At 36.9% G+C, this 72,089-nt stretch overlaps 2 protein-coding genes and 2 long non-coding RNA genes across 27 annotated transcripts; 3 read left to right on the top strand and 1 right to left on the bottom strand.

The window, feature by feature from the left end:
* The first annotated feature begins 21,551 nt into the window (after positions 1–21,551).
* On the top strand, positions 21,552–25,910 carry LOC110937124. 7 transcript variants are annotated; one of them, XR_004871083.1, is made up of 4 exons: positions 21,552–21,944; positions 22,039–22,151; positions 22,265–23,432; positions 25,577–25,910. It is a non-coding gene; the product is annotated as an uncharacterized LOC110937124 (long non-coding RNA). The 7 variants fall into 7 exon arrangements; XR_002590542.2 differs by lacking the exon at positions 25,577–25,910 and adding an exon at positions 25,211–25,565; XR_004871082.1 differs by lacking the exon at positions 25,577–25,910 and adding an exon at positions 25,205–25,565.
* A 3,440-nt stretch (positions 25,911–29,350) lies between these two features.
* On the bottom strand, positions 29,351–31,210 carry LOC110933825 (uncharacterized mitochondrial protein AtMg00810-like). The gene has a single exon (XM_022177030.2). The coding sequence runs from the start codon at positions 31,208–31,210 to the stop codon at positions 29,927–29,929; it is 1,284 nt and encodes a 427-aa protein (XP_022032722.1). The 3' UTR covers positions 29,351–29,926.
* A 3,971-nt stretch (positions 31,211–35,181) lies between these two features.
* Positions 35,182–38,503, top strand: LOC110933826 (protein FAR1-RELATED SEQUENCE 5-like). The gene is made up of 5 exons (XM_035980125.1): positions 35,182–35,314; positions 35,603–36,398; positions 36,494–36,752; positions 37,039–37,596; positions 37,755–38,503. The coding sequence occupies exons 1-5, from the start codon at positions 35,293–35,295 to the stop codon at positions 38,382–38,384; spliced, it is 2,265 nt and encodes a 754-aa protein (XP_035836018.1). The 5' UTR covers positions 35,182–35,292; the 3' UTR covers positions 38,385–38,503.
* Positions 38,504–46,015: 7,512 nt separating this feature from the next.
* LOC110937125 lies at positions 46,016–50,016 on the top strand. Of its 18 annotated transcripts, XR_004871078.1 has the most exons (9): positions 46,032–46,171; positions 46,255–46,371; positions 46,595–46,643; positions 46,718–46,753; positions 46,852–47,554; positions 48,162–48,290; positions 49,132–49,312; positions 49,382–49,582; positions 49,830–50,016. It is a non-coding gene; the product is annotated as an uncharacterized LOC110937125 (long non-coding RNA). The 18 variants fall into 18 exon arrangements; XR_004871075.1 differs by lacking the exon at positions 46,718–46,753; XR_004871071.1 differs by having other exon boundaries at positions 46,718–47,554.
* Positions 50,017–72,089: the final 22,073 nt, after the last annotated feature.

The following is a 72,089-nucleotide window of genomic DNA, read 5'->3' as shown; positions in this document are numbered from 1 at the left end:
TATTTTAATAACACGTCGTTAAATTAGTAATATATTTTATAAGAATTATGATTTAGGGAATCCTAGACTTTCGATAAAGACCAATGGTGAAGAGGAACCAGGCCCGGCTTTGTGGGCTGGGCAGCCCGGGCAAACGCCAAGGCCCAAAAAGTTTATAGGGCCCAACAAAAAATTAGGGTGAAGATTTTTAAATGAGCACTGTTATCTTAAATGTTAATAAATAACTTTAGTAACAAAAATGAAGCTAGCTCAATGGTTAAGATACTCAAATTTGAAAACCAAGGTCATGAGTTCTAAGTGCTTCCTTTACATTTTTATTTCCTAAACAATTTTTAGTTAATCTCATGCATTTTTTATTTCCTAAACTGTTTTGAACTATCAATTCACTTAATTAATTGACTCTTCGATCTTGTTAACAAGATGATTATATGATTAATTAGTTAATGTTTTGGGTTATAATCTTGAGGTCATGAGTCCAAACCCCATGATTAGCATGTCATATTATGGTTTTTGATATATATTTGATGATTTTATATTATACCAATTTTTTTGTTTCCCCCGGGACCCAAATTTCTTTTATCATTCTTGGAGACGGCCCTGAGAGGAACACAACATTCCTCATTACGTATGAAAATAATGGTTCCAAATTTATTAAATAAAATAAGTAGGCAAGGAAAATTCACCATAACCATATTTCTTCGTATTAAGCATCAACAGATACTATCTTATAAAATAAGTATCAAGTATTGCCATAACATATATTTGGTTGCTCCACTTATAAGATATCTAAGTTTTGCCAATTAAACATTTAACAATTCGTAAACAAAAAGTATCTTATAGAACTGACCATGAAGGTAGGTTAAAAAAAATACTATTCATATAAGGGTAGAGGATCCTGTAAAAAGTGCTCAAAGTGTGAGAAGTGTGAGAAGTGTATTATAACACTATATATAATACTATATAACACCCTATAAACACAGAATAACATTATGTAACACCATATAATACCATATAACACTATATATCATTATATAACAAATATAACACTATAGGTTGTCTGATAGGATGCCTATGATAGATGTATAGTGTTATATTTGTTATATAATGATATATAGTGTTACATAGTGTTATATGGTATTATATGGTGTTACATATTGTTATACGTTGTTTATAGGGTGTTATATAGTATTATATATAGTGTTATAATACACTTCTCACACTTCTCACACTTTAGGCCCTTTTTACACTATCCTTACCCTTCATATAAGATATCTAAGTTTTGCCAATAATAGTGTAGTTTAGTATACGAGTTGACTACATAATATTATAACTAAATAAAAAGTATCTTATAGAACTGACCATGAAGGTAGGTTAAAAAAATACTATTCATGAAGTTGAAGTGTAACAAAATCGATACTTTATTCCTTAATTATTGAATAAAAGATTTAAAAGAATTGGTATTTAAGTTTTAATTGTTTTTATAAAAGAATATTAATTTGATTGAATATATAACTCTCAATAAGGTGAGTCTATTAGACAAGTGAGGTATTCAACATAATAACTAATGGTTAATTTCCCAAGCATACTACTTAATTTCCCAAGCATACTACTGTGGCCATAAACCCAATCCCCAACCAAAATCAACTTGACATAATACCATAACCCAAAACAAATATCAATTCTCGGTTGCTAATATCCACATAAAATCAAGAGTGGGGTTTGGTTTTACCTGGCGTCACCACCGATTCGATCCTTACCGCTAAGTTGATAGACAAGTTTGTTGGAAGTCGGTAACACGTTTGATTTCGTTGTGATCGATCATAGTTTGAAAGTCATCGTACATGAACTTTCTTGAAGAAAATAAAATATTAACTTCAAACCTTAAAACTTTTCAAAGTTATCCGAATATAAAACGCAGTAAATGGAAATATTGATTTTCATTAACAATCAACGAAATCCTTCCTTTATACTTTTAGATATATATAGAAAAATAGTATTATATTATTAATAAACTGTTTGTTGGAAATACCAATAATATAACGTGTCATCAAGCACATAAATTGTTAGTCATGAATATTTCTTTTAATAAGAAACTCTAAATTTATTGAAAGGGGTGAAAACTTACGTTGGCGGTGGAAGACTGACTTTTTGATTGATGTTGAGATAGTTTTGTTTTGTGCATAAAATTAAATACATACACATGTTAGATACAGACATACCAGATTACGATTAATAGGCAAATCGGTATTTACTCCGCTTTAAACAAAGTGAGATGGCAGGAAAGTGAGGGCGGAGATGAACAGGCAACATATGGATGGGTTTACACTAACGGCATGGATGACGGCGCCTCCATAAACTAAAGAGCACTCTCGTGCTGATAACGTGTTATGAAACTAACCTATTAACACATGAATATGGGCAGAATTATAGGGAGAAAAGAACTAATATTTAATTGATAGGTATATCATACAAGAGATACAATGGGAAGTATATATAGAAGAAGAAAACTTGGAGAAAAAGCTAATCTATTTTTTATATTGATAACCATATATTAATAATATATTTATACCAGATATTTCATACTTTGAAGTGAAGTTTTTGAATTTGTTTTTATAAATTTACAAGTGAAGGGTGGTACTCCACATACCAATTACCTATTTAAACTTCTTCTCAAACCCATTTGTATTTACTAATAAGGCTATAAGGGAATTCAATTAAATAATATTTTTTATATACTTATCTTACTTTTTCTCTTACTTTCACTCATAACTACTTTCAAAATTCATTAACATTATAGATGGTGAATAGGGCTGTCCAAAAAGCTCGCGACTTGGATCTCGCTCAAAGCTCACTCGGATTTAGTTCGGAAAAAGTTCGCTCAATACGGCTCGGTTTGAAAGTGAGCCGAGCCGGCTCGGCTCGGTTAGAAAGTGAGCCTAGCTCGACTCGGCTCGTGACGAGCCAAATTGGCTCAGTTTGGCTCGCTTGGTAGCTCGGCTCGGCTTAGCTTGAATTATTTTACTTATAATATATTTTATTTTTATATACATACAATATATTACAAAAAAAGTGATTATTATTTACATGTATTTAGGCTTGTAGTTTGATACCTATGACATATTTAAAGGTTGATTGTCGTGCTAATGAACAAATATTGTATTTACTTGAAATATAAAACTTATTTTGCATTATTGAACGTGATTTTTGCTTGTAATTTATTAGGTTGAACTTATTTTGAATATGTTCTTTTGAAGTATTGAATAATATTTTAGAATACTGAATTTTGCGAGCAATGTATTAATTTTTATTTTTAAAATCGAGCCAAACCAAGCCGAGCCGAGCCAGCTCGGTTTAAAACCTAGCCGAGCCCGAGCTTAGATTTTCAGCTTGTTTTCAAATCCGAGCCAACTCGGTTTATAATCGAGCCGAGCCCTAGCTTGCCCTAGCTCGACTCGGCTCGGCTCATGAACAGCCCTAATGGTGAACAATGTCTACTCAAATATACAAATGAATAGTAACATTTTCTCTTTACTCCACTCACAGCCACTTTTCATAATATGAAAACTCCTTCTCACAAATTTTGATAAATAACATGTGAATGCTATAACATGTAAGTAAAAACTAAATGAATTAATGTAACTAATAAAGGTGCCATAGTATTGTCTTTTCTGTGTGCATGCTTCATAGCACGCTTAGGTGAACGGGGCGGGTGCGGGGAAGGGCGGTGAACCCCTTCATTGTGTGCGGAACACCGTCGTCGTCCCCTTTCATCGTTCAACATTGGATAATTTCGGGGACTCTTCACTGATTGAATAATTTGATCGTTGGACATCAATTGGACCGTGTTGGAGCATGATTTCAACGACATTATAGTCGTTTAACTTTAAAAAAAACAAATAAATACATTATAAATATTAACGTTTTACATTCCATTTTCTACTCAATTCACATACTCTCAAAGCATACGACATGGACAAAATAAGGGCGATGGCAAGAAAAAAGTTTCGGGTTCTGGTTCAAAGGCGAGGGGGCGCGGCTCACAAAGTAGACGAGGCGGATCGAGTGGTTCAAGTGTGCCATTTCAATCACAACACGGTTACTCCCCACACTCTCAACCTCCATACTTTTACGCCCAAAATACACGACCGGGTTTTTACAACACCCAACCCCAACCCAATTATCCACCACAATTTTTTTCATTACCACAAGGTCCCATGATGGTTGCACTGGGTGTGTACGAGTATCCTATGGAAGCCTAAAACGCTTTTAACCTGTTTGCTTATCGGAGTCCACTGACTCAATCTCCAAGAGATAATGTTGAACACATGCTTCCAACATATGATGATGACTAAGATGAACAATTTGTAGCCGAGACTCAAGACTTAAATGAAGACGAAAATGAAGAAGCCGAAGAAGAGGAAGAATTTGAAGTCGAATGTAATGGTTTTTTTTTTTAAATTATGTAATTTTAGTTAGTTTAATTTAATGTAATGTTTTTTTAATTTAATGTACTTTTATTAAAATTATGTTTCATTTATTAACTTGAAAAAGAGAAGAAAATTAGTTTACCCCGTCGTCTCATGAGTGGTGACCACCCCTTATGTTTTTTGGGCGAGAGGGGAATTGACATGGCAATATATGATTAGGTGGGTGGAAAGTTTACCTCATCCCATAAGGGCACCTGGGGCGGTGCTTTTTTTTGCGCGTGAAACAAACAAACAACAAACTTCAACGCGTGAATTGTTGTTTCCGTGATAAAATTGACGCGTGATGGAAGGAAGGATGTGAGGGGTGTGAGGGTTTATTGTTGGGTGTTGTGAGTGGTGGACATTTCCATTAAAAAAAGTTGTGAGTGATGGAATAATGGTTAATGACATGGCGGAAATTGATTGGATGTTCTAAGTGATAAATGGATGATAAGTGATAACCACCCCTACCCAGTGATACACCCCCTTTTAGCCTTAGTACACTAAAAAAGCATGTAAGATAGTGATAAGTTAAAACAAAAACCAAATCAAATCAAAATTGGTAAACAGAACCCATCGGTCTTCATGTCTTCTTCAAAACTCCGGCTAAGCTTTGAACTACGCTTGCCGTCGTCATGTCTTCTTCAAAAGTCAGAACTTTCATAACCGCTGCCGCTAGATCTGAAGATCATCGTTGGATCTTAACACCGTGACGCAGTTTCCGTCGCTGATATAGTGTCAAACTCACCTCCACAGACCGGAGATAGTAACCCAAAACCTTGTCAGCGTCACCACTGTGACGGCCGAGAACTTTACCACCGTTGCCCGTCATTCAGAATCGTCACCATCTGAGCCTTTACTCTATTTGTTTAGAAGGTAGAGCTCATGGCCGTCACCAGAGATAGCCGGAGAAGATGATCCTTCATCTACCTTTCTCTCTCTATCACATGTTCTCTTTCTCTCTCTATGATCCTCTATTTATGCAATACTTCTACTGAATTATTAATAAAAGCGCATGTCATCACGTTACACGTAATTTAGTTGGTGAACTTGCTACGTGATTTGGAATGATGATGATTCCGGGTGTCAAAACCTACCACGTAGTCCTCCGCCCACATCCATGAATTGCAAACATCCACGCCAAATACACTATTCATTTCCGTTTCATTGTTAATCGCCAAGGAAACAAATATCTTTAAAGGTATTACACTTCCGAACTCGGTACCGACACTATCACACCTACTTTACGCGGACGATGTATTGTTTATAGGTGAATGGTCCGAATCGAACTTTCATAACCTTGCCCGTTTGCTTCGATGCTTTCACTTATCATCCGGTCTAAAAGTTAATTTCTCTAAAAGCCCGTTGTTTGGGTTCGGTATTCATAATGGTGAAATATCCCGTATGGCTTCTATACTAGAATGCAAAGCGGAGGTCTTCCCATTCATCTATCTTGGTCTCCCGGTGGGGGCCAACATGGGTCTTGTGAAGAATTGGAAACCCGTTGTTGAGCACTTTGAAAACAAACTCTCTCTTTGGAAAGCTAGAACCTTATCTTTCGGAGGGAGAGTAACATTGATTAAAGCGGTTTTAGGTAATCTTCCCACCTACTACATCTCGCTCTTTAATGCTCCGATGGAAGTCATCAAACGGTTGGAAAGGATTAGAAGGAAGGTTCTCTGGGGTGGATGCATTGATAATAACAAAGTTTGTTGGGTGCCTTGGTTTAAAGTCGTTGCACCTTTAGAACAAGGTGGTTTGGGTATAGGAAGCTTGGTATCAACAAACAAAGCACTTTTGATTAAATGGTGTGTTAGGTTAAAAAATGAACCTTCTCTACTTTGGGCTCGAGTCATTTCAGCAATTCATCAAGGTCTAAGAACACACACCTCTATCCCGCAAAGGCTCAATCAGTGGAGTTTGGAAAGGCGTTGTAAACACGGGTAAGGCGTCAAGAAACGACCTGTTGGAAATTGACAATAGGCTGAAAGTACAGATAGGAAGAGGGGAGAAAACTTACTTTTGGCTTGACAAATGGATCGGTGACTGCACGTTAAAGGAACTATTTCCAAACCTTTACAGCTTCGAACAATATAAATATTGTACGCTACAACAGAAATTTACAAAACACCTGGAAACAAACTCGTAGGTCTGCGACTTTGGGGGTACACTAAACACATTCGCTGCTACTGAACATGTTGTACTGAGGTAGCTGTTGGAAAATAAGAAGTTAGATGACAAACCAGATGAATGGAGGTGGATTTCGGGTGGTTAGGTGACGGAATTTCAGGTTTGCGATCTACGACGTGAGTTTGATACAATTCCAATCATTCCGGAAACAAAAAATCTGCTGTGGATAAACTGGATTCCAAAAAAGATTAATTGTTTCTTATGGCGGGTCGTTTTGGATCGAATACCGACGAGGGATGCTCTAATCAAGTGCAGAATTCCGATTCCTTCTGATCGCTGTGTGATGTGCAATGATAGGCTCGATTCGGCTAACCATCTTCTTGTATCGTGTGATTTTGCTCAGCAGGTTTGGACGGCAATCTCGTCGTGGATAAAAATTTCACTACCGCGCTACATGGTAAGCGTAGTGGAACTTTTAGATTTTGTCGGAAACCTTGGAGTGTCGGGCAACAAAAGAAAAGCGATCTACTCGGTGGTGGCAGCTGTGTGCTGGTCATTATGGCTGGCTCGCAATGAAACAATATTCACAAACAAAGCAGTTCAGGTCTTCAAAGTACTCAGGGAGATCAAAACACTTTCGTTCCTATGGGTTTCATCAAGGGCGGCTGCGGTTAATTTAGAATGGGCAGAATGGCTTGAATTCAAGTTGAAATTGTAATTTGTAACTCGTTTTTGTTTCCGTTTTTCTTTCCTGTATTGTACTTTATGGCTTGAGCACCTTGCATAAGCTTTGTTCTATTTTATAATACTGCCAACCTTTCAGAAAAAAGATATAGATTTTGAGATTAACGATTACAAGTGCTTGTTAAACTAACTTAGAGCATTCACAATCGAATCCATATATATATATATATATATATATATATATAGGAAAAGTGTAAAATACATTACGGCTTAACGTACATCACGTACGAAAACGTGCGTGATTAATGTTTTCATCATGCGTGATTAATGTAACACCCCGTGTTTTCAAATGTCAAAGTCAAAGTCAAAGTCCAAGTTAACTTTGACTTTCTTTGACTGTAGATAGTCGATTTTGTGTTTTAGTTGTATTATGTGGAGTAAGTGTTGTAATCAGCAAGAATCGAAGTAATCGAATGTGTTTTAATGTGAACCGATCTACGACTGTGAATGATAGGAAGTAACAATGCGATAAAGTTAACCTAATCAGTAATCAAACCGATCTAACAATCAATCGAACTCGAGACTCGAATTATGCGAATTATAGTATTGTTATACGTGTGCGTGTGCCTTATGTGTTACTTGTGCATGTTTACTTTATGTTTGGTGTGGTATTCAAGCAAATCAATCGAAAATCGAATCGAAACTCGAAAGGCAATCGAACTCAATCGAAACCAACATCGAAACGTGACTTAACGAAGATTGTATGTTAGATATAGTGGTTGGGATTAAAAGTAATTTGACTAGGAACTCTATCGAAATCGTATCATCGTACGTCGGAATCGAAACGTCGAAAATCGTCGCAAAATACTCGAAGTGCGTGGCGGATCGAACAGGAAACATCCTGATCGAACAGGCCAGCCGATCGGCTAGCACCTTGCCAGCCGATCGAGCAGCCCACTCGATCGGATCTCCCAGCCGATCAGCTGCCACTTTCCTTTTTTGGAAGCCTATAAACAGGGTTGTCATTGTCATACTTTCCATTTTTGGAAAGCTCTGACCGAACCAGCTATCTCCTTCACCTTTTCTCAGATTTCTCTCAATCCTGGTAAGTTTTCACTCTAATTCTTGTACGTTCTTGATCATTACTTGATTCTACACCTTTCTATCTTTCAAAACTTGGATTCTAACCGTGAAATCACCAAGATCAAAGTGTTCTTGGGTGATATCATCATGGTGTTCTTGAAGAACATCATGTTTTGGCCTCATTCCACTATGATTAGCTTAGATCTAACCGATTTCCACATAAACAAGTTAAGATCTATCAAAGATCTAAACATCCATAAGTTGTGAAGGATTGAAAGAAGGAATTTCCAACTTTCTTTCAACTCTTTTACACTCAATGTTTTCAAACCGGTAGAAACGGAGCTTGAACCGGCTAACTAATCATTCGAATAGTTAAAAAGGTTCAAGACTCAGATTCTATAAACAAGGTTCACCGATTTCGGGTTAAACTCTAAACCGACATTCCAAACCGTTCAACCGACCAGACTTGGGTGATTCCTGTTCGAGCCAAGGGAACAGGTGGGAACGAAGGTTATCATAGTTCAACACGTTGTCAAGACACCTTGAAAGAATGACAAATAAACAAACAGCCAAGTATTAGACGAAAGGCAGACCAGGTCAGAAATGCTGGCCGAACGGCTAGGCTGTTCGAACAGCCCAGCCGATCGGACATACCAGCCGATCGACCGGGCCAGCCGATCGGCTAGCACAGGGTCCCACACACTTTCAAAATTTCATGAGGTATAGTATTGACGAAGTAGTGTTCGATCGAACATGTCACTCGATTGGTAAACATTACTGTTCGGATCATGAGATACTATGCTTCAACACTTAATCGTTTTCACAACTTGTTCGTAGTAGGGAATGCCAGCCGATCGAACAGACTATTCGATCGAGTGACATTCATGTTGAGGACTAACCCTGAAGCTCCTAGCCGATCGAGTGAGCTAGCCGATCGAGTGAACTAGCCGATTGAGCGAACCGCTCGATCGACTGACTTGAAAGGTAGGAACACTTCAGTGTTCTCAAACACTGCAACAAAAACTTGCAAAGTTCAAATCCTCTAACACAAACACACCAGAGGAAGAAACAATCCACTCGAATGGTCCAGCCGATCGAGCCAACCGGCCGATCGAACAGGACTGTCCAATCGGATATACCAGCCGATCGAACAGGCCGTCCTATCGAACCTGCCGTTCGATCGACCAGCCTATTCGATCCATCCACACTTGTTTACTTTTCCGCGTTACTTATCGTTATGCTATCGAACTATTCAGGCTAATCTTACTCTCAGCGCTCCCTTTAATCCACAATCAATCACTGTGAGTATACTCGATCCCTTTTTGCTTTTAGCACTTTTGGGTGTTACATACGTTACCTATCAAATCACAATCAAACACAAACTATTTGAACGCTGACCATTTGCATGTGCTACTTGACTAAATGAATGTTGTTTATTATGTTTACACGTGGAATGCTATCTACCTGACTTAGCAACATAGTACTATAGTTTGGACTCAGCACCCGTTCACACGGGGGTTGTTAAGGACAAATACTTGCATGGATTACGGTGGTAATCATGTATTGCGAACCGTCTCGGACGGTCAACCCGCAGTCGTTGGTATCGATGGTCCCATGTCGATAATTAACATGCATCGTTTTCCTCTGTGTACGTGCCTGGTTATGCGTAAACTATTCGAACTCTATATGCTATTATCAAACTTGTATGCTCACCTTTACATTTTATGTATTGACTTTATTTTAAACGTATGTGACAGGTGCTTAAGGTGTTAGCTTGCTAGGAAAGCGAGGCAATAATAAAGCTTTAGAGCCCATCTAGCAGTTGTAGGTCGTAGCCTACCTAGGGGTCTCTAGAAGCGAATAAACTCTAGCCATGGAGCCATTGGAGTTGTTCGATCAAGCTTCTATGGCATTAGTTGTCTGTAGATCTTGTCCGGATGAGTCTTAATGACTCTGGGCAGTACTTTAAAACATTTGGTCTGTAATAAATTGAATCTGAGTTGTCGAAACAGTACTGCTTGTTTAGTTGTATTCTATGATAACTTGTTTATTTATTTGGGATACGGTATGGGACGTATCACTTAACTGAATTTGTAATAATAGTTGCTGTGGAGACTTCTGGACCATCTGTTTCGCTCAGTGCCGCGCCCCGATGATTCCGCCATCGGTTGGGGTGTGACAGATTGGTATCAGAGCCATAACTATAGGGAATTAGGCAGACACGACCTAGTCCGGGTCGCTGTCTTAGAGACCTAGACTATAGTTAGGAACCATCAGACCCAGATTATGTGCCTTGTTCTGTAATCCTTCCCTATCACTGCACTCGGATTTTCAAATAAAGTCAGTAGATTGGTTGGGAATATGTGTGAAAGCCGCAAAACTCCTGACCAAGCTGCCTGACGTATGTCGATTCTGTTCGTTTATTTATGCTCATCTCATTAGGGAGATTATACCAAATCAGGAGTGAAATCCATATTTTGATGCATAATTTCCTCTATTTTTATTAGAAACAAGGAAGAAATTGCTAAGCCAAGGGGTGAAACCCTGACCTTGGCAGTTTTTTCTGTACTTATTTATCTCACCAAGGCATTCGACGGACTCCAACGGCCTGAACTCACAAGTATGACCTAGGGAACGCGTGTGGAATGCCCAAGAATCGAGGCAGAAACACGACCTCTAGAGTCGAAAGTGATGACAAGTCTACTGCGAATAGTCGAATTGCCTTGGGTAGTCGATGTCTAGTAGCCGTAGACAATCTACCTCTCGAATTTATGTGTTTCGATTCTGAGAACCGTAACCGCGTACTCTGATGACTCGTTGATTTTTATGTGTTTCTCTGTTTTGTGTTTTGTATGTGTTTTATATTTGCCTTCTCTGTTTGTGTTTATATTTCGGGATGTTATTCGATTCTGCTATCAAATTTCAATCGACACACGCGACTCGTACTATTATTCTATCCCTAATCGACACCCAGCTATCGCGAATCTAGGCGATATCATACTATATTGTGCTATACGACTGAGTTAGGATTTTCGATATAATATTCGAATGACACTCGAACTTTGAAGGATAGGTTTCTGTTTTCTGACTGCTTCTGTGATTAAATGATTACGTGTTTTCGTGTTTATGTGCCTCTGTGTTTATGTGCTTCTGTGCTTACGTGCATCTGTGGTTTTGTGCATATGTGTTTACGTGATATGTGTTTCGACGTGATTCTAAGCTTTAGATAGTAGTAGACGTGTGAGGTGAGATTCGATTTCGTTATGCAGACCATGTCGTCGTCTGGATCCCGACCCCGAGCCCCACTTACCCGCCAGGAAAATAGGGACAGACGTCTCGCTGCTATCATCTCCAAAACTGTGGCGAAAGCTGTGAGTGAGGTGTATGAGAACGCCAGCAAGTCGTCTGAAGAATCACGAGCTGAAATCCCTAAGGACTCAAGCAAGGCTGCTTTCAGCTTCAAGCAGTTCAAAGCATGCGGGCCAAAGGAGTTTACTGGCGAAGATGGTCCGACAGCCATGTTTCACTGGTTCGACTCGGTCGAAGTCACTCTGCGCCAGAGCGGATGTCCTAAGCATCTCCGTACACTCAATGCAACAGGCGTCTTCCAGTCCCGTGCTCTAGACTGGTGGACGGCCGAACGAAACAAGCGCAGAAATGATGCAGCTTACGGGCTATCATGGAAGGAGTTGAAAGCAATTATGATCGAAGAATTTGGCCCAGGAGTTGAAAGCAATTATGATCGAAGAATTTGGCCCTCCTCATGAGCGCCAAAAGCTGGAGGACGAATTCTGGGGAATCAAGCAGAAGGATGGAGACAACGCGGCTCTCACTGCTCGCTTTAAGCAGCTTAGCATTATCTGTCCTGATCAAGTCAAGACCTCAGATCAAGCCATCAAGAAGTACATCCGAGCACTACCCGACTGTGTAGCCGACTTCGTTCACGCCGCCAAGCCAGCAACAATCGAGGAAACCTACCTACTCGCCGCTGAGATCAACGATAAGCGAGTCAAGTCAGGTTTTTGGGATAAGCAAACCAAGTCTCTGCATCAAGCCACTGCAACACCCACCGACTCATCTGCTCAATCCTCCAAGTCCTCAAGAAGGAAGAAGAAGAACCACAACAACAGCTCCAACAACAAGAGCTGTGCTGCCGCAACTACCGCTGCTCCCCTGCAATCTGTACCAGCTCAACAGCAGCAACACCAGCGTTCAGCTCCAGTGATCAATGCACCGCCAGCAAAGCGTGCATACACAGGCCCTCACCCACTCTGCCCGACATGTTCGTATCATCACCCAGTGGGTCTAGCTTGTCGATTCTGCGCTCACTGCAACCTCTACGGTCATTTCACTGCGAACTGCCATTATGGTCCCCGTCAAACCCCAGCTCAAACTACTGTCAACCAAGCTCTACTCCCTGCTCCTCAAGGCCAACCAGCAGCTACAGCACCAGCAATCAATGCTCAAGTCTGCTTTGCATGTGGTGACCCTAACCACTTTGCCAACAGATGCCCGAACAGGGTAGTCAAGCAAGAGCCCCAACAGCAACAGCAACAACAGCAGCCTCAGCAACAGCCGCAAGCAGCCCATGCCCGAACCTTCAACATCAATGCCCGCCAGGCTCAGGCGGATAACAACGTGGTTAACGGTACGTTCCTTGTGAATGCTATTTATGCATCATGTATGTTTGATACTGGATCCGATAACTGCTTTGTGTCATTTGAATTCGAGAAGCTCCTTAGTCGTAAGCGCTCTAATCTATCCTCGTCATTCGAAGTCGAAGTTGCTACAGGAAGAACCATTGCCGTCAATTCAGTACTCCGTGATTGTACTCTCGAACTCAACAATCACATCTTCCCAATCGACCTTATTCCGATGCAACTTGGAAGTTTTGACGTCATAATAGGCATGGACTTTCTTCGTGAAAACCATGCTGAAGTTGTGTGCTTTGAAAAGATGATTCGATTCTCGCTCGCAAATGGTGATCTTCTGTGTGTGTACGGTGAAACAACGTCGAAAGGTCTCAAGCTTATGTCATGTATTCAAGCCAGCAAGTATCTCCGCAAGGAATACCGAGCCTTCTTGGCCAACATCGTAGTAGCGGAGAAGGGAAAGAAAAAGAAAGTTGAAGTCAAAGATGTTCCAGTGGTTCGTGAATTTCCTCAGGTGTTCCCGGATGATCTTCCTGGACTACCACCAAGTCGTGATATCGACTTTCGTATCGACCTCATTCCTGGAGCTAACCCTGTCGCCAAAGCCCCTTATCGACTCGCACCATCCGAAATGCGGGAACTCTCGAATCAACTCCAGGAATTACTCGAAAAAGGCTTTATTCGCCCGAGCACCTCTCCTTGGGGCGCGCCAGTCCTTTTCGTCAAAAAGAAGGACGGGTCGTTCCGGATGTGCATCAACTATCGGGAATTGAATAAGCTAACCATAAAGAACCGATACCCCTTGCCCCGAATTGACGATTTGTTTGATCAGCTACAAGGTGCAGCATGCTTCTCTAAGATCGATCTACGTTCAGGATATCATCAGCTACGGATTCAGGAGGAAGACATTCCTAAAACCGCTTTTCGAACCCGTTATAGCCATTACGAATTTGTTGTTATGCCCTTTGGTTTAACCAACGCACCCGCGGTTTTCATGGATCTGATGAATCGCGTGTGTAAGCCATACCTTGACCGTCTCGTCATCGTGTTCATCGACGATGTCTTGATTTATTCCAAATCGAAGGCCGAACACGCGCAACATCTACGTTTGGTTCTCGAGTTACTCCAGGGGAACCAACTCTATGCCAAGTTCTCCAAGTGCGAATTCTGGTTGGAGGAGGTTCAGTTTCTGGGTCACATAGTGAATAGTCGGGGTATCCATGTCGATCCTGCGAAGATTGAAGCCGTCAAAAGCTGGATTACGCCTAAGAACCCGTCTGAAGTTCGTTCTTTTCTCGGACTAGCGGGCTATTATCGATGGTTCATCGAAGGATTCTCCAAGATCGCTGTGCCGCTTACCGCTCTTACCCATAAGGACAAGCCTTTTGTGTGGGGAAACGCACAAGAGACTGCCTTTCAAACCCTCAAGCATATGTTGTGCAACGCACCGATTCTTACGCTGCCCGACGGAAGCGACAACTTCATTGTCTACTGTGATGCTTCTAACCTTGGTCTCGGCTGTGTTCTCATGCAGCGAGGCAAGGTTATAGCCTACGCATCTCGTCAGCTCAAGATCCACGAGAAGAACTATACAACCCATGACCTCGAGCTAGGCGCGGTTGTCTTTGCATTAAAGATTTGGCGACACTACCTGTATGGCACTAAGTGTACAATCTACACTGATCACAGGAGTTTACAACACATCTTTAACTAGAGAGAGCTTAATATGCGTCAACGCCGATGGGTAGAACTTCTCAACAATTATGACTGTGAGATTCGTTACCATCCAGGCAAGGCGAATGTGGTTGCTGACGCTCTCAGCAGAAAGAGTTACGTGCTCAGTACCCGAAATATCCAAGCGCAGCACAACCTCGAAACCCTTATCCGCGAAGCCCAACATGCTTGCTTTAACGAGCGTACATTGAAGAAAGAAAGGATCTATCACGATGGAGCTCAGTTAGTAAGCAAACCAGATGGGATATTCTATAATCTGGTCCGAATTTGGATCCCTAAGCGGACCGATTTGCGAAAGATTATCATGAACGAAGCCCACAAATCCCGGTATTCAATTCATCCCGGTGCAGACAAGATGTACCAGGATCTTCGTTATAAGTACTGGTGGCCGGGTATGAAACGGGATATCGCTCTCTACGTCGGAAGCTGTTTAACGTGTGCAAGAGTCAAGGCTGAACATCAAAGACCTTCTGGCTTACTCGAACAACTGCCGATACCTATATGGAAGTGGGAGAGTATAGCTATGGATTTCATAATGAAACTCCCGCCCACGCCATCAGGTCACGACAGTATTTGGGTCATAGTTGATCGTCTGATGAAGTCAGCCCACTTTTTGCCTATACGAGAGGACTACAAGGTGGAACGACTAGCCCAAATCTACACCGACGAGATCATTCGTAATCATGGTACGCCTCGTGACATCATTTCGGACCGCGACGCTCGGTTCACTTCGCGATTGTGGGAAACGTTTCAAGCGGCCCTTGGTACGTCGCTTAATCTGAGTACTGCATTCCACCCTCAAACCGACGGACAGACTGAAAGAACGATCCGTACTCTGGAAGACATGCTCCGAGCGTGTGTTATAGACTTTGGTGGTAGTTGGAACAAACACCTGCCATTGGTGGAATTCTCGTACAATAACAGCTATCATGCCAGCATCCAAATGGCACTTTTTGAGGCTTTGTATGGTAGAATATGTCGATCGCCTGTTGTGTGGCACGAGATCGGTCACTCGCAACTAACCGGTCCCGAGATTCTACAAGAAACGACTGACAAAATCCACCAGATAAGAGACAATTTGGTAAAAGATCGGAACAGACAGAAAAGTTACGCCGATAAAAGACGCAAGCCCCTTGAATTTGAAGTTGGTGACTACGTACTCCTAAAGGTATCACCTTGGAAGGGTGTAGTCCGATTCGGCAAGAAAGGGAAACTCGCGCCTCGATATGTTGGATCTTTTAGGATTCTGGAAAGAATCGGAAAGTTGCCTACAGACTCGAATTACCGGAGGAACTTAGTAACGTCCACCCGACTTTCCATGTCTCTAACCTCCGAAAATGCCTTGCTGATCATGATCTAATCGTACCACTCGACGATCTTCAGGTCAACAAAACGTTACACTTCGTGGAAAAGCCTGTTGAAATCATGGATCGCCAAACCAAGCAGCTCAGGCGCTCTCGCATCCCGATCGTGAAAGTCCGATGGGAAGGCAAACGAGGTGCGGAGTTCACTTGGGAACTCGAAAGCGACATGAAGGCCAAGTACCCGCGGTTGTTTAAATAAATAGATCTGAAGCATCAAATTGGTAAATCACGGTGTCGTGTAGCCTTCGAGCCAAATTTCGGGAAGAAATTCCCTAAACAAGGGGAGGCTGTAACACCCCATGTTTTCAAATGTAAAAGTCAAAGTCAAAGTCCAAGTTAACTTTGACTTTCTTTGACTGTAGATAGTCGATTTTGTGTTTTAGTTGTATTATGTGGAGTAAGTGTTGTAATCAGCAAGAATCGAAGTAATCGAATGTGTTTTAATGCGAACCGATCTACGACTGTGAATGATAGGAAGTAACAATGCGATAAAGTTAACCTAATCAGTAATCAAACCGATCTAACAATCAATCGAACTCGAGACTTGAATTATGCGAATTGTAGTATTGTTATACGTGTGTGTGTGCCTTATGTGTTACTTGTGCATGTTTACTTTATGTTTGGTGTGGTATTCAAGCAAATCAATCGAAAATCGAATCGAAACTCGAAAGGCAATCGAACTCAATCGAAACCAACATCGAAACGTGACTTAGCGAAGATTGTATGTTAGATATAGTGGTTGGGATTAAAAGTAATTTGACTAGGAACTCTATCGAAATCATATCATCGTACGTCGGAATCGAAACGTCGAAAATCGTCGCAAAATACTCGAAGTGCGTGGCGGATCGAACAGGAAACATCCTGATCGAACAGGCCAGCTGATCGGCTAGCACCTTGCCAGCCGATCGAGCAGCCCACTCGATCGGATCTCCCAGCCGATCGGCTGCCACTTTCCTCTTTTGGAAGCCTATAAACAGGGCTGTCATTGTCATACTTTCCATTTTTGGAAAGCTCTGACCGAACCAGCTATCTCCTTCACCTTTTCTCAGATTTCTCTCAATCCATAAGTTGTGAAGGATTGAAAGAAGGAATTTCCAACTTTCTTTCAACTCTTTTACACTCAATGTTTTCAAACCGGTAGAAACGGAGCTTGAACCGGCTAACTAATCATTCGAATAGTTAAAAAGGTTCAAGACTCAGATTCTATAAACAAGGTTCACCGATTTCGGATTAAACTGTAAACCGACATTCCAAACCGTTCAACCGGCCAGACTTGGGTGATTCCTGTTCGAGCCAAGGGAACAGGTGGGAACGAAGGTTATCATAGTTCAACACGTTGTCAAGACACCTTGAAAGAATGACAAATAAACAAACAGCCAAGTGTTAGACGAAAGGCAGACCAGGTCAGAAATGCTGGCCGAACGGCTAGGCTGTTCGAACAGCCCAGCCGATCGGACATACCAGCCGATCGACCGGGCCAGCCGATCGGCTAGCACAGGGTCCCACACACTTTCAAAATTTCATGAGGTATAGTATTGACGAAGTAGTGTTCGATTGAACATGTCACTCGATTGGTAAACATTACTGTTCGGATCATGAGATACTATGCTTCAACACTTAATCGTTTTCACAACTTGTTCGTAGTAGGGAATGCCAGCCGATCGAACAGACTATTCGATCGAGTGACATTCATGTTGAGGACTAACCCTGAAGCTCCTAGCCGATCGAGTGAGCTAGCCGATCGAGTGAACTAGCTGATCGAGCGAATCGCTCGATCGACTGACTTGAAAGGTAGGAACACTTCAGTGTTCTCAAATACTGCAACAAAAACTTCCAAAGTTCAAATCCTCTAACACAAACACACCAGAGGAAGAAACAATCCACTCGAATGGTCCAGCCGATCGAGCCAACCGACCGATCGAACAGGACTGTCCAATCGGATATACCAGCCGATCGAACAGGCCGTCCGATCGAACCTGCCGTTCGATCGACCAGCCTATTCGATCCATCCACACTTGTTTACTTTTCCGCGTTACTTATCGTTATGCTATCGAACTATTCAGGCTAATCTTACTCTCAGTGCTCCATTCAATCCACAATCAATCACTGTGAGTATACTCGATCCCTTTTTGCTTTTAGCACTTTTGGGTGTTACATACGTTACCTATCAAATCACAATCAAACACAAACTATTTGAACGCTGACCATTTGCATGTGCTACTTGACTAAATGAATGCTGTTTATTATGTTTACACGTGGAATGCTATCTACCTGCCTTAGCAACATAGTACTATAGTTTGGACTAAGCACCCGTTCACACGGGGGTTGTTAAGGACAAATACTTGCATGGATTACGGTGGTAATCATGTATTGCGAACTGTCTCGGACGGTCAACCCGCAGTCGTTGGTATCGATGGTCCCATGTCGATAATTAACATGCATCGTTTTCCTCTGTGTACGTGCCTGGTTATGCGTAAACTATTCGAACTCTATATGCTATTATCAAACTTGTATGCTCACCTTTACATTTTTTGTATTGACTTTATTTTAAACGTATGTGACAGGTGCTTAAGGTGTTAGCTTGCTAGGAAAGCGAGGCAATAATAAAGCTTTAGAGCCCATCTAGCAGTTGTAGGTCGTAGCCTACCTAGGGGTCTCTAGAAGCGAATAAACTCTAGCCATGGAGCCGTTGGAGTTGTTCGATCAAGCTTCTATGGCATTAGTTGTCTGTAGATCTTGTCCGGATGAGTCTTAATGACTCTGGGCAGTACTTTAAAACATTTGGTCTGTAATAAATTGAATCTGAGTTGTCGAAACAGTACTGCTTGTTTAGTTGTATTCTATGATAACTTGTTTATTTATTTGGGATACGGTATGGGACGTATCACTTAACTGAATTTGTAATAATAGTTGCTGTGGAGACTTCTGGACCATCTGTTTCGCTCAGTGCCGCGCCCCGATGATTCCGCCATCGGTTGGGGTGTGACAATTAATGTTTTCAAACATGCGTGACTTGGTTTTTTTAGTTTATAACGTGCATGATTTTCAAATGAACGTGCGTAATTATCTGTCGTACGTGATGTACGTTAAGCCGTATTGTACGTTAACTGGCCTATATATAGGGGAGCGCTATATATATATATATATATATATATATATATATATATATATGGGAGCGCTAAAATTAAAACCACCTCCAGTTGTAAGAACCGCGAGAACCACTCTCAACCAATCAGAAAAAAGGGGTAGTTTGGTCATTTCCTTAAATGTCCAATCTATCATCTCTCCTCTTTATAGTTGCAGACCTTTCTCTCATCTCTCATCTCTCCTCTTTCCTCTCTCCTTTTCGTCTTCATCACCATATCACCCATAAATCATTCTTCAAGAATCATTCTTCAACACAGCAATTGCATCAAGACTCATTCTACTAACCCTAACACTCATCACTCATCAATCATTAACCCATACGACACTTCAGCTTCAATCAACCCCAACTACCTCTCCACCACCACCACTACCACCACCGCCCCCACCATTGTATCCCTCCGCGTCACCGCCGCTGTGGGTGATCTGCAACCCCATCTCCGGTGACATGTTTTGATTTTTTTTAATCTTACTTTGAGCCCTGGATCTTGTGTGGGTTGTTTGATCTGTTAGAATGGGGTAAACCAGGTGGGTTAGGGGTGGGCGAAGGGGTTGTTGTGGTGGGTTAGGGGTGGGTGAAGGGGGGTTGTTGTGTGGTTTGTTTGATCTGTTAGTACTTGTTTGATCTTTGGTGTTCTTCATATGTTCATCTTCAGATTGTTTGCTTTATATCGTTGCATACTTATGGTTTTGACTTTCTTGATCTGTGGGTGTCTTTTTTGGAAGTTTGAACAGTGAACTATGTGGGTTTGATGTTTTGGATTTGGGCGGTGATGATGAAAAAAACGCATATTTTGATGACGATGGTGCGGCAAGGATGGTAGATGGTAGGTTTTTGAACCTCCAACCCCACTTTGCAGCCTCTGATTATCGGAAAAATCTGAGCCAAATCCCGTTTTTTTCAAGAATCCAAACATTGTTTTGATTTATGTTGTTGGTTTGTTATTTTTTTCCCAATCGATGATGACAATAATCTATCTGAGACACCTACCGAGTTGCGATTTCTGGGTTTGTTCGTTTTGCGTAAAAAAAGTTTTTGTAAAAAAAAGTTAAACCATAAACTTTTTAACTTAAAACGTAAAACATAAAAAGTTTAACGTAAAACGTTAATACGTAAAACGTTAATACGTAAAACGTAAAAACGTAAAAATATTAAAAAATCTATAAAAAAAACTGAAAATTAAAAGCTCTTAAAAAATTTCTTTAAAAAATAAAAACTAATATAATAATACAAAAATAGTAATAGAAAACAATAAAGACAAAAAGACAAAATTGAATAAATTTACTAAACTAACCTTTTGTATTAAAATATTAAAGACATAATAAGACAAAAAATATTTAATAATACTTTTTAACTATTTTTAATCTTATCCATTGATCTTGAAGATCCAATGGTTGAAAAGTGGTTCTAGCGGTTCTTACAACTGGAGGTGGTTTTTATTTTAGCGCTCCCTTATATATATATATATATATATATATATATAATGAAAAGTGGTTCTAGCGGTTCTTACAACTGGATGTGGTTTTTATTTTAGCGCTCCCTTATATATATATATATATAGTGAAGGGTTCAAATGAGAAGAAATTTTTTGTAAGAATAAAAACGAACAAACTTCAACCAATAAGAATGCTTTATCTTACTTCATTTAATTTTTGTATTTAATATGGGTGTAAGGGTATATTGGTAAAACTAGATAGATAATTAATTGTTAGTTTTCCTTTTTAATAGCTAACTAAATTAAATTTGTAACTTATTTTCAAAAAAAAATATATATCTTTTCAAAGAAGAAAAAAATTAATTTAAGGTCTAGGATAAATTATGAGGTGTGCAGGATGAATTACGAGTTGTGTAGGATAAATTTCAATATGTGTAGGATAAATTAAAAAAACGTGTAGGATAAATTTTGATGTGTATAGGCAAAAATTTTAGTGTGGAGGATGATGATCTTTATGACTAATTAATTAGTCAAAAAGAATATTAAATGAGATGAGAGAAAACTATTTAATGTTTTACAATTGTACCCTTTATTCTTTTTCTTCTCAATTTAATTTTCTTCTCAAATGAACCTCCCCCTATATATATATATATATATATATATATATATATATATATATATATATATATATATATATATATCCATACAACTATACTAAAATCACTAGCTTTTCTTTCTCATGTTCAATTAAATAATATTTTTATATCTTTATTATATATATATATATATATGGAACCCATTAAGTCTAACTAACTCTTCAATCATTCTTGACCCTTAGATCTTGCTGAGATGAAATCATGACCATTTAAACTCTGTTTTCTAACTGCTACAACAACGGTTATCACCGGTTATCGTCAGTTTTGTTGCCAGTTAAAAAACTCCCATGTTTTGCCCCACATTCTCCACCTTCCGTGCTTTCAGGCGGCCATCTCCTCCTCACCCATAAAACTAACATCCATCTCCACAACCTGCATCAACAAATCAAAAGGCAAAAGTGGGTAAGTGAGTTACTGAATAAAAGAAAATTCGTCCTCACTCCCTTAGACGCGACATTCACCTCCTCAACCCAGTTCGATCGATACTAACCCCTGCTCCCCATATCACCGTAGTTACAACGCTCCTATCCTAACCACCACCGGAGATATGGTCATATGGATTGATTGCAACAAGTAGTGTTCATCTCTTCGTCAGGTAATGTTCTTTGTTGACTTGATTTCTTCATCTCTGTTGATTTAGGGTTTTTTTTGCTCATCTAATACGCTCATATACTTGCTATGTGGCTTAGATGCGGGATTCCGGAGTCCATATTAACGAATTTTGCTTCTCCAGTGAACTTTGCGTCTTCACCAAACACCCCCCACCCCCTTTTAACCTAATTGGAAAAAAATACAAAGTAAAGTTAGTATTTAAAAATCGAACTTGTATATCCTCATGATTGACTAGTATGAGTTTTAATTGACTTTAAATTCTTTTCAATTGGAAATTGACCTAAATGTTTCTTTCTTTTGCAGTAGTGGGCTTTGGAAAAAAGGAATGACGGATTGCTTATATACGAAATTTGAGTTTCTATTTTATCCTTTATTCCTTTATGTTAAACCTCAATGGTGTAATACTATCATCACTTTTGTTGCGATTTACTTTGCTGAATACTCCTACAAATGCACAAGCCGTTGAAGTGGATTCTTCCCTCGGGTGTTGCTCCTAACTTTTAGAATATTTTCTTTTCTCTTAATTTTTTAGGTGCATTTTTCTACTTTCGTTTGGTTTTTGTTACGTTTTTTTTAATAATATGGAGAATGCTTTATTTGTGCACTAGATTTTTGATGATGTTATCATAAGTATAGTAAGGGCATTCTTATTTTAACAGTTCGAATAATTATATTGTGCTTAAGAACTAGACTCATGGTTATTTTAGCTTTTACAAATTTTTGAGGTGCATTTTTCTACTTTTATGGTAGGAGGAAAGCTACATGCAGTGGGTGTCTAAAGGGCTAATCATGGATTTTTTATGTTAAAAAATATAGTAAAATTGGAAAATGTGTGTTGGTACTTACAAAAGGGGAAAATCGCGGGTATCCAAGGGGCTAATCCAAAGTTTGATTGCCATACTGCAGCCTTGAGGTTGTCACTGGTTAGTTTAAAAGTGCCATTCATTGTTATGTTGAATATTATTTGAATTTTGACAGTTTTATGGATATAATTTGAAGTGATTGTTGGTGCTGCTGGACAGATATGAGCATGCAACAGGCACAGGCAAAGTACTAATGTTTATTTGCTGGCTTTAAACCTTACTAGAGGAATCCCATTAACCCCTAAAATGAAGCAAAACCACGCTTAAGATTCTAAACCCACCCGCACCATGAACAACATGAAATCTATACAAATCTTGGTCCATCTATAGTGATAAATTTAAGAATCAAATTCAAATGCATATACTTATATACGCATCTTGAAAATGGGTACAAAACACATAGATATAAGCCAGTGAGCGAACATCAGAAGAATTTTGAATTGAGAACTATAAGTATATTGCTGGTGGTTTATTGTTGTCTAAATTTAGTTCTTAGTTTTTGTGGTTTGTTGATTTTGCAGCTGGTGGTCAAGGTATTGATGTTCTGATGAATGTGGAGCACTCAAGTTGACCTCTGGTTGCCTCAAAGCTGGCCCCTGGCATGTCCGGTATGTTTTCCTTTTGTTCACATGTTTGTGGTATGGCTTCTTTATATGGGGTGGTCATTTTGGCCCATTTACTTTTGAATGGGTCGATTCGGGTTGTCCTGTCTAGCTGGTCACCTAAAGCCTGTAGTTTATTGCATACAAAATTGTACATTCTTTGTTCAAAGATTTAGATTATTACAGTTAGGGGTGTCAATTATGTCGGGTTGTGAGTTAGTGGGTTGAATTGTGCAACCCGAATACGACCAACATTATCATTCATGCTAAGTATTTGATGTGGGCCCAAGTGTGGAGGAACGGGCTATTTTGTACTTGGAGGCCCAAGACCGCGTAAGAAAAGGGTCTTCACTAAAATGGCCCTAACTTGGGCTACGGAGGTCCGTTTGGGGCGTGTGACCAGTCAAAACGAACGGGAGAACGAGCTCTATCTTGCTGCAAACGGCCTACGGCGGTTTGGGTCATCGTCCGGGCCGAAAAAACGCTTATTTCTATTAGTTTTTTCCATTTTTATGTTTTTTCAAGTATTTTGGGCATTTTGTTTTTGGGCTTGTGTTTGGCCCGTTGTCTTTTTTAGGCCCGTTTCGAATTTCTGTCATTATTTATATGTCCCTTTAGTGAATGAAACAATCAGACTTGAATTTTGAGAAAAGTTATTTTTCACTTCAAATTCCGTGGCCTTTGGGTTGCAATTTGGGGGTTGGGAAAGAGACACACGGGTATTCGTAGAATCAACGTGTTGATCTTCGTTTATCGTATCACACGCTGCATCAGTATTTTAAACCTTACTCAGACACACGTAAACCCCGGTCACCCTGAACATGACCCGTTTAACCTGTTTTACTAGAATTCCTTTGGATTTTGAGAATCATACACATGCCCTAATAATTATTCACATGAGGTTGTTATCAATTTATTACAAATAATAATTAAGCATTTCATTTGCTATTACCATAACATGAAAGTTATTTGAGGATCAGACTCATTGTTTAATAAGATGCCTTTGTTTTGAGAATCAGATCTCGTTTAAAACTATGGACTATCATAACAGTTATGAAGCATTTAACATTTTTTATTGGTAAAATGATAAGAACTTAATCATCAATAATAATAAGAGTTGATTGAACATGAAGAGTCTTGACAGGGATATGATGATCAAAGAGTTTGATGATGAAAGACTCGAACTTGATTGCAAGTTGGAAATAGAAAATTTAAAAAACATGTGTATTGTAGTTGGGACCTGGAGTTAGCAATAAATGTCCTCAGATTTTGGAAGGATGTCAAGTTTAATTTATTAAAAAAATACATACTAAAATGGATTAACGGATCAACCCATTTTATGAAATAGGTCAACTTGAATGCGACCCGTTTTTAAACGGGTCAATCCTAACACGCCCTATTTTTTAACGGGTCAAGTTTGCCAGGCCAAAAACTGATTAATTTTGTGTCATGTTTGGGTTGTGTTTTAGGCCGTGCCAAGAATTTCCACCCCTAAAGTAATCTTATTTTTCGTACTTATATTATCGCATTAAATACGTATAAAAGATTAGAAAGATGACGTGTATGCAGTACGGCTTAGCCCAATTTGACATGGCCTATTTTGTAACGGGGCAAATAGGTTTTGTCAAATGAGTGCTTTTGATTCGATAGGCGGGCCAAACTGGTTTGGTTCAAATTTTTATGGCATCTGAGCTTCAAGAGACTTTTGGGAGAAATAGCTTAGTTTTGTATTATTTATCATAGAATAAAAAAATGACGGATCATCCCGTTTTGGTTAGTTACAGGCTAAACAGAGTGGGTCAAAATGAGCCTCTTAAGTTGCCAACAATGGTTATTTCTGTTGTCAAGGCTTTAATTTGATGGTTAGATGTGATCATTTCTTTTTGTGACTACCATTGATATATGTAGAAAATATGTATATCTTCAAGCACCAATGCACCGGTAACAATAAGTTGTATACAAAATCATTACATTCTTACTTTTCAATAACCATCTTTCTTTGTATCTACCGGTAAACTTTAACAAGTTCTCAAGATTGTCATGAAAGTAAAAAGAGCATCAGTAAGTGAGATAACAAACCAGCATTGATGACATTTTCTATCTTCTTACATGTGCTCCTATGATCATTGCATTTATGTCTCCTGTTTTAGGTGAACTTCTCTCGACTAAATTAAATTCATAAAATTTGAGCTTCTTAATGACAAGGTTTTCTACTTTTGTTGGTTACATCACAAATGTTATGGTGTGGAGTAGTGGAGATCTGATCATGAACTTAAATTTATTTAAATATTTACTTATGTTCTTTTCATTTGTGGGGAAAGTTTATAATTCTGGATCAATATCTTTGTTAGATGGGCAAATTTTGCATTACAAGAGAAACAAATTCAGAGTATGCAAATATTCATATACACCCGTCTATTGCAATATTGCATGTATTAAACATTAAAATAATGCTTTTGTTTACGATTCAACTAAAAACATTTATATCATAATGACTTTAAACTACCCGTCCATCGGACGGGTATTAAACTAGTTATTACATGTTCTCTCTCCTCCACTCACAACCACCTTTAAAAAAATTTAAAAAATTATAAGAGGTGAACCGTGTTTCCCATATATTCAGAAATGAACAGTAACATTTCCATATATTTTCTCTCTCATCCAGTCACAACCACTCAAAAACCACTCACAATCATTCCTTATAATATAACCAATTCACTCACATAAATATAAGGGGTCCATTGTGAATGCTCTTACTATTCTCTTGCTTTGTTTTTGTGATATTGAGACTTTGATCAAAATATAGTTTGCAAATGTTACTTGATCCCCAATGCTACGAGCGCCCTTAGCTGTGACCATCATGAACTACATTATATCCTTACAAATCTTTAAAAGTTTTATTTCATATCCAACCCTACAAATACCATTACTCTTCTAAATTCTACCTCATCACCTACTACTAAACACATTATTTTAATAAAAGTTTTTTTTTTTTTTAGTTTGGATCCACCTCATCACCAAAACCAATACAAACTTGCATCCTTAATTAAAGGCACCATTGTTGAGGGTTTTAAAGGGCATCATTGCTTTAATGATAAGGGTAGTAAAGACGATAGCAATAGGGGTAAGGGCAATGTCATCACTAGTATGTGTTTTCGAAACTCTATAAAATGAAATAAACAAAATTAACGTCTTTGAAATTTTATAAATAAAATTAAAACGTTTATGTAAACCCACACACGCCTCAGCAAACCCGTATGCAGCAAACAACTCGCTACGGATTGACTCTGTGGCGTCACCCGAAGCAAAAGAAGGGAGGGGGTCGTGCAACGCAGCGCCCTTCTTTGTTAGTCCAAGTTTTGTTTTTCATAATTTGGCCCCCAAACTCTTATTTGTTTATCATTTTAGGCCTAAACTTCAGGTTTTAACATGTTTTGAGTACGGAAAGCGTCGGTAAGTATAATTCATGTATCCTGAATGCGTGTATAGCGTTTCGAATGTATAACAAGTATAGGTTTGCAAGAATCACGTATTTAACGATTGGTTGTGTGTAAAACATGTATGCATAAAATAGGAGATTTCGTTACGATCAAAGTCCTAAATTACAAATTTGGGATAGAATATGGATAATAGTTTCTAAAAATAGAGTTTCGACTATACTTTCTAAATAAGGAAAGTTCAGAAAATGCGAAGCGTTACATATACCATCTTTGCCAATTCTATTAATAGGTGGCAAATTTTAAAAGACAATGTTAAAGGATTGCCTCTTAAATCATTGTCTATCACTCATTGGGAAAGTCATGTAGATAGTATTAAGCCTGTTAGAACTCAACTTGTTGAAGTGAGAAAAGCTTTGAAAGAAGTTAGTGACTCAGATAAAGATCCTAAAATTCAAAACGAAGCTAATCACTTGAAAAGCATGAGGTTGGTGACTATGAATTTTTGGTACAAATCATCATTTGGTATGAAATATTATCAAATGTGAATGTGGTGAGCAAAAAGTTACAATCAAAGGATGTGGTTCTTGATGTTGCTATTGATGAAGTGGACAAATTGATTAAATACTTCAAAAATTATAGAGAAGTGGGGTTTTCTAAGGCGATTATGAAGCTATAGAAATTGCCAATGAATTAGGTATTAATTCGGAATTCCCTAAACAACGTGTGATACATAGGAAAAAACAGTTTGATGCGAATTCAAGTATAGAAGAAGTTATATTTTCACTTGATGATGATTTTAAAGTCAACTACTTTCTATGTATTGTTGATCAAGCTATAAGTTCTCTTGAAACAAGATTCTCTCAATACCAAAAATTTGAAAAAAAAAATTGGGTTTTTGTTTCCTAAAAAGTTGAAGACACTTGATGAAAAGGATCTTAAGGCTCGTTGTTATCGTCTTCAAAAGGCATTGAAATATAAATAAGAATCGGACGTTGATGCTAAAGAACTTTATTTGGAGTTGAAGTTGATTAGGACCTTCTTACCGAGTCACATTGTTAGCCCTATTGATGCTTTAAATGATATCATGCGGCTCGGTCATTGTCCTAATGCTATAAATGCATATCATGTGCTTTTGACACTTCCGGTAACAGTGGCATCGACAGAGAGAAGTTTTTCTAAATTGAAATTATTGAAGTCTTATTTGCGATCGTCACTGTCCCAAGAAAGACTTAATGGATTGGCGATGATATCTCTTTAAAACGAAATTAGAAATTATGGAATATAAAGACTTGATCGAGAGCTTTGCTTCCAAAAACGCTAGGAGAGCCTCACGATCTGCTTAAGTAACGTAGTTTGATCATTTAGCTACACTAGTATTGTTTTGTTTATTTTATAACAATTAATCAATTATCGTTGTATCTTGGTTTTTTATATATAAAATGATAAGTTTATATTATAGAAAGCGGCATAACTTTTTTGTCTCGAGGCCCGAAAGTTTTTTATTATTATCTGAAAATTAATAGTCAATATATATGATCTTGTTTTTAAAGTATGGTCTATGATTGGCGTGTGATTTACAATGTAATTTAATATGCCTTCAATTTTCTTAACATCAATTTCTTCCTACTCTTATTTGCCCATAATGGAACACGAAATCGGTGTCATAGATAAAATGTCATTTAACTATACCAAAGCCCTTTACATCATGAGGTATGGTGGGGCGGGGGTTTAGGGCATGGGTTAACACGTGGAGTTGGAGCCCTTCGCTGGTGAGTGACGTGTCCATGGGGTATGGCGGGGCGTGGCTTGGCTTGGCCAACGGTTATATTTTAAAATTTAAACATGACCCGCTATGCCCTAGCTAACAAGCCAATAAGAGCCGGCCACATAGGATCGCTAGCATGCCCACGCCCGGCCTTAAACTCCCGCCCAAAGGGCCACGCCCAAACCCAAGCCCACCCAAGGTGGTGACTTGGGCGTTTCTCTTCAACCCACGCTCCAACCCCGCCCCATACCCCATAGTCTTTTGTAAAAGTCCCGCCTAGGCTCCGAGTACTCCCCGAGTACTCGCTACAAGGTAGGTTGCCGAGGCACGAGTACTCTTCTCCCAGGCCAATTACTCTCCGAGTACTCCCGAATACTCCCGAGTACTTCCCGAGTACTCCCGAATCCGACTAGGGAGCGCCTAGCGACTTTTGCAACCATGGTCTTAGTTAGTGGGAATTAGGCTGGTGTTAGCCTCTTAGGTTTATGTAATTTTGAGAAGCGTGTGGGTTGAATCCGAAATAAAACATGAAAAATCTAAACAAATAGTAGGAGTGTACCAAAAATTATAGTAGGAGTGTAGGACACAAAACATTCACTGGTCGACACAAACATAACTCGTTTAACATGATTATTAATCAATAATTTTAGAAACAATTTACAACCGAAATGTAGAAATATATGATATGAAATACTAAAAACAACAAACCAGAAGAGATAGCGACAAAACAGGTGACAAAATCTTATTTAACCAACCCTAAAATGATTTGCCCCCCAAATACCCAAAGATCTTACAAAAACAGTAAGATCTGATCTTACAAAAGTAAGATCTAAAGTACAAATGATACAGATACAGAATAGAAGATCATCTACAGATGATGATCAACAACAGATACAAAACTACCAGAACAATCTCTCAGATACAGATGAGAGATTGTTCGTATACAAGATGAAACCCTAGCAGAGCGAACAAGATGAACAAGTACAATAATGAAACAAGCTGATCAACAAGATCACTTAAATATAGTGAAAATAAGGATATTTCACTTTGGTCCTTGTAAGTTGCACAGCTATCAGTCACAGCCCTTGAAGTTACACTTAAGCCCTTGAAGTTACACTTAACCCCTTTAGATATTTCGAGAACCTGTAACAGCAATAACAACTTAACAACAACCAGCCCAACAACTTATTAGAACAATCAGCCCAAGTCCAAAATGATATAAGACCAAATGATACAAACAATATACAAGCCCAATGAATGAAAGATATACCAGATATAATTTCAACACCCCCCCTTCATTCATTTGGCTTAAACAGATCAACAAGAAGAAGTTTTTTACAAAATTCTTCATGTTGAGCTATTCCAAGACCTTTGGTAAAAAAATCAGCAAGTTGACTTTCAGAGTCAACTTTAACAGTACTAATAACACCATTTGCCACCTTTTCTCTTAAGAAATGTAAATCAAGCTCAAAGTGCTTGGTTCTTTCATGAAAGACAGGATTAGCTGCTATTGAAATAGCAGCTTGACTATCACAGTTCAAAAACATTGGCAAATTGCATTTAACATTCAACTCAAACAATAAATTTCTCAGCCAAATAAGCTCACAAGTAGCTGCACACATTGCACGATATTCAGCCTCTGCAGATGACCTAGAGACAGTACCTTGTTTCTTGCTTTTCCAAGAAACAAGGCAATTCCCTAAAAAAATGCAAAAACCAGTAACTGACTTTCTAGTAGAAAGACATTTACCCCAATCAGAATCAGCATACCCCAGCAAATTTAGATTATCACTCTTCTTGAAACTTAGTCCTTTTCCTGGACTTTGTTTCAAGTATCTCAACAACCTGAAAGCCATCTGTAAGTGCACTTCATTTGGCTTGTGCATAAATTGGCTCAAAAACTGAACTGTATAACTTATATCTGGTCTAGTTAAAGACAAGTATATAAGCTTTCCAATCAGTTTTTGAAACCCAGAAATATTTGTAAGTAACTTCTGATCTTTGTCAAGTTTGGAAGACACTAAATAACTTTGCTCTATAGGAGTATTAATAGGTTTACACCCCAAATAACCAAATTCACTCAAAAGTTCCAAACAATATTTTCTTTGGCTAAGACAAATAGCATTTTTATCATAAAGCACTTCAATGCCAAGAAAATATTTTAGCACACCTAAATCCTTAATTTTAAATGTTTCATTTAAAATGTGTTTAACTTCACTTATTTTATCAACAGAATTTCCAGTAACTACAATATCATCTACATATACCAGCAAGTAAACAGTAATACCATCTTTTAAGTAAATAAACAAAGAATGGTCACATTTACTTTGCACAAAACCAAGATCTAACAACACAGTGGTTAGCCTCTCATTCCACTTCCTTGGAGCTTGTTTTAATCCATATAAGGATTTAACAAGCTTACAAACTTTAGTTTCATTTTTTGAATAATAACCAGGAGGCAATTTCATATACACATCCTCAGAAATAGTACCATGTAAGAATGCATTATCAACATCAAGTTGAAACAATGGCCAATCAAAATACACAGCAACAGCTATAATAGACCTAACAGTGACCATTTTAACAACAGGTGAGAAACAGTTAAGTCAAATTCAGACACATCAATACAGTTAAACATATTCTTGTCTGTTTTGACCATATGCTGATTTGCACCAGAATCACAAATCCAATTATTATCAAAACCAGAATTTATAAGACTAGAACAGCACACAAACTTATTTACAGAACTAAACACACAATTTGACTCACCTCCCATATTAGGAGATTGAGACTCAGTGCTAGCTTTTTCACCCAACAAACTTAGCAATTTTGCAACCTGCTCTGAAGAAAACTGAGCCACAGAAGGAACAGATGATACATTTGACCTAGTATTAACAAAAGTTCTACCAGTCTGACCTCCAGGTTTCTTTTTAAAACTTGAAGGGTATCCAACTAATTCAAAACATCTGTCTATAGTATGACCAATCTTATTACAGTGATTACATTTTAAATTTGGATTAGGACCTCTAATCTCTTTCCTTTTTTGATCAAATGACTGATTAGTTTTAGAAACAAAAGATACAGTTTGTGTTTTATTTCCAATACTAGAATTTCTATGTGATTCTTCCCTTGAAATGATTGAGAAAGCAACTTTAACAGAGGGTAATGGCTCTCTAGTTAACAAGTTAGTTCTTACAGGCTGATAAACATCATCTAAACCCATAAGAAACTGCATTAGTTTGATTAAAGTAGAAAAGTCATTAAAATCTTTTGCAGCCTGACATGAACATGTGGGCAGTTGAAGCACAGCATCAAACTGTTTCCACATGGTATTCAACTTATGATAATATTCAGACACAGAACTTCCATTTTGAGTAATGCAATTGATTTTTTTATATAAATCATAAACTATAGAGCCATCAACCTTGTCATAAGTTTCTTTTAAATCAATCCAAACTTCTGAGGCTAACTTAGAAAACACTTGTCCTAAGTATAGTTCCTCAGAAACAGAATTTAACAACCAACTAAGAACAACAGAATTACATCGGTCCCACTGACTACTTAAGACTTCATCATCAGAATTCTTTTTACACTTACCATCTATAAAGCCAAATTTATTTTTGGCTTCAAGAGCAAGTTTCATAGCACTAGACCAAACCCTATAGTTCTCAGTTCCTTTTAATTTTATGCCTACTATGGTTAAGGAACTTGAATCACTAGGATGCAAGAACAAAGGGTCTCCTATATCCAACTTGCTAATCAGGGTCTGAGAAGACCCTGGAGTATCACCTTTATCACCCATTAAGACAAAATAAGAAACACACAGAAAATAGAACAAAGACCACAGATCAAAAACACACCAACAACAAACCCTAATAGGCGAAGCTGAGTCAGTGTCAAGACTCCAGGTTCATCACTCACAGGTGCCTGGACATGTCTTAACTCAGGAGCCTTAAACTAAACACAACTAACAAATACAAATAACAACAGATATCAACAAACAAGTGCCGGTCCTCACTACCCCGACTTCAACTAATCCAACCAACAGAAAAGTAAAGAGAGGAGTTAGAAATATCTCACAGCGGGTGCAAGTAATCCAAGAACAACCAGATCTAACCAGATCTGATGTTCCAAACCAATAAAAGTACCAAGACTGGTCAGTTTGCCCTAAACCTTCGAGGGTTTAGAGACCAACACAGCTCTTCAACAGGATGTGAAGAAAACCCTAGCTAGGGTTTGAACACCAACAATATCCCAAGATCCAGAAGATCTAACCACAATAAGCACAGATCTGCAACTTGAAGCAGACCTACACAAAATACAACAAATCAGATCAAATAACAGCGGAAATAAGACGGATCAAGAGCAAACTTACTCTGATACCATGTAGAAATATATGATATGAAATACTAAAAACAACAAACCAGAAGAGATAGCGACAAAACAGGTGACAAAATCTTATTTAACCAACCCTAAAATGATTTGCCCCCCAAATACCCAAAGATCTTACAAAAACAGTAAGATCTGATCTTACAAAAGTAAGATCTAAAGTACAAATGATACAGATACAGAATAGAAGATCATCTACAGATGATGATCAACAACAGATACAAAACTACCAGAACAATCTCTCAGATACAGATGAGAGATTGTTCGTATACAAGATGAAACCCTAGCAGAGCGAACAAGATGAACAAGTACAATAATGAAACAAGCTGATCAACAAGATCACTTAAATATAGTGAAAATAAGGATATTTCACTTTGGTCCTTGTAAGTTGCACAGCTATCAGTCACAGCCCTTGAAGTTACACTTAAGCCCTTGAAGTTACACTTAACCCCTTTAGATATTTCGAGAACCTGTAACAGCAATAACAACTTAACAACAACCAGCCCAACAACTTATTAGAACAATCAGCCCAAGTCCAAAATGATATAAGACCAAATGATACAAACAATATACAAGCCCAATGAATGAAAGATATACCAGATATAATTTCAACACGAAAATACAAACTTGTAAAAGTAAACGGAACCCACAAACTGCTAGCCTCAGATATATGCGTTTATGGATTGGGCCAGAACCCACATTAGTTTCATATCATCTAGCCAATGATCTCTAGATCAAGTGGTGGAGAGCTTGCATTTCTCTTGAGAGATGCAGGTTCGACTCCCACTTGGTGCAGAGTGAGGCATTGGTGGGCAATGATAGGAGACCCAGGGAAACCTAGGTTGGATCCTTGAGCCAAACGGGTTTTACCGGTAATTTCACCGTCGTGCCTACGGGCGGGTGGGTTACCGGGTTTTCCTTGGAATTGTTGGTGGACTCGGGTTACTCTCGGAGTACTCCGTTTGTCCAGATGGTACCCCGAGAGTACTCGGGATTGAGTTTGTTGGCCATTAAAAAAAAAAGTTTCATATCATCTTATACGCCTTGTCATAGACTCACACACAACCCGCCGGGGTGTGACAACAAAAAAAAATGATCCAACAACCATATAAGGGGAATGGTATGTGTGGTGGAAATATAGGAAGACCGAGATCTTTGAGAGATTTGAAAGACTGATTATTTTTGGAGAAGAAAATTGTAACGTCTTTAAGAGATAATAAATGGTAGAGGTTCTTAAAAAAGATGGGGCATTTACAATGGTTGTTGGATAGCGTTTTGTCATGTAGACCCACATGTATTGCAAGGAACAATATGGTGGTGTTTCACCGTACTTAATTGTGTGAGGTTCTTGTCATCTTGCTTGATCGTTTATTTGATACAGAGTGCCATGATTGAGAGAAGACATTGGATGCTTATGTAGTTATGTTAAGTTCTTTGAAGCAACTTGGGTCTATTTATTTTCTGATATATGAAACTAGGTTAGAACCCCGTATAATACACGGGTTGAATATATGTAATTTTATATATCAAATAATAAAAAAATTATATTTTTGAAACCTCGTTTATTACACGGGTTGAATAAATGTAAAATTACATACCAAATAATAAAAAAAATATATCTTTAAAAATCTCATTTATGTAATCTATACATATAATAAAAGAAACCACTTTGTGGACACTTCTCATTATATTATGGCATCTCTTATAAATAATTATTATTTTAGTTTAATCTCTTCTAATTCATTATAAGATAACCTTGCTGCTAAATATTATTTAGTTTAATATCTTATAGATAATTATTATTTAGTTTAATCTTCTTCTCATTTATAATATTATTTATTTGAATCAATTATTACTTTTATATTTATCGGTAGAGGTTCAACTAAGAATTTAATCTTCCCTAAGTTTCCTAAGAAGCAATCTTGAGCTTACATGTGGCAATCTCATTAATTTAGATGAAAGGGTAATATTGGAAAATGCAAATTTCAAACAGATCTGTACTTAGTTTTAATCACACGATTTTCATTCCTTCTTTCATATTTTTCATTCATTCATTCATTGAGCTTACCAATTTCATCGAGATCGTTTTCATCTAAATCAATCGCAAATCTCAATCTCAATCCTGCTGAATCGTTGATCGTTTTCATCGATTTGCCGGTACCTGCGAGATTGAGATCAATCCTGCTGAATCGTTCATCGTTTTCATCGATTTGCTGGAACCCTAGCTCCTCTGTTCATTCATTGATTTGCTGATTTATCCTCCTCTATTTTAATGATGTCTACTACTGTCGATGGTAAAATACCTTCTAGTTTTAATTTCATCTACTTTTTAGGTTTTTAGTTTTGATCTAAGTTGTGCTGGTTTTTATTTAAAAGTGTAGTTCTGAAGTTGTGTTGGTTTTTTGAAGTTGTGCTGGTTTTTTTATATTACATCATATTTTAAAGTGTAGGTTTGTAAAGTTGTGCTGATATCTTTATTTTGTGCTAGTTTGTCTGGTAAAGTTGTGCTTGTTTTTTGTGCTGGTTTATTGTAAAGTTTGTGCTGATATCTTTTATTTGTTCTGGTTTTTTGATTTGTTCAGGAGTTCGTATCTGTCCAACTACTGGTAATCAGTATTATACTCCTGTTGTTCCAGATTCTTCCAAACCTGTAGTTGGTATGCATTTCCAGTCAATTGATTCTGCCTTTAATTTCTATAAGAAGTATGCTAAGTTATCTGGGTTTGAGGGTCGAAAGCATACTCAATCTTCAAAAAATGGTGTTGTGATTAGAAAGTACTTTGTTTGTGCAAAAGAGGGTTCAGCGACATCCTGTGCTGTTGACACGGTAAATGATAGTGTTGGTGCTGATAAAAAGTTAAATGACCGAAGGAGGAGACCTTCTAAACGTACCGGATGTAAGGCACACATCCGTTTGTCTTTAACTCCAAAAAATACTTATAGAATTTCTCATGTATTTGAGGAGCATAATCATTCTTTTGTTGATGAAGAGGATTATCATCTTTTAGCTTCGTCTAGAAAGTTGACATTCACTGAAGAGCAACTGCTTTCTGATTTTTCTGAGATGAATATTGGTCCAGTTAGGGCATTCAACCTTATGAGAAAGATTCGTGGTGGATTTGATAAGGTTGGAGTGACGTCTACTGATTGTAAAAATTTTAAAAGAGATATTAATTTGTTCATTGGAGAGTTTGATGTGGATATGGCTGTCCAACGTCTTATGAAGAAGAAGCTGTATTTGCCGAATTTTTCTTGTGAATTTTATTGTGATGAAAAAGGTGCTCTTGCTGGATTATTTTGGGCTGATGAAGAAATGAAACTGAATTATGAGGTCTTTGGGGATGTTATGTCTTTTGATGCTACGTTCCGTACGAACAGGTATTTTATTCACTTTTTGTAGATCATTTATTCATATTTTTATTAAACTAGCACAATTCAGCAAGCAGTTGTAATATAATCAATTCAATTTTTAGGTATGACTTGGTATTTGTTCCGTTCACTGGAATCGATAATCATCATCACAATGTCACGTTTGCTGGTTCTTTGTTAGCATCTGAAACTGCTGAATCATATAAATGGCTTCTTCAAAGTTTTTTGAAGGCTTTTGGTGTTGCACCTAAGGTGGTTGTGACTGATCAGGACGCTGCAATGAAAATTGCCATCCGAGATGTTTTCCCAGATACCAGACATCGTTTGTGTATGTGGCATATAATGATCAAAGTTTCTGAAAGGGTAACTTTCTTAAACCAGCACACTTTTGGCATATAAACCAGCACACTTTAAACAATCCATTTAAACCAGCACACTTTAGCATATAAACCAGCACACTTTTAAACCAGCACACTTTGGCATATAACTCAGCACACTTTTAAACCAGCACACTTTCTTTAAACCATCACAGTTTAAGCATCATAGTTTAAGTTTATACATCAACTAGCACACTTTAACATATAAACCAGCACATTTTAGGATTTGTTTGTTGTTTTAATATACTAATTATTTTTTTTTTTTGTTATAGGTTGGTACTGAGCTATCACAAGATGAGGTTTTTAAAGAAGATATATGTGATGTTGTATGGACTGATGCTCTTGAACCAGCACAGTTTGAGACACAATGGTGTGATTTAATGATTAAGTACAACCTTACTAGTAACAGCTGGCTGTCTGATATGTACAACCTCAGATCAGATTGGATTCCTGCATACTATCGTCATGAACATATGTCCGGTCTTATGCGTACAACATCTAGGTCTGAGAGTGAAAATCATTTTTTTGGTCAATTAACCAACACAAAATTGTCATTAGTTGAGTTTTTGAGCCATTTTGATACTGCAATGGAATCTCAGAGGTTTAAGCGCAGCAAACGTGATCATGATACCAGATACACACAACCTCGCATGAAAACCAATTATGAATTGGAACTGGAAGCTGCAAAGATTTATACTCGGGGGATATTTTTTGATGTTCAAGAAGAAATTCGACTTGCTTGCAAGAATTGTATGTGCAGGCGTGAAGAAGAAGTTGGTGATTCAATTAAGTTTTATATTCTACAGGTCAATCTTCCTGGCCTTCATGAGGTATTTATTTATACCTTTAGTAGCACAAACATGTTCTGCTTTTTACAATACATTTTAAGTAGCACAGTGATTTATATTTACAATTAGAATTTTACATATATAAACCAGCACACTTTTGTTATAAACTAGCACAATATAAGCATTTGTTATTTGTGTAGGTTCTTTTTACTCCTAAGGATATGGTAATTAAATGCAGCTGCAACCGATATGAGCAGTATGGTTTGCTATGTAGGCATGCCTTTTGTGTTCTTCGTCTTTGTGGTATAAAGGAGTTCCCTAAAAAATATGTTATGGGGCGTTGGACAAGAGATGTTGTTCCAAAAAAGACAAAAGTTTCGAGTTTTGATCAAAATGCTGCTGGTAATCAAGTTGAACGTGCTTCCAGCATTGTGCGTGAGATAATGACTGCAACTGAACATATTGTTAACCGTCTTGTTACAAATATTGACATGTTATCGTTGTATAGAGACCAAGTGATCGAGTCGAAGTTGAAGGTTGATTCTGCTGACCTTCCTGCAGAATCACTTGACAAGAATGCAAGATTAGCTAATATTCTTCATGCTGATCAGCCATGTTCATCGTCTTCTGCTACCATTCTTCCACCTAGTGGTATTAGAAACAAGGGGTGTGGTTCAAACAAACGCTTAAAGTCTTTTCGTGAGGTATCATCTTCAAGAATATCAAAGAAAACTAAAACTAGAGGTTGTTTGATATGTGGAGGTCATGGACATAATAGTCGGACTTGTAAGATGAAGACTACTATTGCTGATTCCCAGAAGAGCAGTTAGTCGTGTGTCTTGGAAATCATGATATTTGGATTTGTTATTTTTTTCATTTCAGTTTGGATTTCTTGTATTCTTATTATGTTTACAACATTCAACCAGCACATTATTAGTTTTTGTTGATTTTGTAAATGCAATTGTCAAGAATTTGATTTTTCAACATTCAATATACTGTTTAAAACCAGCACAATTTTAAACTTTGTTCTTTAAAACTAGCACAATTTTAAACTTTGTTCTTTAAAACCAGCACAATTATAAAACCAGCACAATTTTAAACTTCTTCTATGAAACCATCACATATTGTCATAGTGAAACCAGCACAATATTAATTGTAAAACCAGCATAAAATTAACTTTCCTAATATAACTGTTAAAGCAGTACAATGTAATTGTTAAACCAGCACCATATTAATTGTTAAACCAGCACAAAATATTACAGACAACTACCAAACTAATGTTATATTGTTCAACCAACACAATCAATATTTCTGGTTCAATCTGTCATTGATTTTCGTTTCCGCATTTTTCTTGCATTCCTCTTTCTTTTCAGGCTCCATCTTCTCATACTTCTCTAACAGTTCCATCATTTCACCTTTCGCTAAGTTGATGTCGGATAAAAGTATTTTGCTTAAATACTTGTATCTCAGTTCAACCAACTCTTTGTCTTGTTCCGGTGACTCTTTCGACAGCCCACTATCCCATTCCTTCTTGCTCACATGATTCCCTGTGTATGTCTCCATGTGTCTCATTGCAAAGACACCACAATCTACAAAGTTCTTTTCCGTTTGCCACGACATTTTCATTATTTCTGGTTCCAAGGGCGACATCTTTGTGTGCATTGTTGGGTATTCAACTTCAAGGTAATCACATACAATTTCTTTCTGTAATTTGAAAATTTTCAAAATCAAAATCCCTAAGCATCACAAATATAATTAAAATAAACAGCACAGAATTAATGGGCATCAATATATTACCACTCTTTTAGCACGTGCCATTTTTTGTGCTTTTGCTTTCCCTTTCATGTTGTCTATAATCTTGATGGCTTCTCCCTTGAAATCAAAACATACAATGTAGTAGTGCTTGTGTTGTAGTATTGGAATGAACAACATGTCCACTTTCCTAATAGTTCCAAACTCGGTAGTCATCAATGTCGCGGCAATGTTTTCTCTGAAATTTTGTGTGCAGGTCTTTTTGTTCAGTTTTGGTTTGAAGTTGTTTTCTCCCTGCACAGAAACCAGCACAATGTGTTATAAACCAGCACCAGCACAATGTGTTATGAACCAGCACAATAATAGCATTTCATATATTAGACTAACCAGCTATTAATAAAACATTAATATTTCAAAACCAGCACAATGTGTAATAATCCAGCACATTTTGTTAAATGTGCTTTTTCTAATCTGTTATTAAAACCAGCACATATTAGAAAACATACCAGCATGTTGCATGGGCAGAAAACTCTTGCCGGTGAACCTTTGCTTCTGTAGACCTCTTCACTGTTTAGTACCAATGACCAAGCTGTTAGGACTTGGACATGTATGTATAAGTTCGGGTGAAGCGACTCCAGAAATACCCTTGAAAGGTTTGTGTTAAATGCTGTCTCAAATATAAACACCCTGCATTGTTGTAATACACATTAGTTTAAATACTTATTTTTATCCAATTAAGATTTTGTTGGTTTTTATACTTACCAGGGGTCGTCAACTGTCGAGAACATCCATCCGGCTATCCTTACTTCAATTTTTTCAGTTTTTGTTTTTATTTGTACAACTCGCTGCATATATGGTGAACATAAAGGTTTAGCAGGGTGAGTTGTACGTTTGCTTTTCTTCTGGTCTCCGGCGTTTAGGTCTTCACCTATGAATTCTTGTTTTTCATTGTCTTTTTTGGGTTCCTTTTCTGGTGTTTTAAAAACCTCTCCTTGCTGTGCTGGTTGACCAGCAGCCTCATTTCCTTCTTTCTTTGCTGGTTGGCCAGCAGTGTCACTTTCTCCCTTTGGTGGTTCATTAGCATCTTCACCTCCTTTCTTTGTTGTTTCCCCATCAGGTTTACCATCTTTAACCTTTTCTCCACCTGCATCCTTTTCTTCTTCACCTATGAATTCTTGTTTTTCACTGTCTTTTTTGGTTTCATTTTCTGGTGTTTTAAAAACCTCTCCTTGCTGTGCTGGTTGACCAGCAGCCTCATTTCCTTCTTTCTTTGCTGGTTGACCAGCAGTGTCACTTTCTCCCTTTGGTGGTTTATTAGCATCTTCACCTCCTTTCTTTGTTGTTTCCCCATCAGGTTTACCATCTTTAACCTTTTCTCCACCTGCATCCTTTTCTTCTTCACCACCAACTCCATGATCAGCACCATCTTTTTTGCTGCTTGCTACCTGTTCTGCCTTTTCTATTTCTTTTATAATCTCTGGCCACATTGAACTGGTGATTCTGAAAGGAGTTGAATCAAATTGTGAGACCACCATTTTTTTTTTTGTGATTGGGTAAGTTTAACTTCATTCCCTTCTTCCTTTTCATTCCCTCCTTCTGTCTTCTCTCCACTTCCTCCTTTTTTCTTTTCTTCATTCCCTGCTTCTGATTCTTGCTTCTCGAAATTGTACTTTTCACCATATACTACCAATCTTTTTCTCCACTCATCCACAGCATCCACAACCTCCTCACCTTTGTACTTTGTTAAACATTCTGCAATCATTTCGTGTGTTTCTTTGACATGCATGTCCAGCTCTTTTGTTTTGGATTTTATCAGACAAATCCATTCCTGAAAAGATAACCAGCACATTCTTTTTATAAAGTAGCACAAATTGTAAAAGTAGCACATTCTTTTTATAAAGTAGCACAAATTGTAAAAGTAGCACATTTTCCATTTTTATTTTTACATACACATGATAAAAGTTTACAATAAAAGTAGCACATTTCAAACTAGCACAGTTTTATAATCCATTTAAACCAGCACACTTTAGCACATAAATCAGCACAATTTCACATTCCAAATTCTAACATTAAACTAACATATACTAGGTATAAACTAGCACAATTTAACATTCCAAACACTAAATGTCATAAAAGTAACACATTTTTTAACAAATGTCATAAAAGTAGCACATTTTTTCAATAACCATCTAAACCAGCACTTTTTTCAGTAATACTACAGATAAACACAATAAAATAGAAATTACCACTCCACTTGTTGGATTTATAGGTGGAATTTGTGAGAGTTTTTCCTGGGATTGTGGAATGTCCAAACTTTGTGTAATGTCTAGAGATTCTGGGAAGTCACTAAAGTAATGATTTCTAGCTTCATCAGTTTCCTTTGAGATTTGTTGATATGTGGATAGAGGTTGTTCAGCTGGTGCTTTTTTCTTTATCTTCAGTTTTACCTTCAAATTCTTTCGTTTTTCACCAGTTGTTGCTGCTTTCAAACTTGTTTTCTTCTTACTCTTCACCACCTTTTGAGTAGGTGTTTGTGTTGTCAAGGTGAGTTTCTGTGCTGGTTTCCCATCTTTTTCACTTCTCTTTCTTTTATTGCTTTCCACCACCGGACCAAGCTTTTTAATTGTATCATTTTTATGATACATTACAGCTGGTATCATCTTCTGTGTTGGATTTGTTCTTTGGTATGTATCATGCGCATAAACCAACTGATTGATTTACAAGTTAGTTTTTGTTATTATGTTTGATAAAAAACAATAAATATAAATCATTTTTAGATAACTACAACATACCACTTGAAATGTTATCGGTCCGATGTAATGTACTGCTTTAGATTGGAACCAGCTTGTTGTCTTTCTGTTCAAGCAGTCGATCACGTAGCTGCACCAGTCAACATCCTTAATATCTACATCAGGTTGCAATGTTGTAAGGAATTTCATGTTGACGTTGCCACCGTGTGTGAGCTCTGCCATTATTGAGTTGAACATTACAAGAAAGTTCAGTTGAAATAGCCTTCCACTCTCCTTCTGTTCTTTCACAACATGAATAATATGATGCATTTTTGGCAGTTCATCATCAATTTCAAATTGATTTCTAAACTCTGCAACAACTGGATCACTCATTGATGGTTTACTCAACTCCTTAACCTTCACTTTACCCATTGGTATGCCAAGAACTTCTTGTACTAGGTTAGGTGTTATCACTACATTATGTGTACCTAGATTCAGTGTGTTGATTGTAGGTTCATAATTGTTAGTGAGCCAGTATCCCAGATCAGTTGGTATTTTTGTTATATCAAAGTTCTTCATGCTTTCAAATCCCATGTTATCTACTTCTGCTTTCTGTTCGTCAGATAACACTTGCATGAATTCAGCAAGGTTTTTTGGGCTGTTCCTGATTCTAATTCTTTTTTTCTTATCAAATTCCTTGAAAAGTGTTGATCGTATAGGTTCAACGTTTGTGGCAACAGCTTTTAGTGCTGTTTTTTGTTTCTTTTCCGGTTGTTCGAAGTCACTGTCTGATGAGCCTGCAAGTAATTTCAGAAGAAACATAGTAACCAGCACAAGTTATAAAGTGTACTATATATTAAAAAAACAATAACCAGTACCATTTTGATCATTTAATACATAATAAACCATGATTTTTATAATTCAAAACATCATTGTTACATAAGGTTCAGAAAAACATGATCATAATACATAACAGCATTGATAACATTAGAAAACTAAAACAAACAACATAAACATGATGATCATAGCAGGAGCTGGCTAGATTGCTACTTCCTTCCAAAATTCTTGACTGAGATTATAGGTTTTTCCTCATCTTCTTCATGTTTAGGTTGTAGGATGGGGATCTTTTGTTTTTCATCATCTTCTTCTTTTTTGGGTTGTACAACTGAGATTTCAGGTTTCTCATCAATCTCTTCTTTTATGGGATCTGAAGGTTCACCACCAGAAGTAGGATGATTGGTATAGTTTGGCCCCCAGATTGCTACTTCATTCCAAAATTTCGGACTCATATAATATTCCTTTTTTGTTGGTCTTACAACTTTTAGTGGAATGGGATGCAAAGGTTCATTATCAAAAGTAGGGATTGGTTCTCCTGGTTGTACAATTTGTAGTGGTTTGGGATTGTACAGCTCTGTTTTCACACACAAAAAAGCAACTGAAACTTATATTACTTATCTCCTGAATTTAAAAGTAGCACAGTCGGTAAACCAGCACAGATTTGGAACCCAAAAAAACCACTTGTGCTAGTTTCTTCTAAAACACTAAAGTAGCACAGACGGTAAACCAACTAGAATTTGTGCTAGTTTACTAGAAAACAATAAACCCTTTGTGCTAGTTTCTTCTAAAGCAATAAACTAGCACAGATAGTAAACTAGCACAGATAGTAAACCAGCACATATTTGGAACCCAAAAAACCAACTAGAACTTTGTGCTAGTTTCTTAAAATAAACCAGCACATAGGTTAAACCAGCACATAAAATAAACCAGCACAAAAAATAAACCAGCACTATTTCATTAAAACACAACGATGGATCTATTTTATAAAATGCAGAACATGAATCAGTTTAGACATATTAAAACCCTAGAAATCTGTTCGTTTACAGATCCTTAACAAACCTTCGAAATCGTCATCAGGTTTTGTTTCTTTATGCTTCTGGCTTCTTGTAGATCTCTTAGAACCTGTGTAATCGATTTGATTTCGAAGAAACTTAGAAAAACCGTACAAAATTGAAACCAATACACCAAAATGCAAAAAAAAAAATGGAACGTACTCTCTGAATCCATCGTTGATGATGTTTTTGTTGTTGTTTGTTCGATTTTCGTCTCTCTTATTGTCGATTTTAGGGGACGTTTCTTAGCCATTGGGAAGTTTTGAGAGAGAGTGAAGAAGAACTGTTTTGAATCGTCGATAACTGCTTTCCTTTTTGTCCAGTACTATTTTTTTGTTTATGGCGAAAATACCCCCGCGCGTTTTAATTGTTTACTTATCTAGTTTAATATTAGGGATTTAATCTGGTCCATTGGTTGTTTAAAAACATGGTGTAGATTGCTTCTTAGGCAACTTAGGCAAAATAGGCTTCTTAGGGGAACCGCCCCCTATATTTATCTATTTACTTCAAATTCAAACTTAATTATCTAATTTGATCTTAACTATATATTTGAACATTTTGTTTAGTTTGGTATCAAATAGATTTTACGAAACTTAAAATAAAATTAACTAATATTATTTATCATTTATACATTTACGGAGTTTTAATAAAGAGTTAAATTTATTGAGACTTCGTTAATAATTTTTGCAACAACATAATAATCTATTATTAGCACGAAAATCAAACTTTGTGTTAATATATTAAATATTTTTATTTTCACTATACAAAATTACATTTACTCGACCCATGTAATACATGAGGTTTTTTAAGATATAACTTTTTATTATTTGATGTATAAAATTAGATTTATTCGATTCGTACAATACACGGGGTTTTTAAGGATATATATATATATATATATATATATATATATATATATATATATATATATATATATATATATATATATATAGAGAGAGAGAGAGAGGGGGGTTCCTACGGAAAGTGTGTTTTTCCTAAAAAGTGTAAAAAGTCATAAAACACAATAATTTTAGGCATAAAACACACCTAAAACTCACAAATAATAGAATGAATATTACTAAAACACCATATTCAAACTCTAATAGTCCATAAAAATTTCAAACACACCATCGTAGAACTATGAATATCAAACACACAATGCTAAACAACATAAAACACAATAATATTTGTCATTCCACAATCAGAGCCTTAACATCTAAAACACAACACAAAACCCACATACATGATGTTTTAGTAATCTTCATCATATTATTTGTAGGTTTTTGGTGTGTTTTATGGTTGACATTATGGTGTTTTATGACTTTTTATACTTTTTAGGAAATTTGGACTTTCTGGCCAACTCCTATCCTATATATATATATATATATATATATATATATATATAATTTAGTATAGAAAATTACATTTATTCAAACCGTGTAATACACATATTTTTGAAGATGTAATTTTTTATTATTTGGTATATAGAATTACATTTATTCAACTTGTGCAATAAATGAGGTTTTTAAAGATAAATATTGTTTTATTAATTAGTATATAAAATTTATTTATTCAACCCGTGTAACACGTGGTTTTAAATATATAACTTTTTTATTTGGTATATAAAATTACATTTATTCAACCCATATAATATTGTTCTTATAGATACAACTTTTTATTATTTAATAAATAAAATTATATTTATTCAACCCGTGCAATAAATGAGGTTTTTAAAGATATATTGTTTATTATTTAGTATATAAAATTTATTTATTCAACCTGTGTAATACACGGAGTTATAACCTAGTTTTTTATATACTAAATAATAAAAAGTTATATCTTTAAGAACTCTGTGTATTGTACGGGTTGAGTAAATTTTATTTTATATATTAATAATGAAAAAAGTTACATTTTTAAGAACCTCATGTATTGTATGGGTTGAGCACATGTAAATTTTATATACCAATAAATAAAAGGTTATATCTTATTATCTATAATATATTAAAAAGGAGAAGTGATGGACAAAGAAGTAATTTTACTACTTATACAAGTTTTGATACATTATGTACAAATAAGTCCAAGCAGATACAACAGGAAATGGAATAACTTTTTAAGACGCTACAGTGGTAAACTTGAGAAATCCTCTTCTGCATTTAAGATCAAGAATCCCAATAGTAAAAACCGTGTATAAGAGGATGCTTGGTGTTCCAAGAATGACCTACCTCTTCAAGAAACCATCACTATCCGGTTTGTATTTGCTTTTGTTTTCTTCAACATTATCAATTGAAATCAATAGATCACAACTTGAACAAGACGATTACATCTGTTAGGTTTCCTCTCTCTGTTCTGATGAAGATGGTGGTGCCAGGAAGAGGATTGCGACTATATTACGAGTATCATCTCTTTCACAAAACCTCACCAGAACCCTATTTTTCTTTCTCATCGAGGTTTATACTCTGATAAAGTATTCACCATTTGATTTACTTCATTGTTATGTTCTTCTGAATGATTCAAATTTAAGATACGTGTTAATTTTTGTTTTGTTTAGTGTAACCTAATTTGAACGATTTGTAGATGTCTCGTATAAATGTCGCTTGAAGTTTTTGTTGATATTACAATCGCCCCATGACTCTATTTTTGTGTTCTGCAATCGCTGCATCTTTTTGTTAGATGATTCTGAGAAGATTTTGTTGATATTGGTACGGGTCATTTCATTGAGGTTTGTGTTTTTTTTTTCTGTTCAACATTTTTGGTTTGTGTTGCTTTTATAAGTTAACTACGTTTGTTTTTTAGAATTAGGGTTTGTATATGGTGGACAAACAGGTTAATGTAAGTCTCCAGTGAACTAATTGGAGTGTGGATGGGTCGATTAAAGGCTTAGATCATGGTTGTTGTTCTAATTGTGCTTACTTCTTCTCCGATTGTAGGGCGGTGGTGGTGCTATCAGATGGTCATGCCAACTCTTAAGGGTGGTCATTATTCAACCGATCCATCAACAGTGTACCATTGTTTTTATGTTTTGTCACATATTGCAAGCTTGAATTTGTGTTATATTTTATGTTGCTGAAAGGGTTTTATATATTTTTATTAGATTATTATTATGGATGCTCTGTTTCCATATAGCCACTATAGGGTGATATACCGTTTGGTACGATCAGGGAAGGACGGAATGCAGCCTTGATGACATTTTAGTTGCTTGAAAAGCTAAAAAAGGAATTACGTTTTCTTTCTTTGTTAAGAGGAGTACATCATTAAATTGAAGGTATGAAATCTGGATTTCAGATTTTTTGCAGCTCTATTAATAGTGTGCAGACTAAATTTCTATTGTAAAGGGGGTAAATTGTCCAGAAATTTAAGACGCCTTAGCAACTAGAACCGTTCATTTGCATATTCAGAGAAGAGAGAGAAGCAGAGAAGATAAAGAGAGCAACGGGGGTTAGAGAGTGAACAAGCGATTGGAGAGAGAACGGGAAAGAGACAGAGAGAGAGAGAGAGACAATGGAGAAGGGGAGACCAGGCACGGCCTCCGGCCATCCACCTTAAAAGTAGTATATAATAATTTTTATATACTTTCAGACTCCAAGTCGTAAATTCCTCATTCGTGTTTTATATTTGGAAATTTATAACGGGGTAAGGTTCTAAACATTCTTTTCCGGCGCTCACAACTTGTTAAATAAAGTTGTTTTTTATTCAACGACAAAACGAGCAATTCATCATTAGATGATAAGATTATGCTCGTTAGCGGCTTCTTTGATTGCTTATAGTTTTTACGGTTGCTCGATTGAACACTCATGGTTCTGAGATCTCAACGAATTGTTGATTATTCTGATAGATTAACAAATCATCTAGAGATCACTACCGCACAATGATTTTCTGTTTTAATTTGTGAATGTCTTTCAACTTTGAAAGAAATAGATTAATAGATCATCTAGAAAGTAGAAACTCCTTATTGAATGCCATGAGATATAAAGCATTTCTGTGGAACTTCCTGTTGTTTTCCGAATCAAAAGATCTGCTAAATTATTAGTTATCTACGTTCCATCTGTGATTTGACAATTATATAATTATTAGATGAAACCGATTACGTATTTTTTTTATGAGAGGATCTGAAATCAGACCAGAGATAGGTGGATTCATCTCTTTTTATTGGGCATATATTGTTCTGTATACAACTTTAGAGCAATTTCGTTTATGAAATTTATTTGCTCTACTGATTGTGTGCTATTTTGTTTTGTAGCCATGGGATACTTATGAATCGAACTTGTCAAGCAATCTCAATAAGCACCATGTACCAAAGAACTTCGTGGAGAAGCTTGCTTTCAGGACAGTGAAGCTACTGAGAATTCCAACTGATTTATTTTTCAAGGTGTCTTTCTTCCTTATGATATTATGCAAATGTTTATCATTAGTTAATTATCTATTTACTAAGTCCCAACTATCGGTACATAAGGCTGGTTAGGTATGGTTAGTAATATCAGAGGCAAAAAAAATTTTCCAATCCTAATTCTTCTGAAGTTGATTTTAAGACATAAGGATTGAAATCAGATGGTTCTTTTACACATTCTAATTTCTGTTTCCAGTGAGTGGAACGTCCCAAAAAAATCTAGCCAACGTATTATAATCATAAAATTCGCGATTGGAATCATAGAATTCGCGATTGATTTTCTTAACTGGATCGACGATTGGTACGCCAGCGATTTCACAGCGATCGGTACGCCGGCGATTTGCGATTGGGTACATCACGTACCAATACGAAAATCGCGACTCTTAGAGCGAATTAGGTAACTATGATCTCGGCTCCGACCCTGATGAGTTTGGTATTGACAGTAGTGCTGAGATCATACATTCCATATGATGGTCTATAAGTTTGGGTCATTTGTTAAATGCCAAACTTATTGGTGATGAAATGGGTTTGTTTACCACGGTTGGGTAAACGGGTCAAAACGGATGAAATGGGTCAATTTACCACGGTTGGGTAAACGGGTCAAAACGAGTTCATGCCAAAACGTTTCTTTATTGGGGTGGGTTAACCTGTTAATCTTCATTAAAAAAATTATACTAGACAATATATCAAACGTTTTATTTGTATTTGTTAAGGAGTCAGGTTATGCATAAACTTGTTGTGGCCTGTGGAGCAGCCTGCGTGGATTGTAAATTTTAGATGGGTTATAAAAGTTTAACATACTAACACAAGTAAAAAATTTAAGTATGACAGAGCATTCAATTCAGATGGATAAATTTACCTCGATTCGGTAGATTGCAAGATAGGCGCCATAGTCGGCGGTGGCAACGACATCTTGTGGAATAGAAGTTGGGGCTTGTGGCTGAGCATAAGTGCTTCCATAAGCATTGTATGTGCCATAAGCAACCTAAAAAGTATATCAAAAGGTGAACAAGATATCACGACTAATAATAGTAAATATGGTAAACATGTTATTAAGTTGTTTGTTTTTGTAGGCTATTCCTTCCATGCTTTTGGCGTTAGTTCTCTGCTTTGACCACAGAAAAGTCAAAGAGGCTACAAACCCGCTGGATATATCTCCACAAAAAGGGTATAAATACATATGGTATGATACGTGTGGATATGCTGTTGGATTGGTAGCTGCATTAGCAGCTGGAATTCTTACTCATTCTCCGCAGCCATCACTTCTATATCTGGTATGTTTCTGTTAACGCCATTGCACTTGTTTTGACCCTTTAGTAATTAAACGTAATGATTGAAATTGCCAATAATTGTCACCTATCTAAATAATTAACCAAATCAAGAAAGTAATTTGCATCAATTTGGTTAAATATACTTTTGTGGGTCGATATTGAGATGCTTCGTTTAAGTTAATTGGTTCAAGTTAGGTTGCGGTTAGCGTGGTCTGACTTTTATTTTCTGGTCAACATCTGATTGGTGTAGGTGCCATTGACACTTGGACCGATAGTTGTGATCTCCTGGGCACGAAAGGAGTTATGGGAAGGATCGACACCGAATCTTACAGAGAAAACACATTTGACAGAAGTTTAAGCCATGGAACATGTAAATGGACTTTGGATAAGTTAAGAATGATGTTGCTACTTTGGAAATAACATTTTGTTTAATATTATTATTATTATTATGACTTCGAATCATTTCTGCGATATATAACAAGTTGGTTAAAATGTATAAAACTAGGCTTGTTTTTGAATTTTATGAGGGGCATAATGGGTATTATATACTGGGTTTTTTGATGGGTCAGTTCGTTTTTTGTGTTTGTGTTAGGTTTTTAGGGGCATGAATGATTTACAAAGTATAGTGGAATACACCTCATTGTTGGGCCAAAACTGGTTACTTTTAAATTTCATTTTTTTGAAACCTTTTTTTAGAAATAGACCAATATGGTAATCTATGTTAAGGGTATCATACATGGTAAGTGTTGATGGTAAGTTGGTGGTATGTTCACGCCCCTTATTGTCAACTCCGCGGCAACGCGCGGGTTTCCCACTAGTATCTTTATAAACCCTGTGTATTATAAAACTTTTGGACTAAACTCACAAAATAACCAAACAATAAGGACTAAAATGACATTTAACTCTTTACATTATATTAATTTATATTTAGTGTACGTCTTTTGTTAATGTCAAGATAAATAATTTTGAAATCTAATAAATATTTCAAAAGATTATATTATCTTCTATACGAATTTGTTGAAATACTTGTATTCTATAATTCATATCAGCATTATTCATTATTGGGCTTATAACATGTTTACTTATAACATATTTGTTATTGGGCTATACTTGTGGGCTGTTATGTTGTTGGTAAGTTGTTACAGTTTGTTGCTGGGCTGGAGGTCGTTACATCAAGATATGAAAGTGTAAGGGTTGGAAGTGTAACTTGGTTGTTACATCTATTATATAATAGAGGAGAGAGAAGGTTACTGCATTATTGAAGATATTTTCTAGGGTTTCATCTTGTTCTCTCTGGATCCTTCGTACTTGTCATCTGCTGTTGAAGATCATCTGCTGTTGGTTTTAGATCTCAGTGTTGAGATCATTGTTGTATAAGAGACTGTGTTAATCTCTTGGTTATATCCTTTGTATTTTGTATTTGTATTTCAGTTTATGTTCAACAGATTTCTTCAATCTGTTGAACCTGTACTTTGTATTGATAAAGATCTCATATTCTTGAGATCTAGGGTTTGGTTGGGATCTTTTGGGTTGGATAATCAATAAAAGTTTTGTCATCTGTTTTGTCACTATATTTGGTGTGTTTGTGAATCTGTTTAGATTGATACCATTTTTACATGGTATCAGAGCTTGAATAGCTCGATCTTTAAGTTCTTGGGATATCCGCTGCATATTTCTGATTGTTTGTTTTTTGTTTGTGATAGGGTTTCTATTCTCGGAAACCGTGTTGTGGCGACTGATCTTCTCAGATCTGTTGGTTCTTGTGGTGTACTTGTTTTCTCCGGCGAAACCCTAAATCAGGGGAACTTGCTGTTACGGATCAAACTTATGCGTTAGTCTCTGAAACCTTGAAGTTTCAGGGCAAACTAACCTGAAGTGGTATTATTGGTATTCTGTATCAGATTTGTGGTTCTTGAAAACTACAGATCTGATACTTGCTGAAGACATTTGCACCCACTGTAAGAGTATTCTTATTTCTTGTTTTGTTGGTTGATCTAGTTAAAGTCGGGGTAGTGAGGACCGGCACCTTTATTACTTGTTTGGTTGATTATTTGTTGTTGTTTTTGGTATTTCTAGGTATTGGCTCCTGTATTAAGACCTGTCCAGGCACTATAAGTGATGAACCTGGAATCTGGACACTGATACAGCTTCGCCTTAGAATATTGTGTATACTTGTTGTGATCTGTGGTTGTTGATTGATTGTTTTGTTTCTGTGTTTGTTTGTTACTTATCTTGTGTGTTATAATGACTGGTCCTCAACCAGATGCTAGTACATCTCAGACTTCAATAAGTAAATTGGATATTGGAGATCCACTATACCTTCATCCTAGTGATTCTAGTGCTTTGACTATTGTTAGTGTTAAGTTGAAGGGTACTGAGAATTATTCTGTTTGGTCTACGTCTATGAAATTGGCTTTAGAAGCCAAAAACAAATTTGGTTTTGTTAATGGAAAATGTGAAAGATCCACTGAGGATCAAGTACTTGCTAGTCAGTGGGATAGATGTAACTCTGTGGTCTTAACTTGGCTTTTGAATTTTGTATCAGAAGAACTTTTTTTGGGTCAAGTTTTTTCTAGTCTTGCTTCAGAGGTTTGGGAGGATTTAAAGGAAACCTATGACAAGATAGATGGTTCTGTGGTTTATGATTTATATAAAAAGATAAATTGCATTTCTCAAAATGGTTCAACTGTTGCAGATTATTATAATAGACTGACTACCATGTGGAAACAGTTTGATGCTATGCTCAAACTGCCCACATGTTCTTGTAAAGCAGCAAAAGAATATAATGATTTTTCAATGTTAATCAAATTAATGCAGTTTCTTATGGGACTAGATGATGTTTATCAACCAGTAAGAACAAATCTTTTAACCAGAGAAGTGTTTCCATCTGTCAAGGTTGCCTTTTCTGTGGTTTCTAGGGAGGAATCACATAGAATGTCCAGTAATGGGTCAAAAGGTCAGAATGTGTCATTTGTATCCAAATCAAACCAGTCAAACCAGTCTTTTGAACCTAAGAAGAAAACTTCTAACCAAAGAGGACCTAATCCAAATTTAAAATGTACACATTGTAACATGATTGGTTATACTGTTGATAGGTGCTTTGAGTTAATTGGTTATCCTCCAGGTTTTAAAAAAAGATCTAACACTGTGTCTGGTAAAACTAATAAGTCAAATGTTGCTGTTGGGTCTTCTGCTAGTATGTCTACTTCTGGTTTACCTTTTACATCTGAGCAGATAGCAAAGTTGCTAAGTTTAGTTGGTGAAAAATCTGGTGTGGAATCAACAAGTGTAGGAGGTGAGTCTTGTATTGTTAATAACTGTGTTAGTTGTTCTAGTTCTTTATTATTTGGAGGAGTATTTAGTTGGATTGTTGACTCTAGGGCAAGTCAACACATGGTAAATAATGATAAAGACATGTTTAATACAGTTGATGTTTCTGAGTTTGATATTAAAGTTGGTCATCCAAATGGCACTAATGTTAAAGTATTAAAAATTGGTGATATCAAGTTAATGAATGACATTGTTCTAAAAGATGTGTTTTATGTCCCAGACTATCATGTAAATTTGTTGTCTGTTCATAGGTTAGCAAAGGATAATGATATTAAAGTTGTTTTTAATGAGGATAGTTGTGTGTTACAGGATTCCAAATCAAAGAAAATCCTGGTGACTGGTAGTCAGGATAGTGGCCTTTATTTTGTTGGAAAAAATGGTAATTCTGTGAATGTTTGCTTTAATAGTTTTGTTAAGGCAAGTTTGTGGCATAGTAGATTAGGTCACCCATCTGATCAAGTGCTAGCTGTGTTAAAAGAAAATTTTGATGTTAAAAGTGTTGAACATGGGCCTTGTGATGTGTGTCATAGAGCTAAACAAGTGAGAGTTCCTTTTCCACTTAGTGAACATAAAACAAAGTCTGTTGGTGAGTTAATTCATCTTGATTTGTGGGGTCCCTATAAAGTTGCTAGTTATGAGGGGTTCAAATATTTTTTAACTATAGTGGATGATTTTTCTAGAACTGTTTGGTGTTACTTGTTAATAAATAAAACTGAAGTATTTGAAAACTTGTGTAGTTTTTATGAACTGGTCTTAACACAGTTTGAAACAAAAATAAAAACCATAAGAAGTGACAATGGAACTGAGTTTGTGAATAATCAGATGAACTTGTTTTGTAAAAACAAAGGTATTTTACATCAAACATCATGTTCTTATACACCACAACAAAATGGTGTGGTGGAAAGAAAACATAGACATCTTTTAAACACAGCTAGAGCTTTATTGTTTCAGAGTAATTTGCCTCTTAAGTATTGGTCTGATTGTATTTTAACTGTTGTTCACTTAATTAACAGGTTACCCTCTTCAGTTTTAAATGGTAGGAGTCCTTATGAAATTGTTTATGGTTTTAAGCCCTCACTTATTCATCTAAGGAACTTTGGTTGTCTTTGTTTTAGTACTGTCTTGTCTGAATCTGATAACTTTGCTTATCATGCTGATAAGTGTGTTCTTATTGGTTATTCAAATGTTAAAAAAGCATACAAACTGCTATGTTTAGATAATAAAAAAGTGTTTTTCTCTAGAGATGTTAAGTTTTATGAAAGTGTGTATCCATTCAAGTCTAGTTTGAATAAGAATCAAAAGTTGTTTTCTAACACTGAGTTAAATCAGATATTTTTTTTATTTTACTGAAACAATAACACCTGAAGTTCCTACAGTTCCCAATGATGAAGAGGGTACATCTGGTGCTCAAGATCACTACAGTGATGATCAGCAACCAGTGTCACCCTCTACATCTGCCACTGAACCAAATGTTGATAATATTCAACATGAGGATGATCAGTTAGGTAGTAGTTTTCCGGGTAACACTGGTGGGGCAGAGGACACTGTAGGATCATATGATGAGACCAACCTATCTGAGGGACAATCTACTAGGAAATCTTCTAGGAAAGTTTCTTTTCCACAAAAATTTAATGAGTTTGTTGTTGAAGGAAAAGTGAAATATGGAATTGAAAAAGTTGTTAACTATGCAAATTTGTCTGTTGATAATTTGTGCTTTGTTTCATCTCTGAACAAATCTGTTGAACCTAGTTCTTATAATGAGGCTGTTAAAGATCTAGGTGGATAGAAAGCCATGAATAAAGAAATGGAGGCTCTTCATAGAAATAATACCTGGGTAGTTGTTGATTTACCTAAAGGGAGAAAACCCATAGGGTGTAAGTGGGTTTATAAAATAAAATATAAAGCTAATGGGGAAATTGAAAGGTATAAGGCTAGGTTAGTAGCAAAGGGGTTTAACCAGAGAGAAGGAATTGATTTTGGAGAAACATTTTCTCCAGTTGTTAAAATGGTTACTGTAAGAATTGTTTTAAAACTTGCTGTGAATAATGGCTGGGCTTTATATCAACTTGATATAAACAATGCTTTTTTATATAGGTCATTATCTGAAGATGTTTATATGGCTTTACCATTAGGGTATTTTAATAATGATAAAAATAAAGTGTGTAAGCTTGTTAAGTCCCTTTATGGACTTAAACAAGCCCCCAGAAAATGGAATGAAAAACTAACTTCTGTGCTACTTGATATGGGTTTTACTCAAAGTTTATGTGATCATTCTTTATTTGTTTTAAGTAAAGATGATGTTCTAGTTGTTTTGTTAGTCTATGCTGATGATATAGTGATTACTGGTAACAGTTCTACTGAAATCACAAGAGTTAAAAAGTGTTTGAATGAAAGTTTTTTAATGAAAGACTTAGGTTTGCTTAAATACTTTCTTGGTATAGAGGTTTTATATTCAAATGAATCAATTTGTTTGTCCCAAAGAAAATATTGCCTTGAACTTTTAAATGAGTTCGGGTATCTTGGGTGCAAACCTGTTGGGACACCTATTGAGCAGTCTCATGTTATAACTAGCAAAACTGAAAAAGATAAAAAAAATTTAGAAAATGTTAGTGGTTTTCAAAAGTTAATAGGTAAGTTGATATACTTATCTTTAACTCGTCCAGATATAAGTTATGCTGTACAGTTCTTGAGTCAATATATGCACAAACCTTGTCAATCACATTTAGACATTGCTTTAAGGTTGTTAAGATACTTAAAGCAAAGTCCAGGAAGGGGTGTTATGTTCAAGAAAACAGGTAATTTTGATGTATTAGCATTTGTTGATTCAGATTGGGCAAAGTGTACTATGACCAGGAAATCTGTTACTGGTTTTGGCATATTTCTTGGAGATACACTTGTATCTTGGAAAAGTAAGAAACAAGGTTTTGTTTCAAGATCTACTGCTGAAGCTGAGTACAGGGCAATGTGCTCAGCTACTTGTGAAGTAATGTGGATTAAAAATGTTTTGTCTGAACTAAAATTAAGTTGTACTCTGCCTATAACATTGTTTTGTGATAGCAAATCTGCTATTTCTATCTCTCTAAATCCTGTATTCCATGAATGAACTAAACACTTTGAATTAGACTTGCATTTTTTGAGGGAAAAATTGCAAGTGACATTATTGACCCACAAAAAATTGCTTCTGAAAATCAGATAGCAGACATTTTTACTAAAGGTTTAAGTGTTGCACAACATGATATTTTGTGTAATAAATTGGGCTTGTTTAATATGTTTGCTGTATGAATTATGGGGGGGTGTTGAAATACTTGTATTCTATAATTCATATCAGCATTATTCATTATTGGGCTTATAACACGTTTACTTATAACATATTTGTTATTGGGCTATACTTGTGGGTTGTTATGTTGTTGGTAAGTTGTTACAGTTTGTTGCTGGGCTGGAGGTCGTTACATCAAGATATGAAAGTGTAAGGGTTGGAAGTGTAACTTGGTTGTTACATCTATTATATAATAGAGGAGAGAGAAGGTTACTGCATTATTGAAGATATTTTCTAGGGTTTCATCTTGTTCTCTCTGGATCCTTCGTACTTGTCATCTGCTGTTGAAGATCATCTGCTGTTGGTTTTAGATCTCAGTGTTGAGATCATCGTTGTATAAGAGATTGTGTTAATCTCTTGGTTATATCCTTTGTATTTTGTATTTGTATTTCAGTTTATGTTCAACAGATTTCTTCAATCTGTTGAACCTGTACTTTGTATTGATAAAGATCTCATATTCTTGAGATCTAGGGTTTGGTTGGGATATTTTGGGTTGGATAATCAATAAAAGTTTTGTCATCTGTTTTGTCACTATATTTGGTGTGTTTGTGAATCTGTTTAGATTGATACCATTTTTACAGAATTGCTTAAATTTAATTTTATAATTATCTTTTAATTAATATTAATTATTTATAATTAATTAAGTAGAAGATAAAGATGAGAAAACTAAAAAATAGATGGCTCCAATGAATGACATGTGTTCTAAAGTTGGTTTCTTTTATTATCTATTATCTATATTAAAACAAAACATTTTAGTGCCACTTGGCATAATCTTAAACCTATTTGTGCCACCTGTCATCTAAATACTCATCACAATTCTCTTTTGAGCGGCAACACGTCCATTGAGTTCCTCTGCTTCTCTACCGCCTCTGTATTTAGCTTTTAACGCTCATTAAAGACTTTTCAACTTTCCATAATTTTTTGAAATCATCTTACAAAATATGTTTCGGTTCCCAAGTTTAATTGTGTTTCATCGCACAAGCCCTAGATCTATATATCCATCTGTATTCTGGGATTACTTCTCATCGATTATTACGGCAGACGAATTTTCAATCGTATCTTTTTGTTCATATCTACTTGGCATTCAAATCTGTAAGAATTTTTGGTGGTTTACAATTTTATGGCTTTTTCTGATCTATATGTCACATATGTTAGTGTCGATTTTGAGAATCATGAAATTATGATTATGATGTTGTATAAAATTGTAGTACTTATTTGTTAATATTTGATTCCGATGTTCTTAAATTTTAACAAAATTTAGGGTTTTTCCGAATATCATAAGTAATCATATGGATCTTTCCTAAATATTCAAATCTGTAATTTTTTTAGTGGTTAAATTTTTAGGTCTCTTTCTGATCTTAAAATCACATATGTTTCTGGCCATTTTTAGATCCTAGGAATTATGATGCTGTATATAATTTGAGAACTTATTTGTTAATAGCTTATTCCGACTGTGTCACACCCCCAAATTACCACATAGGGAGTGTCCCTGTTAGGCGTGGGACATACCAATAACGAGCCACCAATTACATTGAACCCATACAAGTTATAAATAAAATCCCCATTATTAATAAAAACATCCTCAACAAGTTTAAACGAAAATCAATAAGTTCAGTGGAAGCAAATAGTAAACGAAGTTAAACTGTTTCAAAACCCAAGTATAGTTTCATGAAATCAATCGCATAAATCCTCCCAGTCGACCCATGACCACTCCAGCTACTCCAGACAGCAAGTTCTCCAAATCCAAGATACCTAACGACCTGCGAGCATGCAACAAGTGTATCAGACAACGCTGGTGAGTTCTTAGTTTTACAAAAACGTTGGTTACCAAGTATGTAGTTAATCCGTTGAAGTTAAATCCGAAAGTAATGTTGAAAACAATGTTGATAATACCCCAATACAAGACGGCTTCTGATTATTTTGCCCTTTCTCCAATGCTCCTATCAAAGCATTGGTCATGACTAGGTCATTAGTTCAACACCCGTCCTCCCAGGAACGGGGTGAGGTTGCCAAACCTAAGTAGCGCTACTAACTAATACCATGTTACCTTCCCGGTAACCAAACAACACGGAGGGACTTTAAAGGTGATAGGAAGAGTATATTATCCAACATTCCCGTTTTTACCCAAAAGACTTATCCCTTCCCGGGTTACCCACTGACTGTCCCAACCACCGGGACGCATGCTCAAGAGAGATGAACTCACCTTAGTTTTGCTCGGTAAGATTAATTATCCGTTTAACAATCGGTCACAACCGTCCTAACACGATTACCGACAACAATCAGTCGCATAACACTTAATCTTATATTCCATACACATATTACACAAGTAGCACCGCATAATATCATACAAGTTATAACATTTGATTATGCAACTCAACAATTCATAGCATACATCATAATTTCATGTACTAAGTGTCTTGGTTAATTCACTAGCTTTTACTTAAATACAAATTGAAAACAATAAACGTATATTATGTAAACACACATTTGTGCTAAACCAAAGCCCAAACCCGGGTATACAACTTGTAATGTGAAGCCCAACATCAACAGCCCAGCTTGAGTGCACAATAGGGCCCCGTGTACATTTGTTTAACGTGCAGCCAAAGAGTGGCTCATGGCCCAAATGAGTACCAGCCCAACGAGTGGCAGTCTCGTTTACTTGGGCTATGCGACATCTATGTACCGTTGCGGCCCTTACACCAGGGCGTGGCCCAATTAGCAGTTCAACTCAGCCCCTAAAGAGGTGTGCGCGCGATGTGGGCTTGATATGCAGGCCTATCCGTTTTCATGTTTTGTCACGAGACCAAGGTATGGTAACTTCAGTAATTATCATATGACATAACAGCATATTCAAGTATAATAAAGCCCTAGTTCTCTAGCAGTATCATCATCATTTAGAAGTCCAACTAAACCTACAATATAATTGTTAATAAAGTCACCAAACTGTCTACTCAACTCATACCATTCATTCAACCATTATCAATGTACATGCAGCCCAAACACTTATATAATTATGAATAACATTTAACATTTAACACACATATATAGCCTTCGTCATGACCGCTAAGTAGTTCACCTAGTGCTTTAATTAATCATGTCATAGTTCTACTTACATCATCCCTACACCTATAGTTTTACTCACAAACCCCACGAGCCCAACAATTATCCAGCTCTGCCCAAGCTTACATAAATCCATTCCCTTGTGGTGCGGCCCGCTGTCATTACCAGCCCAACATTAAGTGGTTCTCAACACCACGTGTTCGGTCTGTTACAATTGCCCAACCCAAGTGTTTAACATGTGCAACCCATACTCATGCAAGACCTGAACAGAAACTACCCAATTGATTCTTGTTTCGACACTGTTACCCAACCCAACATATCCTGGCCCGCACTCTTAACCCATTCCGTTTTCTTATGGCGGCCCAGCTAAGCAGGCCCAATACCGATTATATTTTAATTAGGCAGTCCACATGACTTAAAATGGTTATAATCTAATACACAAGTTAACACATAACCTGTTGAACATGCAATTTCTACACACAATGCTTAACCGGACATCCTACCAACCCTTCTTAACCGGCCCACTTACCCTAAGCCCAATCATATGTATAAAGCATGACTAAATTACTTTTAATAGAAAAGAACCTTATTCAGGGCCAATCATTTATACGTGCATTCATATGTCATCGAGCATCATTCAGGGCCAATCATTTAATGGAAAAGAACCTTATTGCAAAAATTCATTCAACGATTAAAGTTGCTAGGATTTCAAATATCAATGCTCCTAACAGTTACTTGTTGATCTTAAATTAATTTATCCACTCTATCATACACAAGACCCTCTTATTATTAGCATCACCAATAGCAAACCATGACACAAATACATGCATATATCTCGAGCAACAGTTTTCCTACGTGAACCATACCACACCGACATGAAGATTAACAAATTAAATAACATGAGAAACTGCACTAACCGAGAGCTAGAAAGTATGATGATGGTGATTACGATGGAGGGGGTTTTGCTTCTACTGCCGCAATTGGTTAGAGGGGGTGGGGTAGGGTTTGTTTATTTGAGTTGTGGGTTTATTAGGTTACGTGTTATGTAAATATAATACTCTAACCTCCCTAACCGACCCTTATCAAACAACCGGCCCATTGCCAAACCTGATTGGGCTCATACAGCTAAGGCCACACATTAGTGTGTTTGTTTTCAAACCATAACCGACCCAACTACGATGCCCACTTGGCCCGAACCAGATTTCGATATGCAATGTGTTCGGACTGGGCTACGGATGTATGTGTGAAGATGCGGCCGGCCCAAATTAACAGTCGGTTAATTAAACACTAATTCTAACTTAACCGAGTTATACAAGCAACGAAACATCTAAACCAACCAAGTTAAACAAGCAACCGCGCGAGCATACTTAGCTACAATGTAAACCAATCGTGACAGAAAGTGATTCAGAATTAGAGACACCTAAAGATTACGGGTCGTCACATCATCCCCAACTTGAAAGAAATTTCGTCCCGAAATTTGACAAGCAATCAGCAACGACACGATACAAGATGTTAACTCAGGATGACTGTGGATTCTCCGCGGGTACCACATCATACCCAACTTGAAAGGGAATTTCGTCCCGAAATTCATCAATGATATCAGAAGTTGATACAACTGTTCTACCAATTATGGATACCAGGGCTTCATCAGATCTTTTGCCTTCCCATATGAACTCCAGTCCAAGACTTGAATTCCAACGAACTCTCACGATTGAAATTCGACTGTGTTAACAGTGGATTTCTCAACAAGGGTATCACAAGTGCTGCGTCGAATAGACGCTTCTTTATCTAATTCGTCAGGTAACTTGAGTTTGTAGGTTACGCTTCCGATTCTTCCCAGATTGTTGAATGGTCCATCGTGACGTCTGTTAAGCTCGCCATACTTCCCAAGCATTCCACACCCTTACAGGGTGAGACTCTCAGCACGATACGATCGCCTAGTGACAAAATCTATGACAGTCTGCTCTCATTTCCATACATGCATTTCTGATTGCTAATATCCCACCTTGACTTTCCACCCATGTCAAACTTCGTTCTTATGCGTGGCTATATGGGCCTTCAGACCCGGTCATTCGTACATGGTCTTCGGGTTTCAATACGTCCTATTAAAATTCAGGTGATAGGCTATCGAGATCCGCGTGCTTCGCCTGCACCAGTTCCCTAATGTTGTTGTATAGTGAGGTCCATATTCGTTTCACGAAATGGCAAATATTGTCCAACCTGCCAAAGGTTGCTTCCCCATGCCCCGCATGGGTTAATCTTGAGAACTCTTTTCCTTCGAAACAAGGGTATACAGGAGGCCCTTGTAATCGGTCTAGGTAGTGCATTTGGTACCGTCCAAGTAATGCCTCCACTTTAAATTCAAAGACTACGGCTTCCACCGCAGGTCGTGACTTGTGCAGTTCTTCCTGTAAGAACCCCACGTGGTTCATCTCCTTCTCATGTTGTATCGATGTGTAACTGGAACTCTGATTCGAACCATCATGGTATACCGCCAGGTCATCAGTACCCTCGGATAGAAGTGATGCTCCTTGCGTTACAGGGTTGGGTTTCAAAAGCTGAGAAGACGTCCCGCTACTTTGGTTCCGATGAGTTCACCGCTCCCCGCGGTGCTAATGAGGTTAAGGTTGCGCAATCTTCGAAAATCCCGTGATGAATCTGTGATAGCATCCAGCGAATCCAAGGGATTGCTGTACCCCAGAAGGAAATCAGGATTTGCATAAGGTCAATTCTAAAATTCCACCTAACGATGTGGAGGTAAACCAGGTAACTCTTTAGAAGACACGTCAAAAAAATTCACGAATAACATGAAGATACTCGATCTTCCTTTCTTAAAGTGGCGAATCGATGACGAGAGCTAGAATAGCAGAGTAGCCCTTCCGTAGACACTTCTGGGCTTTCACGACTGAGACGATGCCAACAATGGCACCACTACGATGATCTTGAATTGATAAGGATTCCCCACTGAGGAGAGGGAACGCACGATTTTCTTTTTGCAGAGAATTTTCTGCTTGATACATAGATAACCAAGTCCATGTCAACGACCATGTCAAAACTTACAAGAGTATCGGGTGGTAGGTCAATGTCGAACACTTGACCCATGATATCAAGTTTACAACCAAAAAGAACATGAGAAGCTTCTATCGATTTATTAGCAGTTAACTCTACTACATGCTTATTTTACAAGAGAGGTGGGGGTCAGTCCTAACTGACGACTGAACCCCAAGGCACAAAACTCCAATCGAAACAAGAGTCAAAAAAACAGAAGCAGAAAAAGATCATTCAAAGAAGACGTACCGGTCTCAACATTGCCATCATTGCGAGTCTCCCCCAGCGCCAATAGTAAATACTCTTCCACGTGCTCCGTTCCCACCATTGTTCCCATTGTTGCCGCTCCCAGTATTGTTGTTGTTGCCAGCATTCTGATTAAGCTGAGGGCAATCCCTCTTAAAATGACCCTCATCACCACACTGAAAGCACCCCTTTTGATTTCCCCGGTTCTGTTGAGACTGTTGCCTCTCCTGTTGCTGTGGCTGCTGCTGCGGCTGCTTTGGAAGCCAGACCCTACAATCTTTAGCCATATGACCCACCTTGTTGCACCTATGACATACCCGGGTGCACAGCCCGCGATGGTGAAACATACACTTATCACACTTTGGTAACTTTCCCGCGTAAGAACCCTGATTTGAATTGTTGCTCTGATTCTGGTTCACCGAAGACGACTGGCTAAAACTACGGTGGATGCTGTTGTCTGCCCTTTTCTGAGATTGGCTGGCACTGGTTGCTTTGTCAGTATCGTTCCATTTTCGCTTGTGATCACTAGCAGGTGTTGTAGCTGTAGCAGTCGAGGTGGTAGCAGAAACACGTGGCGGCAGGTTGCCACGTTCGACCTCTTGGTCAGTAATCTTATGTGCCAAACGGACGATTCGGGGCAGATTGTCTAAGTTTGCAGCAGTAACGTACCCCTTAACAGCTGGTGCTAAACCCTTGAGATACAACTCAATTCGCCGGGGTGGAGGTCGAGACATATTAGGGCACAAAGTTGCTAAATCATTAGACCTCCTAGTGTATGCTTCAATCTCAGATCCCTCCATTTTCAGATTGTAGAACTCGTTCTCCAGTTTCTGAACCTCATCACGAGGACAATACTCCTCACGCATCAACTCCTTGAAATCATCCCAGGTAGTGGCATTCGCCATCTCAATACCCAACATTTGTACTTGGGCATTCCACCAAGTTAAGGCGCCATCCTCCAAAGTGCCTGTAGCATACTTCACACGGTCCCCCATGGGACAGTTGCACATAGCAAATACTGATTCAGCCTTCTCGAACCAACGCAAGAGTCCCACAGCCCCTTCAGTCCCACTGAAGGTCTGTGGCTTACAATCCATGAAAGTCTTAAACGTGCAGGCAGGCGGATTGTTTTGATTCGCAGGTTGGCCTAAAACGAAGGGACATACAACACACAAGTAAGATTCGAGTATACGTCATAAGGATAGAGAGTAATTGGCAACATATCGTACCAGCCTGGTAGGCCGCTAGGGCTTCAGCTACACGAGTGTTGATCAAGTTGGTTAATTCGGCCTGGGTCATAGCAATGTGACCACGTCCACCACCTCGGCCTCCTCCACGTCCACTCATGGTTCTATATAAGAGAAGGGAACAATCTTAAGGGTCGGAATGAGGTAAAAGTCGAGTATCACGTTGAAACCTACAATCTACCAAGTTTACACACAATAGGGCAGAACCCTTCTCACGCTCATTAAGCCTCACTGGGATTTGCATGCACCTCGCGTTATTATTATGTGTGCACCCATAATAATAAGGCGATTTGCATGCTTATCTCAGCGCCTCTTAACTTGCGCTAAAAGGTTCCCCACATTCAAATAGCAGCGAAAGGTTTTATATGATCAAGAATCACAATAGTCGAAGGGTAGTGTCACACTAACAGTTCAATTAACAGGGGTTGGTAATATAAGGGCTCATGCTGTTGTGCCAAGTGTGCATTCACGTGCAATGTCATACATAAGTGTACACTAGATATACTATGCAATCGTAAATGAGAAACGAACCTTGCAGTCTGGAGCTGAGTGTCATGGTCGATTTCGGTACTGTTCGGTTATAGTCTGGTTTTATGAAAACGTTTTAAAACCAAGTTCACTATAACCTGGCTCTGATACCAAACTGTCACACCCCCAAATTACCACATAGGGAGTGTCCCTGTTAGGCGTGGGACATACCAATAACGAGCCACCAATTACGTTGAACCCATACAAGTTAAAAATAAAATCCCCATTATTAATAAAAACATCCTCAACAAGTTTAAACGAAAATCAATAAGTTCAGCGGAAGCAAATAGTAAACGAAGTTAAACTGTTTCAAAACCCAAGTATAGTTTCATGAAATCAATCGCATAAATCCTCCCAGTCGACCCATGACCACTCCAGCTACTCCAGACAGCAAGTTCCCCAAATCCAAGATACCTAACGACCTGCGAGCATGCAACAAGTGTATCAGACAACGCTGGTGAGTTCATAGTTTTACAAAAACGTTGGTTACCAAGTATGTAGTTAATCCGTTGAAGTTAAATCCGAAAGTAATGTTGAAAACAATGTTGATAATACCCCAATACAAGACGGCTTCTGATTATTTTGCCCTTTCTCCAATGCTCCTATCAAAGCATTGGTCATGACTAGGTCATTAGTTCAACACCCGTCCTCCCAGGAACGGGGTGAGGTTGCCAAACCTAAGTAGCGCTACTAACTAATACCATGTTACCTTCCCGGTAACCAAACAACACGGAGGGACTTTAAAGGTGATAGGAAGAGTATATTATCCAACATTCCCGTTTTTACCCAAAAGACTTATCCCTTCCCGGGTTACCCACTGACTGTCCCAACCACCGGGACGCATGCTCAAGAGAGATGAACTCACCTTAGTTTTGCTCGGTAAGATTAATTATCCGTTTAACAGTCGGTCACAACCGTCCTAACACGATTACCGACAACAATCAGTCGCATAACACTTAATCTTATATTCCATACACATATTACACAAGTAGCACCGCATAATATCATACAAGTTATAACATTTGATTATGCAACTCAACAATTCATAGCATACATCATAATTTCATGTACTAAGTGTCTTGGTTAATTCACTAGCTTTTACTTAAATACAAATTGAAAACAATAAACGTATATTATGTAAACACACATTTGTGCTAAACCAAAGCCCAAACCCGGGTATACAACTTGTAATGTGAAGCCCAACATCAACAGCCCAGCTTGAGTGCACAATAGGGCCCCGTGTACATTTGTTTAACGTGCAGCCAAAGAGTGGCTCATGGCCCAAATGAGTACCAGCCCAACGAGTGGCAGTCTCGTTTACTTGGGCTATGCGACATCTATGTACCGTTGCGGCCCTTACACCAGGGCGTGGCCCAATTAGCAGTTCAACTCAGCCCCTAAAGAGGTGTGCGCGCGATGTGGGCTTGATATGCAGGCCTATCCGTTTTCATGTTTTGTCACGAGACCAAGGTATGGTAACTTCAGTAATTATCATATGACATAACAGCATATTCAAGTATAATAAAGCCCTAGTTCTCTAGCAGTATCATCATCATTTAGAAGTCCAACTAAACCTACAATATAATTGTTAATAAAGTCACCAAACTGTCTACTCAACTCATACCATTCATTCAACTATTATCAATGTACATGCAGCCCAAACACTTATATAATTATGAATAACATTTAACATTTAACACACATATATAGCCTTCGTCATGACCGCTAAGTAGTTCACCTAGTGCTTTAATTAATCATGTCATAGTTCTACTTACATCATCCCTACACCCATAGTTTTACTCACAAACCCCACGAGCCCAACAATTATCCAGCTCTGCCCAAGCTTACATAAATCCATTCCCTTGTGGTGCGGCCCGCTGTCATTACCAGCCCAACATTAAGTGGTTCTCAACACCACGTGTTCGGTCTGTTACAATTGCCCAACCCAAGTGTTTAACATGTGCAACCCATACTCATGCAAGACCTGAACAGAAACTACCCAATTGATTCTTGTTTCGACACTGTTACCCAACCCAACATATCCTGGCCCGCACTCTTAACCCATTCCGTTTTCTTATAGCGGCCCAGCTAAGCAGGCCCAATACCGATTATATTTTAATTAGGCAGTCCACATGACTTAAAATGGTTATAATCTAATACACAAGTTAACACATAACCTGTTGAACATGCAATTTCTACACACAATGCTTAACCGGACATCCTACCAACCCTTCTTAACCGGCCCACTTACCCTAAGCCCAATCATATGTATAAAGCATGACTAAATTACTTTTAATAGAAAAGAACCTTATTCAGGGCCAATCATTTATACGTGCATTCATATGTCATCGAGCATCATTCAGGGCCAATCATTTAATGGAAAAGAACCTTATTGCAAAAATTCATTCAACGATTAAAGTTGCTAGGATTTCAAATATCAATGCTCCTAACAGTTACTTGTTGATCTTAAATTAATTTATCCACTCTATCATACACAAGACCCTCTTATTATTAGCATCACCAATAGCAAACCATGACACAAATACATGCATATATCTCGAGCAACAGTTTTCCTACGTGAACCATACCACACCGACATGAAGATTAACAAATTAAATAACATGAGAAACTGCACTAACCGAGAGCTAGAAAGTATGATGATGGTGATTACGATGGAGGGGGTTTTGTTTCTACTGCCGCAATTGGTTAGAGGGGGTGGGGTAGGGTTTGTTTATTTGAGTTGTGGGTTTATTAGGTTACGTGTTATGTAAATATAATACTCTAACCTCCCTAACCGACCCTTATCAAACAACCGGCCCATTGCCAAACCTGATTGGGCTCATACAGCTAAGGCCACACATTAGTGTGTTTGTTTTCAAACCATAACCGACCTAACTACGATGCCCACTTGGCCCGAACCAGATTTCGATATGCAATGTGTTCGGACTGGGCTACGGATGTATGTGTGAAGATGCGGCCGGCCCAAATTAACAGTCGGTTAATTAAACACTAATTCTAACTTAACCGAGTTATACAAGCAACGAAACATCTAAACCAACCAAGTTAAACAAGCAACCGCGCGAGCATACTTAGCTACAATGTAAACCAATCGTGACAGAAAGTGATTCGGAATTAGAGACACCTAAAGATTACGGGTCGTCACAGACTGTAGTACTTATTTTTTAATATTTTATTCAGAAGATCTTAAATTGTAACAAAAATTAGGGTTTTTTTGAATTTGTGTTTTGATTTAATATCCAATTTTGTGTTGATTGTCTCCGAATATCATAGATGTGCATATGGATCTTTCCTAAATATGCAAATCTGTAAGGTTTTTTAGTGGTTAAATTTTTAGGGCTTTATCTGATCTTAAAATCACATATGTTTCTGTCCATACATTGAAGATCCTAGGAATTATGATGCTGTATATAATTTTAGAACTTATTTGTTAAGTTGTTATTCCGATGCAGACAATTTTTAGTTTTACTTAACGTTCAATTAAGAACTGCATATTATTGATTCTAATTTTTATTGATGTAATGTTTTTTTAAAAGTACCTTTACTCTATTTGTTGTAATCGTCAGCCTACATAATCATTGATGTATATTGTAAGGATTTTAGATTCTAAGAATTATTCAAGGATTTGTCGTTAGAAACTAACGCATTTCTACAAATAACTTATTTCTGAACATTTCTCATATTGCCTTATGATTGATTGAAACTGTTTTGTATATTTGCACAAAAAAATGTATAAATGACAACATGTTTGTGAATTATAATGATTGCATATTAATTTATCAGATGAGGTTTGTTTATTATTTGTCGTTGTAAATCATTTGGTATACCTGTCCTGTATTATTATGTTTGGTAAAGGTTATATTTTTTTAAATTATTAATCTGACGTGCTATGTGTATGTAACCTCTTATATTAGGTATTTCGTATGGCTGAAACTTCATCTAGGTAATTCATTCATATAATTTGTCTTTTGTTATCATTTTTTATTTCTCATGTTAACCTTAACATGTTACACTTGATTAACATCTCAATCTTTAAATCAGTTTCAGAGGACCCTGCTTTTGTAGGCATATGAATAAAGCAGACGAATTTATTATGGTAAATTACAAAGTATTACATAAGTTTTTTTTTCTTTATCTGTTCATGAAGTACAGTTTGTTATAATTTTTATAAATTATTACATTTTATTTTTTTATTTTTTAATTATTTTCTTTTTTTATTACAGTGTATTCCAGATGACGCTGCATCGAAACTATGGGGTGTGTATAAATGTCCTACGAATGTTGATATACACACCGATGATGGCCGACAATTTAATGTTGGATTAAGCGCTGCTAAAGGAAAGATATTCTTTTTTCACGGTTGGTCCAATGTGGTTGAACATTTACGACTAACCATTGGGTGTTTGGTACTATTTAATCCGGTAGATTGTACTACGTTTAAGTTAACAGCTTTCGTTGATGGTGTTAGTCATACCACTTTTTGGACGTATCTGCTCCCTCCATCAACTCAATTTTATGTACGATTACTTATATATATATTTTTAATTAAATATTGTATTGATGTATTAAATTAGTTATACATATCTTAAATTTACTTATTTGCTAATTTCTTTTTATCATTCCCACAGGTCATTCCTGAATGTATCCTGCCAAAACACTATGATTATTCGTCAAATGATGTAGTCTCTACTGTACTTACAGACAACAACACGTTTAACGTTCTCATTGAGACAATTGACGGAAAAGTAGGTTTTTCTGTTGGTATTGACGTAATTGTTAGTCAATTAGAGTTGAAAGATGGTTGTTTTATGTTTTTTACAAAATCTTTTGGTAACTTTTTCCATTTAAAAATATTTGGGAAAAACGGTCTTCAAATGGATTTATCGGATGTAGAGATCGATGAGGTATGTTTCATATTCGTACATAATTAAATCTTTTGGACCTGTTAATTTAATTTCTGTTATACATCTATTTTGCAGGCTGAAGTTGCTCCTGTTGATGTTGAAAATGAAAATTATGAAGAAATACATTGTGGTGTAAGAAAGTTTGTCCGTATGGCTGGTGAAGATCATTTTGTAAGTTTTAAATTCATTTATACATACTGGTAAAACACAAATTGTATCCAATTTTTACTTAATAAACATTCTTTTTTGTTTTTTTACAACAATACAGAGGATTCCTGATCCTGTTTCACGCATGGCTAGACTTCATGAAGGTTTAAAGGATTTGACCGTTAGATTTTTGCATCTGGATCCGCCAATGCAGATTACAAACGGGACCAGACGTGAAAGACGTGAAAGAAAAGGCAAGACTGGTTTTCGATACGCTTTAACCTCTTGGAAGAAGTTCATGAAAGCCGCTCGGATTAACGTCTGTGACCAGGTTCACTTTTCCTTTGATGAAAATGATCAGGTTTTGAGTGTTGAGAGGGTTGTACCCTACGTTAAGCCTACCAAGTAGTTATAAGAGAGTTATTAGTTATAAGACAATTACGGCATGTTTTTTGCCTTTGAATTTTATCTTATGTTTTAACATTGGTTTTCTTTTTGAATTTCAAATTTTTATATTATTTTAATAAATTAACTGTTTTTTAAACCATATGTATATGACATGCGTGACAATGTTACTCTATGTGTTTAGTAGTTTTTATTCCCACTACATGTATGATTGATAAAACATGATATATAAAATACTAATAAGGATACAAATAAATAGATATATTATCAAATTAAGAATTAAGATTAAGATATCAACATTAAGATTAACACTAACATGAAGATTGCTGATCGTTTGTTAACAAAAAAACCATTATTCCCCACGTAATTGGTACCTATATGTAGCATCCACCTGAGAAACATAATACCTTATTATTTTGCTAAAAGTATAATACGCCAGAATATTACTACCACAAATTGTTTCTTTCATTATAAGCCGATTTACATATGATTCCATTAAGATCACATTTCCAGCTGCTATATAATAGCTTCCCTTATACTGTCTGATTCAATATAAAACACCTATTAACGGGTCCAAATGTCCATATTTATAATTAGAGACTTTAAGTATTTATTTTCAGGTCTTTGTTACACTTCATTAAACAATTATATGTTTAGTCGATCAACTGATATTTATTCTTTCAATTAACTTTTATTGTTTTATCTGTTGGCGAGTCGGTATTTAGGCCCTGAACTAAATTATTTTATATTTATTTTTTTAATAGTTACACTACAAATAAAGATAATGAAGTCGGAGTTTAAAAACCATATTGGAAGGCTACTGCAGGTAAGTTTAATCGAATAATTTCCACATACATATCATGTTTACAAAATAAACTACAATGTATATGGAACAAATCCAATACTTATGATGTTGTACAACACTAACAGGAATATTTTTCAAAATTTCGTATATGAAACTTTAATTTAGTTATATCGTAATTATTTAGGTATGATAATGATTGTGAAATGGATTACAGTTTAATATTTTCATTTAATCTATTTAATATTTCCGGACTTTCCGGAATTCAAAATGGAACTAGAAATATGGTATTGATTGTAATTTAATTTAATATGATAAATTGATTGAATATAATTCCCAATACATCTTCTTAATTGATTGTACACATTTTTAGTGTTTATGTATTTAAGGAAAACATAATGACCAAAAATAATATGTTAGCATAAATACCCATTTCGACATACATTTTCATTCACTACTTATTTTCTTCATTCTAAAAAAACATCATCATTCACTCATCCAGATTGTAAGAGTTTTCCTTGACTTTCAATAGATATTTCATATAGGTTTCTATTTAGTATTTTAAATGTAAATGTTAATTATGTTTGTCTCATTGAATAATTCCATTTCATTCTTTCATTTTTTGTATTCTACGTAGCATGGAACAACCAGCCATCACGTTGCTGAAAAATTTGAATCTCAACCAGGATGACTATACCATCAAAGTTCGCATTGTCAGACTATGGAGTCGACCAGCCTTCAATGATTCTCGAAAGGTTTATTGCTATGATATGATTTTAATGGACGAAGAAGTAAGTCTACATAAAATTCTTTATACTGATACTTCATATACATATTATTTTACGTTCTTTTTTTGGATTTAATTGTTGTACTTATTGTATACATTAGGGTACGAAAATTCAAGCATTTGTCTTAGCCAAGACTGCAAGAGAGTATGAACAATTGTTGAAGGAGAAGCAATGTTTGTTCATCCGTAATCCTTCATTAGGCGAGAATCGACAGAAAGTGAAGTATGTTCATATTTCCACCAAGATTAATCTAAACAGCAACGCAGTAGTTACGGTTTGTGATGAACCTGTTGGTTCTGAGTGGGGATTCGACTTCTCTCCATTTAGTTCTATTGTTGAAGACCCTACTGACGACAACAAGTCCTTTAAAAGTCCCATTGGTAAATTGATTTTTATTTTAATATACAATACCGATATGTTTTTTATTTTATGTTACATATAATTTTATGTTAATATTTTTTTATTTGTAGACGTAATTGGTTTTGTCGTTAAGAGTTTTCCTTATGATCTAAAAGAGGATACCAAAGACGGGAAACAAGAAAAGAAGCTAACATTCATGCTTCAGGACTTAGAGTTTGTTATCCTTTATTTTTCTACAAACTATATCTAACTCATTCAGTCCTGTTCTAATTTTTTTGTTTTTCTTATTAATTTGCATAGAGGGAAGCAAA

The sequence above is a fragment of the Helianthus annuus genome, chromosome 11 (genome assembly GCF_002127325.2).
Source record: "Helianthus annuus cultivar XRQ/B chromosome 11, HanXRQr2.0-SUNRISE, whole genome shotgun sequence".
Taxonomy (NCBI): Eukaryota; Viridiplantae; Streptophyta; class Magnoliopsida; order Asterales; family Asteraceae; genus Helianthus; species Helianthus annuus.
The sequence above is the reverse complement of the archived record's forward strand: the minus strand, read 5'-3'. Positions and strand labels throughout refer to the sequence as shown.

What these genes read in the sequence shown, in the direction of transcription:
- LOC110933825 (XM_022177030.2), bottom strand. Translation starts at nt 31,210, where the DNA reads ATGGTCACTGTTAGGTCTATTATAGCTGTTGCTGTGTATTTTGATTGG.
- LOC110933826 (XM_035980125.1), top strand. Translation starts at nt 35,293, where the DNA reads ATGATGTCTACTACTGTCGATG. An exon ending in GATGTCTACTACTGTCGATG is followed by an intron (nt 35,315 to 35,602) that starts GTAAAATACCTT and finishes TGATTTGTTCAG; the next exon opens with GAGTTCGTATCTGTCCAACT. An exon ending in GCTACGTTCCGTACGAACAG is followed by an intron (nt 36,399 to 36,493) that starts GTATTTTATTCA and finishes TTCAATTTTTAG; the next exon opens with GTATGACTTGGTATTTGTTC.